We start from the raw sequence: 72,089 nt of genomic DNA, 5'->3' as shown, positions 1-72,089 counted from the left end.
TGTATCGTATTTGTGTGAAAAAACATTTGCCCATATTTTATGTTGACATGTTCTGTTCATGGGCTGATTTAAAGTATATTGATATGTTTAAAGTAACGAATATTGAAAACGAAATTATTTGGTACAATAGTAACATAAAGTATAAAAAGATGTATTATATTTTCCTAACTGGATAAAGAACAATATTTTGAAAGTTAAACAAATCGTAACAGGTGGTGAATGGAAGAAGATTGATTCAATATGCACTATTTTTAAAGAAAGAGAATTACTTTGTATCTTTGAATTGTTGAAAATAAAAAATGCGTTCCCGAAGTTCTGGCTTGACAAATTACGTAATAGTGCACGAAATGTAAGTAGCATGTCATCGAAATCCAGCACTATTGAAATATCAACAGGTGACTGTATAGAAATCAATGGCATGAAAGCCAGACATTTTTATCATTTGATGATTGAAAGGGAGAAAAGAGACCTCCCTTGTATTTATTTTTGGAACGATTTCTTGGGCTTGCCTCTTGAATTTAATTGGAAACGATTATTAGAGTTTAAACTGGATTTTATAAACGACAACAGGATTAAACAATTTAATTTTAAATTAATTCATAGAATACTACCAAGTAAAGACAACCTTTGCAAATGGAAAATTAAAAATGATATTTTATGTAATATTTGTAAAGTTCCAAAAACCAGTATTCATATTCTTTTTACCTGTCAAGTGGTAACAGTTTTTTGGAAAATTGTTTCTAAATTAATAAATGCTTTGTTCGATGTAAAGATTGTTTTGAACGAAAAAATTATCGTGATAGGTCATGAAATAGAAAAAACATAAATGAATGTGGTTAACCTTATTATGAATTTTTCACAATTTGTAATCTATAGGAATTTTATTAGAAAATGTTTTGGAAACGACAAGCATATGACTCATGCTTTTTATTTTATGAAAGATCTAAAGGTAGAAATTCGAAGTTATTTAAAAAGAAAATGTAATCAGAAGAGACTTGATTTAAAACAGGTCTCAAAGGTTCTTTTAATCCTTTAGTTCCTGTTTCATTATTTCATCTATGTATATTTTTGTATGTGACGTTTGTAAAAACGATTGTAAATATCATATGAACAAATAAAGTCCCTCTTATGAGGATTAAAGAGAGAAAAAAAAATCAAATTTCCCTATATACACAGTGCTGTAAATAGTGCTTAAATTGACCCTTTTCACATCGGAATTTCAAATATTATTTTCAGTTCGGGCTCTGCGCTCGCATTATTGATTTTTATGATGAAAAATGAAATGTATTCAGATTGCCAGGATTCTGTCTAACTCTAAAACACGCGCACGCATGTTTTTTGAGATACAAAGCTTGATCTTATTCAAAACGTGCTAAAATTATCCAGTTTCGGATCAGAATATCAAAAATTTTCTGCTCGCGCTTTGCGCTTGCATTATTATTGTAGGAAGATACCAAAAATTACCCATGCTTGTTCATGATTGACAAACATGAATCGAATGTCCCATTGGGGGATTTGAAATCTCATCTTTTTAGGTTGGAATATCAAAAATGTTCAGCTCGCACTTCGCGCTCGCATTATTTAATCGTTGAAATATGTATCGTCTTAATGGCTAACTGCAAAAACATCCTTAACAGGTCCCTTTTCGACCAGGCCAGAACGAATATTTAACATGTATGCTCGCGTTTCGCGCTCGTGGTAATTATCTAGTTACATGTATACGCGTCCTGTTCAGGTTCACATACATTGCCCAAAATGTTCAATTTTCAGGACAAAATACATGAAATTTCATCTTTAGATTACATAGGGCTTAAGAGATTATATAAAGTAAAGCTAGGAAATTGCTGTTAGGACATGGGCGTTTTGCCCACCCCCCCCCCCCCCCCAAACAAAAGAGAGAATCAAGACTAAACAAATATAGAGAGAAAAGGAAAGGGATTAGGATGAAATATAATATTATTTTCCAAATATTATGTCAAAATCTATCACAACCTTGTATTTTTGTAATAAAAATGTCATCATATTTGCTTGCTCGCTTCGCTCACTGGCAACTGCTTATTAATTTTATGCGATACACCATATCGAGCCCCCTCGAAATTGTTGGCTCATTACGGCACTGGGACAACCCCTTCAAAGAAACAACAACAAAAATCTACTTTGAGCGGCCGATCGGGGAAAATATGGGTAAAAAAATGACCCCTCCCCCTATTGGCGGAAGCTGGGTCCGCCCCTGACTTAGGCTTTCAGGATATAATACATGAAAAATCTATTTAAAAAAAATCAGATCGCGCTTCGCGTTCTCATTATTTATTTAGGCCTTGTGAGATACCTCAATGTGTTTTTAAGAATGAAATCTCAGATTTTCTTTAACGTCTACCCCCCTCGCACTTCATTTATTTTTTTTTAACTTGGTGCCGACGCCACCCCCCCCCCCCCGTGCACCCATGCTGAATAAATACGCCGCTGATGAGGAGAATTTGTCGATTGCTTCGAGATTGCATTATTCCCAAGAGGTTATTGAAGGGTATTCTAAAACAACAGTACAGAAACTACAGCTCCCGTTCACACAATATTCTAGTAGGGCCTACTCTGGTTACAAGTTAAACCAAATTGAACCCCCCCCCCAAAAAAAAAAAAATCGCTCGTGCTTCGCGCTCCCATTTATATTACATTATATATTTTCATGGATTTTTTTTTCAAGAACAGATGAAAAAGTGGTCTTTTTTTTTTTTAATGTGATTATAAGATAATTCAAAATCCATTTAAGGCACTTAAGTTAGCCTGACCGGGAGGGAGTGGGCGCCATTTTTCGAAAAGTACACATGGGCGCCAAAAAAAGGTCGAATTACCTTGGATAATTACCCCTAGTACGGAGCCTTGAAAATGCCATCAATGTGACGACATGGCGTGGTACTTTATCTTGCCATGTCTTAATTAATCATTGGCGGTGGAAGAAAAAAAAAATAGGGGGGTCCACCTGAAATTTTGGGATGGACACAGGTAAAAAATTTGACAAGCAAATCAACCAAAATTTATAGGAGGGACCACCACAATTTTTTGACAAGAAAAAAAAAGGTTATCAACCAAAATTAGGGGGGGGGGTTGGCAAAAATATTTTAGTGGGGGTCCACCTCAATTTAGGGGGGGGACGTATAAAACAAATTGACAACCAAAAAAAGGGTTCTCAACTAAAAATCTAGGGGGGACCGTCCCCCACCTCAAATTTATGGGGGAAAGGTCCCCCCCCCCCGCTTCCACCGCCTAAGTAATTAATACGCTTATTATTTCGACATAGCTATATATTCTATCTTGTCAAGTCGATATGTCCACATGGCGAGATATGAAGTGTACAAGTCCCGATATATCGCCATGTTGACATGTAACTTATTTAAGTCGACTTGGCAAGATAAAATATCTCGCCATATAACTTTTTATAAGTGGACTGACTTGGCAGGATAACGTATCGCGCCATGTGGACATAATAAGCTTATTTAGTCGACAAGGCAAGGTAAAGTATCTCGCCCTGTCGTCAAGTCGATGGCATTTTAGAGGCTCCGTATGGCGTCTAGAGGGTAAATTTCCGGGGGGGGGGGTAACAATCCCTGACGATAAAAATATGGGGATAATATTTTCCTTGAAGTAGATGTCAGGGGGCGATTGTCCGTTGGGTCATCGTTATAGAACCCCATGGACTCGTATCATTGGCCTTTTGACCTCTTGATGACATTGGATCTCACTATATCCTGATCATAATTTTACACACGCCGCGGACTATCGGACCCGCGGTCTATCGGACCCGCGGACTATCGGACCCGCGGTCTATCGGACCCGCGGTCTATCGGACCCGCGGACTATCGGACCCGCGGTCTATCGGGCTGTAACCCTTTTTAACATAAGCAGCTGTCAATAAACTTCAGTATGCTCAGAATACAGCTGCCAGGGTTTTAAGTGGAACGTCTGAGTATTAACACATTTCTCAAAATCTCCAAAAGTTGCATTGGTTGCCAATCCCAAAGTATATAGAATTTAAAATACTTCTTCTCGCTTGGAAAGTTTTAAATAAATATTATGGCACCAAAATATTTACAAGACATTGTCATGTCTTGTGCACACCAGCTAGTAGCCTGAGCTGAGATCATCAAACCTATGGTGAGCGAGCTTTCTCTGCCGCATCACCTTCTCTTTGAAACAATTTGCAATTGAATGTAAAAAATATATCATCACTGGAGACTTTCAAATCGAAGGTGAAGTTTGATCTTTTGTAACAATATTTTTTTCTTGGCACTTTGACACTCATCCAGACTCTCTCATCCTTTCTTTTTCTTGTGCGCCACGGAATAGAATATTTCTAGATAGATGGCGCCATATAAATGGCTGTTATCATTATTATTATCATGATTATTATTATTATTTAAATAGATTTTAGGCTTCAACCAACCTTTAATTTATATGGGGCCAGCTTTCGTCCACTCCTGTGGACTTTCTCAAGCCAATTGATCAGTCACAAAGTTTGCTGCATGTTTTGGTCTGTATCTCCATATTTCTTGATCACTGGACAGAAAATAGGAGACAGTATATTTCTCTATTCAATACTGGATTAATCCTTTATTGATATCCGACCTAGGGGGTCGCCGAATTGATGTTCAATCTAGGGGAGGGGGCGAATTGATGTTCGATCTAGGGGCGCCGAATTTATTTTCTATATAGGGGGGGGGGCGGTGAATTGAAACTGGGGGCGCCGAATAGATGTTCAACCTAGGGGGTGCCGAATTGATGTTCGACATAGGGGGCGCCGAATTTATGTTCAATCGAGAGGAGCGCCCAAATGATGTTCGACCTAGGGGCGCAAAGATGATGATCGCCATAGGGGTGATCCGAATTAATGCTCGACCTATCGGCGTTGAATTGATGTTCGACCTAGGGAGGCCGAATTGATCTTCGACATAGGAACGCGAAATTGATGATCTCCCGAGGGGCGCCGAATTGTTGATGTCCAACGTAGGGGGCGTCGAATTGATGTTTTACTTAGGGGCGCCGAATTGATGTTTGACATATGGGGGGGGGGGGGCACCGAATTTATGTTTAACCGAGGGGGCGCCGAGTTTATGTTTTACTTTAAGAGGCACCGAAACGATGATCAACCGAGGGGGGTGTCAAATTCATGTTCAACCTAGGGGGTGCCGAATAGAAGTTTGACACAGGGGCGCCGAATTGACATGCAACCTATGGGGGGCACGGAATCGATGTTCTACCTAGGGGCACCGAATTGAACTTCGATATAGGGCGCCGAATTTATGTTCAACCGAGAGGAGCGCCCAAATGATGTTCGACCTAGGGGCGCAAAGTTGATGATCGCCATAGTGGTGATCCGAATTAATGTTCGACCTATCGGCGTTGAATTGATGTTCGACCTAGGGAGGCCGAATTGATCTTCGACATAGGAACGCGGAATTGATGATCTACCGAGGGGCGCCGAATTTTTGATGTCCGACGTAGGGGGCGTCGAATTGATGTTTTACTTAGGGGCGCCGAATTTGATGTTCGACATAGGGGGGCGCCGAATTTATGTTTAACCGAGGGGGCGCCGAGTTTATGTTTTACTTTGAGGGGCACCGAAACGATGATCAACCGAGGGGGGCGCCGAAATGATGCTCGACATACATGACATAGGGGGAGCCGAATTGATGTCCGACATAGGGGCGCCGAAGTGATGTTCGTCGTAGGGACGCCAATTTGATGTTTGTCCTGGGGCGCCAAATTCATGATCAACCCAGGGAGGGGGCGCCAAATTGATATCAGTATCATGTATCACATGCGGGCGGGGGAGGGCGCTAAATTCATGTTTGACCGGGGGCGCTAATTGGACGTGAAATAAGGGGCGCCAAATTGATATTTGACCGGGGGCGCAAAATTCACGTTTCACATGGGGGGACACTAATTTGAAACATGAGTTTGGCACTCGCATCAAATGCTTAGTGAGATGCCCATCCTGTTTATAATTACCAAAAGTGCTTAGAAAGTAAAAATTTTAGGTCAGAATATTGAAAAAAAATCATCTCGCTCTTCGCGCTCGCATCAATTGTTTATATAGATAAAGTGCTTAGAATGTCCAGTTTTGTGTCGGAATATTAAAAAAATTAGTTCGCGATTCGCGCTCGCAACGATTACTTAGATGCCTATTATGTTCATAATTACAGAAAGTGGTTAGGATGTATAGATTTTAAGAGGAATATCAAAAATGTTCAGCTCGCGCAACGCGTTCGAATCAAACGCTTAGTTAGATGCCCATCCTGTTCATGATTCCAGAAAATGCTCAAGATGTCCAAATTTTAAGGCAGAATATCATTTTTTTTCGCTCGCGATTCACTCTCGCAACAATCGCTTAGTTAAATGCCTATCCTGTTCATGATTACACGAAATGATTGGAATGTCCATATTGTAAGGCAGAATAGAAAAAAATATCCAGCTCGCGCTTTGCACTCGCATCACATATTTAGATAAATACCCACCCTGTTCTTGATTACCAAAAGTGCTTATAGATTTTCAAAATTTTTGAATTTTTTCAGCTCGCGCTTCGCACTCGCATCAATTGTTTAGATAGACATCTATCCTGTTCATGGTTACATAATGTTCTTCGAATGTCCAGTTTTGGGACGGTATATAAGAAATTTTCAGCTTGCGATTTGCGCTCTCATAACTTGAATGATTTGTTAGAGACCCTTCCTGTTCATGATTACCAATTTTAGGTCAGAATGTCAAAAAAATTAGCTCGCTCTTCGCGCTCGCATCAATTGTTTAGATATACGTATACCCATCATGTTTGCGGTTACAAAAAAAGGCTTAGAATGTCAGATATGGAAACATATATGAAAATTCCCCCTCCCCTATAGAGCTGGATCCGCCCCTGGTAAAAATAAAATTACAGCTCCCGCTCACATAAGTTTAGTAGGGCCTACTCTAATGAGAGGTTAAACTAAATTGAAACCCCAAAGTGCTTAAAATTCTTATTTTTTCTGGTCGCATTTATTCTTTTCAAAAATGGGTATTACCACATATTCATGGATATTTTTTTGTGAACACATACAAAATGCTCTTCGATTGCCTCTTTTCACGTACAGTAATTATGAAATAAGATGAATCAACATGCGTTTAAGGCACCTTTGTTTGCCTGGCGGGGGGATGGAGCCATTTTCTGAAAAGTTCACAGGGTCGCCCCGAGGTGCAAAATCCCTGATACCCGCCTGGTGATATCATTGTCTTGGAATGCTCGTTGCAATCGAGAGGATATGCTATTGGCACAAAGGACTACTCTATTGTTGACTTCCCGCCCTTCCACACGGTAAAAAAATTAAAAAATGATGATTCCAGGTACGATGATTCTAAAGACGAATTGCAATCATCATCATTACAATGATAATTGTTATATTAAAAAGAATTGTACATTACATTTATTTATTTAGTTGTTTTTCTCTAGGGATGTTCATTGCCTATGATTACGAATATTCCAGAATGTCTTAGTAAGCTTTGTGAGGTACGCATATTTAATGATATAGAGCAATGATTGGTATGTGTTTTTTACATTGTTAATTTCAATGAGGTCATTCAAGAGTCTTCTAGAAATGAACTGATCTAGAAAGAAGGAGAATATTCTTTTAAAAGACAATACTAGAAGCTTCCAGAATAGTGGAAATTATATATATATATATGTATGTACAGTGCGTCCCACAAAAAACGAAACCGAGATTTATCGATGATTTATTATACCTTAATCACAAATACAATAGACAAATGACCTACCATTGTAAAGCTTAGAATCTCCTCTTTCATCTGCGATTACTTAGATCATATTTCATTCACGCATGAGTGAGCAAAAACAATTTGAAGAGGGGATACCAAAAAGTCATTTGGCGGGCTGTATCTGGGTTTCAAGACGAAAACCAAATTTTCAAAAAGTTCAATATCTGCTCTTTAATTTGATACCTCAATTACAGAAAATGGTCAAGAAATAACAAAGTTCTGGTTATTTGAAATAAGGCTTGAATTTCAATAATTTCATAAAATGAAGAGGTTTTGCTTGCGTTCAAACTCACTCGACACTACGTTTTGTTGACGATCAGCCATGCATTAAGTCTTTTGTTAACCGTGCGATAGCTTCTGTGGGAAACCGGTGAAAACACGTTTATTTAATGAAATTATGGAAATACAAGCATTGTTTCGAGGGAACATAACTTTTTTACTTCTGGACCATTTTTTGTGATTAAGGTATCAAATAAAAGAGCAGATATTGAACTTTTTAGGCATGTGATTTTCTTTTTGAAATTCAGATACCCCCCGCCAAATGATTTTTTTGTATCCTTTCTTCAAATTGTTTTTGCTCACTCATGCGTGAATGAGGAATAATCTAAGTAATATCAGATAAAAGAGGAGATTCTAAGCTTTACATTGATAGGTCATTTGTCTGTTTTATTTACGATTAAGTTATGATAAATCATCGCTAAGTCTCGGTTTCGTTTTTTGTGGGACGCACTGTATATATATATATATATATATATATATATATATATAAGCTGGCAGTTTGATTTCTTATTGTTTTGATATGTTATTTTATATTGTGTATAATTTATATTTGTGTGATTTTCTTTTATTTTAAATGAGAACTCCTCGGTAGAGCAGCAGCACCATGATTGATGTTGCTGAGTAGTATGGGGCGCCAAGTGTCCGCCAGTGATTTCCGTCCAAATCACGGCATTCCGTACACAAAATGTGTTTTTATTCAGACGAAAATCATTTCGTCATGACGCTTGACATGCAACCTATGGGGGGCACGGAATCGATGTTCTACCTAGGGGCACCGAATTGAACTTCGATATAGGGCGCCGAATTTATGTTCAACCGAGAGGAGCGCCCAAATGATGTTCGACCTAGGGGCGCAAAGTTGATGATCGCCATAGTGGTGATCCGAATTAATGTTCGACCTATCGGCGTTGAATTGATGTTCGACCTAGGGAGGCCGAATTGATCTTCGACATAGGAACGCGGAATTGATGATCTACCGAGGGGCGCCGAATTTTTGATGTCCGACGTAGGGGGCGTCGAATTGATGTTTTACTTAGGGGCGCCGAATTTGATGTTCGACATAGGGGGGCGCCGAATTTATGTTTAACCGAGGGGGCGCCGAGTTTATGTTTTACTTTGAGGGGCACCGAAACGATGATCAACCGAGGGGGGCGCCGAAATGATGCTCGACATACATGACATAGGGGGAGCCGAATTGATGTCCGACATAGGGGCGCCGAAGTGATGTTCGTCGTAGGGACGCCAATTTGATGTTTGTCCTGGGGCGCCAAATTCATGATCAACCCAGGGAGGGGGCGCCAAATTGATATCAGTATCATGTATCACATGCGGGCGGGGGAGGGCGCTAAATTCATGTTTGACCGGGGGCGCTAATTGGACGTGAAATAAGGGGCGCCAAATTGATATTTGACAGGGGGCACAAAATTCACGTTTCACATGGGGGGACACTAATTTGAAACATGAGTTTGGCACTCGCATCAAATGCTTAGTGAGATGCCCATCCTGTTTATAATTACCAAAAGTGCTTAGAAAGTAAAAATTTTAGGTCAGAATATTGAAAAAAAATCATCTCGCTCTTCGCGCTCGCATCAATTGTTTATATAGATAAAGTGCTTAGAATGTCCAGTTTTGTGTCGGAATATTAAAAAAATTAGTTCGCGATTCGCGCTCGCAACGATTACTTAGATGCCTATTATGTTCATAATTACAGAAAGTGGTTAGGATGTATAGATTTTAAGAGGAATATCAAAAATGTTCAGCTCGCGCAACGCGTTCGAATCAAACGCTTAGTTAGATGCCCATCCTGTTCATGATTCCAGAAAATGCTCAAGATGTCCAAATTTTAAGGCAGAATATCATTTTTTTTCGCTCGCGATTCACTCTCGCAACAATCGCTTAGTTAAATGCCTATCCTGTTCATGATTACACGAAATGATTGGAATGTCCATATTGTAAGGCAGAATAGAAAAAAATATCCAGCTCGCGCTTTGCACTCGCATCACATATTTAGATAAATACCCACCCTGTTCTTGATTACCAAAAGTGCTTATAGATTTTCAAAATTTTTGAATTTTTTCAGCTCGCGCTTCGCACTCGCATCAATTGTTTAGATAGACATCTATCCTGTTCATGGTTACATAATGTTCTTCGAATGTCCAGTTTTGGGACGGTATATAAGAAATTTTCAGCTTGCGATTTGCGCTCTCATAACTTGAATGATTTGTTAGAGACCCTTCCTGTTCATGATTACCAATTTTAGGTCAGAATGTCAAAAAAATTAGCTCGCTCTTCGCGCTCGCATCAATTGTTTAGATATACGTATACCCATCATGTTTGCGGTTACAAAAAAAAGCTTAGAATGTCAGATATGGAAACATATATGAAAATTCCCCCTCCCCTATAGAGCTGGATCCGCCCCTGGTAAAAATAAAATTACAGCTCCCGCTCACATAAGTTTAGTAGGGCCTACTCTAATGAGAGGTTAAACTAAATTGAAACCCCAAAGTGCTTAAAATTCTTATTTTTTCTGGTCGCATTTATTCTTTTCAAAAATGGGTATTACCACATATTCATGGATATTTTTTTGTGAACACATACAAAATGCTCTTCGATTGCCTCTTTTCACGTACAGTAATTATGAAATAAGATGAATCAACATGCGTTTAAGGCACCTTTGTTTGCCTGGCGGGGGGATGGAGCCATTTTCTGAAAAGTTCACAGGGTCGCCCCGAGGTGCAAAATCCCTGATACCCGCCTGGTGATATCATTGTCTTGGAATGCTCGTTGCAATCGAGAGGATATGCTATTGGCACAAAGGACTACTCTATTGTTGACTTCCCGCCCTTCCACACGGTAAAAAAATTAAAAAATGATGATTCCAGGTACGATGATTCTAAAGACGAATTGCAATCATCATCATTACAATGATAATTGTTATATTAAAAAGAATTGTACATTACATTTATTTATTTAGTTGTTTTTCTCTAGGGATGTTCATTGCCTATGATTACGAATATTCCAGAATGTCTTAGTAAGCTTTGTGAGGTACGCATATTTAATGATATAGAGCAATGATTGGTATGTGTTTTTTACATTGTTAATTTCAATGAGGTCATTCAAGAGTCTTCTAGAAATGAACTGATCTAGAAAGAAGGAGAATATTCTTTTAAAAGACAATACTAGAAGCTTCCAGAATAGTGGAAATTATATATATATATATGTATGTACAGTGCGTCCCACAAAAAACGAAACCGAGATTTATCGATGATTTATTATACCTTAATCACAAATACAATAGACAAATGACCTACCATTGTAAAGCTTAGAATCTCCTCTTTCATCTGCGATTACTTAGATCATATTTCATTCACGCATGAGTGAGCAAAAACAATTTGAAGAGGGGATACCAAAAAGTCATTTGGCGGGCTGTATCTGGGTTTCAAGACGAAAACCAAATTTTCAAAAAGTTCAATATCTGCTCTTTAATTTGATACCTCAATTACAGAAAATGGTCAAGAAATAACAAAGTTCTGGTTATTTGAAATAAGGCTTGAATTTCAATAATTTCATAAAATGAAGAGGTTTTGCTTGCGTTCAAACTCACTCGACACTACGTTTTGTTGACGATCAGCCATGCATTAAGTCTTTTGTTAACCGTGCGATAGCTTCTGTGGGAAACCGGTGAAAACACGTTTATTTAATGAAATTATGGAAATACAAGCATTGTTTCGAGGGAACATAACTTTTTTACTTCTGGACCATTTTTTGTGATTAAGGTATCAAATAAAAGAGCAGATATTGAACTTTTTAGGCATGTGATTTTCTTTTTGAAATTCAGATACCCCCCGCCAAATGATTTTTTTGTATCCTTTCTTCAAATTGTTTTTGCTCACTCATGCGTGAATGAGGAATAATCTAAGTAATATCAGATAAAAGAGGAGATTCTAAGCTTTACATTGATAGGTCATTTGTCTGTTTTATTTACGATTAAGTTATGATAAATCATCGCTAAGTCTCGGTTTCGTTTTTTGTGGGACGCACTGTATATATATATATATATATATATATATATATATATATATATATATATAAGCTGGCAGTTTGATTTCTTATTGTTTTGATATGTTATTTTATATTGTGTATAATTTATATTTGTGTAATTTTCTTTTATTTTAAATGAGAACTCCTCGGTAGAGCAGCAGCACCATGATTGATGTTGCTGAGTAGTATGGGGCGCCAAGTGTCCGCCAGTGATTTCCGTCCAAATCACGGCATTCCGTACACAAAATGTGTTTTTATTCAGACGAAAATCATTTCGTCATGACGCTTTTTTATTTCGTACACAAAATTTATTTTTTGTCACACAAAATCAATTTCGTCTCGACGAAATGCACGAAATCAATTTCGTCTAGACGAAATGTAATTGCGTCCACAAAGTTTATTTGGCGTGCCATACGAAATGATTTTTTATCAAACGAAATGGCGCACCAAATGTCCGACATATGAATTTGTTACCGCCTGTTTTGTTCACCTAATATGAAGGTTTTATTCAGCTTGGGTCGGCTGTATTTGGCAGATAATGATACGCGTACCGCCTTGACCGCCGCTGTGCGAAGTCTGTGTGGTCTGTGTGGTAGAGATAGGCCGGGCCGTAAACACTACTTCTTGGGGGTGCATAAATTGCCCTAATTAAGTTTATTAATTGTGACAAAATAGAATCACTGTAATTTGTTTATGATATTGACTGTGGTACGACATAAGGATAACGGAGCAGCTTCTGTTTATGTTAAGATATAGACATATAAGGAAATGTTTTCTTCTGAACAAAAAGTGAGAATAATTTTTTCTGATTCTGTACTCCTTCCCTCGATGTACTCCCGAGTTCAGGTTCAGTTGTCTTAGCGACGCGTTGTTTACTACTGCGCGCATTGTGTGTGTACGTGATTATTGCATAGAAAGGTATTCGGCGTATTGTGTGGTGTATACACCGTTCATGCGCTGCACGTATACGTATATGCACCGGTATGCACACATTATTCATCCCTGGATTTGGCTTCTTAAAATGAGACAAGCATGATTTAACGTGAAAATTGACGGAGCTAAATATTAATCAATCAATATGAATTTTATATGTATGAAAAGCTTACATGTTACATATCCCTGTCTGGGAACGAGGATTTCCAAATCTAACGCAAAACACGCTGCTGCCAGGTTGAACATCGTATACCAAAATCAAATCGAGCACAGTGCGACCAATTAATGGATATTGTGCATGATAAGAACAAAAAAGTTAATTGCATTGTAAAGTTTAACCTAGAAGTGACGAATGTTTTTTTTTCAAGAATGGGCATGATTTTACATGTAATGAAAAGGAAATGTTCTCTTCTTCTTCTTATATCTAGGACGAGGATATTGTACCCCCTTTCAATTTTTGATAGGAGAGGAAAGAGTATAAAGAGTTGATAGGCATACTAACATAGACAATCGTGCGCAGTGCGACTAATCAATTAACGTAGATTATGCGTGATAAATACAAATAAAGTTCATTGGATTGTAAAGTTTGACCTAAAAAACACGGCGGTTTTTTTCAACCAATTAGGTTGAACCTTATATCACAAGAAAGAGTTACAACCTGTCTATATGATAGTCTTTGAACTGAGACATTTTGATACGAAAGTCAGACGCTGTAAGAGAAGATCGAGCCCAAAACAGTGCAAAAAGTGCTTCTCTCACACAAAAATACGAGAAACTGTGTATTTTCAGTAAAAAAAACACGGTTGTTTTTTTAATCAGAATATAAAATGACAGATATCATGAGGTGTAGAACAAGTCTAAGATTAAGAAACCGTTTGAACCCGTGAAAAATCTCGAGCGGTTTTTGAGATATGAGTTAAAAGAGCCGAAAATGGGTCTATTTTGTCAAGTTTTTGACGCCGGAATAGGGGATTTGCCACGGTGCGCGTTAAGTGAACACAACAAATTCATATGTGGTAAATTCCGTCCAATTCACGCAATTCCGTACACAAAATGTGTTTTTGTTCATATGAAAATCATTTCGTCATGACGCAGTTTTATTTCGTATACGAAATTATTTTTTGTCACACAAAATCTATTCCGTCGACGAAATCATTTTGTGTCAAAACCACAAAAAAATTTCGTCGACGAAATGATTTTGTGTCACAACACAAAAAAATTTCGTCGACGAAATGATTTTGTGTCAAAACACAAAAAAATTTCGTCGACGAAATGATTTTGTGTCAAAAGACAAAAAAATTTCGTCGACGAAATGATATTTTGTGTTTTGACATAAAATCATTTCGTCTCCTCTGTCTCGAAGGGGACATAAGAAGGTCGCTGATTGGCTGCACCTTGCTCAAGCTGTTTTCGCTCCGGGACGATCACACTTTTTCACAGGGACACAGCTCAGATTGGCATGTTGGTGAACTTATTAGCTTAGATTTCACGTTTTTCATGCCTACATGAGCTGCATACAACTGCTCTAATCGGTAGGATGTGGACGGACATTGCATTCGTAAGTTCAGCTATGTTTTCGACTTCAAAATTACGTTGAAAAAAAAATGGGAATTCGTTAGTCGTTACCAAACTTGCATTTGCAAAAAGCTGTGTAACACTAACAATACCGGTACTAGTCCCGTGTATTTAAGTTTATGTACTGACGTAGTCAGCAGACCATGGGGGGGGGGGGGGGGTTGGTCTTTTCTGCACACCTAACAAGTAAAATGGTTATGAATTATACAGGTTGAAGATATTTAGGCCTTGATCTTAATAAATAATGTAAAATTCATTCCGAGCAAAATGCTGAAAATTTCATTGAAATTGGATGACAACAAAAGTTATTGATGCCTGGCCGTACATGCCGTATCATATGAAACTCTAACGTTAGGCTACTCCACTCAGTGACTCACGCGTATTGCGAGGTTAGTATTAGTATACTAACCTCGCACCATTAACCACGTTTGGCAATGGATTTCTAACTAGTGGGTCACGCGTGCTGTGATCCCACTTCTGGTGTCCACAACACACAACTTCTATTGCTTGATTTTTCTGTGCGCGGCGGCATGTAATGAACCCTTGAGTGACTAGGCCTAAAAAACTCAGGCAATGGTTCGTATAGCCAGCCATTAAACACTCCACTATAGCCTATAGGTGAAGCGGAGGTTAGCAGTAGTGAAGTGTAGTGGAGCTTACACGAACCATCGCCTACATGCTGTACTAGTATAGTTGTGGTAGCCTTGGCCCTGGCCCCACTCATTACTAGTTCGAGGTTAGTTGCTACATATAGTTGCTACAGTACATGTACTAGTGTGAGTGACACCGAACTGCATTTGGCCCTGGATTTCTGTGAAGTTGGCAAACATCGCTTCATTACAATACAGAATTAATATTTGCCGAAACTCCTCGCTACTCACCGGGGCGCTTTGCGGTGAGTAGCCATAATACAGAAAGTCAATAGTACCGGTATATTTTTAATTAAATCAAAATCATATTTAAAAAAAAGCAAATTTGATTACTTTGGAGTTTGGACTAGAAAGTGACTTCGCGTGTTTCTTCTTTTTACGCAAATAAAAGGAAGCCTGATGGTGGCGCTAATAAATTTCACAGCCTTGATTCAGGCTTGCTTCAAATGCAGCTCCTCGGTAATCATGCCCCCGCAGACAAAGTCCGGAGGGGGCATTAAGCGTTGCCCCTGTCCGTTGATTCGCCCGCCCCCCCCCCCCCCACTTGGTTTCCGCGCAATAAATCGAAATATATTTCGATTTATATATATTGATTTAAAAAAAAATTGGTGTGTAGGTACATGACACCATAGTACAGGCTAACTTTGAATTCGGAGTCTGCAGGTCCAAGGTCACAGCTCATGAAATATCCGAGTTGGTTTCCGCATGATGACTTATGAAATATTCAACAGATTTATAAAAATTAGGGTGTGTAGGTAGATGACACCATATACAGGCTAAGTTCGGAGTCGGCAGGTCAAAGGTCACGGCTCATTAAATATGCAATTTAGTTTCCGCATGATTACTTATGAAATATTCTACATATTTAAACGAATTTGAGTGTGTAGGTAGACGACACCAAAATACAGGTCAAGTTCGAATTCGTAGTCGGCAGGTCAAAGGTTACGGCTCATTAAATATGCAATTTAGTTTCCGCATGATTACTTATAAAATATTCTACATATTTAAACAAATTTGAGTGTGTAGGTAGATGATACCAATACAGGCTAAGTTCGAATTCGGAGTATGCAGGTCAAAGATTAGACCAAAAGCTTCAGTCTCTGTATTTTGGTTGTTCCGCTGAACTACGTTGGCTCCACTCACCAGTAAAATGTCAGAAATTGTTGAATAAATCCCCAGAAACGACGGTTATTCCTGTCTAGTCAAAGATCACAGCTCCTTAAAGATATCTTATGAAATATTCAACAGATTTTTAAAAAATTTGGGTGTGTAGGTAGATGATGATGATGCACAGCATTTTTACAGCGGCGTAACAGGGTTCGGTGGCCAGGGGGGGGGGGCAAGAGCCAAAAATTTCCCGGTCATATCATGGTATGAATAGGCGTAATGGTGTAATAAGGCGACTATTTTGAGAAGGCCAGAATTTATCTTTTAAAAAAAAATGCGAGCGAGCGAAGCGAGCGAGCAATTATTTTTTTTTCCTTTTTAATACAAAAATCCAATTTTGTGATAGATTTTGACATGATATCCAGATAATAAATTTATTTAATTCTTCTCTCTTTAGATTCCTTTTTTGTCACGGTGGTCTGTACGCCACTGTGAAGAGGATTCTTTGCGCAGTAGCGTGAAGAGTAAAAAACAAAACAAAAAAACAACGAGGAGCGCAGTATAGAACATGTGCCAAAAGGCTGCTTTATATATATAAGTCCTGAGCGAGCGAAGCGAGCGAGAAAAAAAAATCAACTTTTCATGAGAATCCAACTTTGAGCTATTTTTTAACATATTCAGTAATTAAAATCATATCCTACAATACTTTTCCAACAAAAAAGGAGGTAATTCCTCCTTTTTTTGTTCTTGGCTGTAGAACTTTTGGGGGCCATGGCCCAACCCTTCCATACGCAGTGCTGTGCGTTTGGGGTCCAGGGCAGAGCCCCAGGAACTTCTTGATATCAAAGCCATTTAAACCTTGCAGATTTCCCCAATTTTAATCAAATCGCGGGCATAATATAGCTTTTACACAACACATTTATTCAACCCAGTTGCGTAATGAACCAAATATTTTGAGGGGGCAAAACATAGAAATGTGGGAAAAATTTGTAAAAAGTCGCCAGTGTGCAAAGCGAGCTGGAAAAAAATTGCCTATTGAAATTAAAATCTAATTATGTGATAGATTTTTCCATTATATTCAGCAAATAACACATTTCATTGTTTCAATTCATTTCATTATACGTCATGTACGTTGTCTCCTATAAAATTTATTTTATATCCTCTTGGGTGTGGAACCACGACCCCCCCCCCCCCTGTATGGCAGTGATTGAACGTGATTGAACGGGGGCGTTATAGAGCCATTTGAAGATTATAAATGAAGAGCCCCTACTGTGTGGGGTCTGGGGCAAAGCCCCGGTAGCTTATTTGCATAAAATTTAGAAAACTTATAGCACAATGTTGTATGCAGTCCATCTTTCTTCCCGCTCTTTAATTTCAATCATCAGCAGCCCGGTCGTGTTATTTTTTTTCTTGTTCCTTTTCTTTGTTTTCTAATTTAGCTCTTGACTAATTACATTCTACCTTCGTTTCCCGCTATTGTTTGCCATTTTGTCATCTTTTAATTTATTTCCCACCGTGCTATTGCATTACATAGGCCCTTTTCTCAATGATTTGTTCTTTTTCGAATCCCAGCCATGGCGTAATTTCCTTCAGCAAGAAACTGATCCACAATGTGCTGCACTCAACCCAGGTGAGGTAAATGGGTACCGGTAGGAAGTAATTCATTAAAAAGCTGTGTGCGCTATGAACGCCTAGCTTAGCCGGGTAATATAGAGGGCGCCTTGAGCACCTAACAAGGTGGATATGTGCGCAATATAAATACCCTATATTATTATTATTATTATTTCAAATGTTAGTTCTATCGTACATTTTCCCGCTTTCCTCCATTTTCTACTAAAAACAGTTTTTTCTTCGTTGTCTTTTTCCTTTTCTCTTTCCATTTCCCTTTCCTCCTTTCCTTTTCCCCTTTCCTTCCCCTTTCCCTTTCTTTCTCCCTCCTTTTTTTCTTTTTCCCGTTTTTTTTTATATTTTCCCGGTGAAATCCGCCAGGGGGGGGGCAACTTGCCCCCCCTGCCCCCCCGCCTGTTACGCCACTGCATTTTTATAGCACCATATATCTGTCAAAGACATTCAAAGGCATATTGGAGGAGCCAGCCAATCTGGGTCGCCTACAAGGGCGCGCACACAGAACTGTGACCCGCAGGTCTCTCCTCCCGATAACTGGTTGGGGGAATGCAGGTGGACCACTACACAGGGTCATTAAATATGCGAGTTGGTATCCTCATAATAACTTATAAAATTTCAACAGATTTTTTAAAAATTGGGTGTTTAGATAGATGACACCATAATACATGCAAATGAGCCTCGAAATTCGAAAATTATAATATTACATAATAATTCATAGAAAATGAATTATATTGCACACAAGTGAGATAAATCACTCAATAGTAATTGTAATGCACAGAATTATAACAAGTGTTGGTAAAACATCACAAAACCATTCATTTTAAAGTAGTAAAATAATTGAATTGACAAAGATTCTACCACTTCAGGCCATCCATAATTGGACTCGTACTCGTCGCTTTCAGACCCTTATCAAGATTTTGATAAATTCTCTCTCTAATATATGCATAGAATTTATAAAATCGTGTGTTTCGGTATCTAAAGAGTTTATTCATGATGATAATATTTTGATGGTGTTTGGAATCCTAAAAACCTGTATAATTATCATCATTTTAGGAAGAAAGCCTGTATGGTTTACTTAAACTATTCAAATTTCATATCTGGGGATACCCATCTCAATGTCCACATACATGTGATTTTTTTTTGTCATGAAATGAATTACTGATAATTTCATTTCCTCAGCAATTTAATGCCCATGTCTGCATGTTTGCGTATGTTTTATGCATATTTCGCCTCTGCTATTATTTTGATAGGATGTATTTCCAAATTCATCACAATAATTGTAAGTTTTATCATAATTTTACTTTTTGAAAATTATGCTATTTTTGTTCCACCAATAGTATCAATATGACGATATCAATGGATTCTAGTTAATCATTTTGGGTAAGATTGGAACTAACTCTGTGTTTAATAGATAAAGATATATGACTAACTTGTCCAGGTAATGAGAAATGGGCCCCTGCTGAGTAGGCCTAGAGTTTTTATGCCCCCGCAGACGAAGCCCGGAAGGGGCATTAAGCGTTGCCCCTGTCCGTCCCCCCACTTGGTTTCTGCGCAATAACTCGAAAAATATTTAATGGATTAAAAAAAAATGTGGTGTGTAGGTAGATGACCACAAAATACAGGCTAAGTTCGAATTCGGTGTACGCAGGTCAAAGGTCACATCTCATTATATATGCAAGTCGGTTTCAAAGGTCTAAATTTGTTAATTAATTATATATATGCATATTGGTTTCTGCATGATATTAAGTTCAAACATATTGAATGGATTTCTGATCGTGTTAAAGGGGAATCCAGCCTTGGCCATTAAATGTTGTGTTGGGAAGGAGAAAAATAAATTAAACAGAATGGTGAAAGTTTGAAAGAAATCGGACAAGCAATAAGAAAGTTATAGCTGCTTAAAAATTGAGATCACTAATACTATGTAGATTTCAAATTGGCAACTGGATAAGTAAATTATGACAAGGGGCAAGGACAACTTTCCCATAGGCCATGTACTTTGTTATCAGGGATTAGTGGTTTTCTCCTAAGTACCCATTCCCCTTGGGCAGTAATCTAAATATAACCCAGGTAGTATATTGTTTTATGTCCTCATGAAAGAAAAATATTAATTTGAAATAAAACTTTTGGGAAAAAAATCACATTTTCGCCATAATATGAATTGGAGTACATGGAAGAGTAGTCCTTGCCTTACATCACTATGACATCCCATATGCAGCCAATTTGAAGTCTCCATGGGTACAGTGATTACCAATATTTACAACTTTTAAAAATTCATAACTTTCTTGGTGTTTGTCCAATATTGTTCAAACTTTCACCTATCAACTTGTCTGATTTTTCTTTTCCTTATAAAAACAATTTTTTATTTGGGTTGGATTCCCCTTTAAGCGGGGGCATCTGTGTCCTTTGGACACGTCAAATTTTCTTAATTATGTGTAATTGATTTTATGACATGTGTTTACATTTGCTGCAGATTCCCATTCAGCCGTTGGACTGAACCTGTACTGTCTGTAACACAGTATGGATGGTCAATATGAAGCGAGCTTCATTGAATTCCTCCAAGAGCTGTGTACTCCGTTCTGATCATTTTGAAGACAGGACTGGGCCAGTGACTCGTCTTAGACAGGATGCTGTCCCAACCATGTTTGATTTCCTGCCTCGTCTTCAGAAGGTAGAGTAGATCTATATCATACATGTGTTCTAAAGAAATATTTTATCTGTATTATCTACCTTTGGTTTGATAGAACATTGCTTTAAATATTCCATTTTCAGTAGCCAAATAGAGATGAAAATTATCATATTTGGGAGGGTAACCATGGACCTGGGCCTATACTGTGTATTTACAGTACTAAACTCTTACTAAATGAACAAATATATTAAAAATTTGGTTTACCCTACATAATAATCCTGGGCTACTTTGAGATTGCATAGCCCGGGGGGGGGGGGCCTTTTTGGTCCCCCTCTTCAGATCTCCATGCACTGTCGATCGCAACGAAAACCGATGCACACGTCACCATCAATGTAATCTGCAAGCATGGAGCTCGACATTTTTCGCGATAAATCGGTCGCGCGAATTTTTTTGACCGCGTCACTCGTTGACTTTTTACTTTCAAGTCTTGCGCAACTTTTGAGACCAAAATTGACCAAAAAGGGTTCCGAAATTACGCAAAATTTCGTAACTGCATGCAGAACCAAAATTGCTCAAAAACGTGTATTTGTGTACAAATCCAATGCAAGTAGTGTTTTTAGCCAAAATTTATAACATGTATCATATTTTTCCTTTTACTGCTCAAAATCAATTAATTTTATCTTGTTTATGGTAAAAAAAAAACGTCTCCGACAATTTCCATTGAAAAAACAATAAAAAACAAAAAGTCGAAAAACACAGAAATACATAAGAAATTTAGAAAACAATAAAATACATAAAAATGAATGTGATGTTGACAACTTTAAAAAAAATTAATTTAATCAGATGCCTATAAAGAGTAAGTGAAACAAAAATGAGCATTTTAGGGGCATTATTTTGTTAATTAGAGCAAACTTATGATTTTACGCATTAATTAACATAATGAGCAATGAGATTTTTCGCAGATTTTGATATTATGGTATTGTAGATAATGCCATGGGTAACGCGCGTGCCAATTTTCGTCGCGATTGCGAGATCAACGGCCGAGATCATAAGGGGGGCTGAATCAGCCCCCCCCCCCCGTCTTCTTAGGCGTCGAAATAGCCTAGTCTATTTAGGGTTAAAGATAAATCCCTAAATAATTCCCCAAATTCTATGATTTCTAAACAAATGTGCTCCTGAAGAAATGGTAAATCTAATTTCTACTTTTATGTATTTTATTGCATGGTTCTATAATTCCATACGTATTTCTTTGTTTTGGGGCCTTATGTATTTTATAGTTTTTTTTTCAATGGGATCACTTCGTGGCACTATTCCAATTATAAAAAGCAAGATTTGATTATTTTCAACCAATTAGTGCAAGAATAATGATGCATTTGTCATTTATGACTGAAAATAGAATTTCCATTGGATTAAATATGTATACAAAATAATATTTTTATAAAATGTTGCGTAACTGCGTATCTGGGCGTCTCGAATTTTGTCTAAAAGCTCTGCGAGAATTGAACGAAAAAAAAAATTGTGGTACCTCGTTTCTCATTGTGGACTTATCGTGAAAAATGTGGATGGGGGGGGGCTTACCCCCCCCAGGGGCTAGATAGGGTTAATATATCATCATGAATATTTAAAAAAACATTTATTTTGTTGCAAGTCACTGGAAAAGGTTTGATTTCTAAATAAATATTATTCTTCATGCATTATCGAATATTTAATTGAAAAATTTAAAGTTATCTTTTCATTCTTGTATCTGTTTTTGTTCAATATTTTTTTTTTTTTAATTCATTCGTCTCGTACAGAATTCACCAAACCAAGGAATTCCCCGAAAGAAAGATGTTTTGATTCAGCAAACAACCTCCCAGATACTGCAAAGACACCTGTACCAAAGTCTTCAGCACCTTTATTTCTCAAGGACCACTCCTACTCAATATCAGAAAGTCCAAGAGGGGTAAAGTGGAAGTTAACAGCAATAATGGACTGTATTAAGAACTTGGAGAAGAGGCTGAAAACCACACACGAGAAGTCCCGCCGTGTACATTACGTGCTCTTAAGTTTGGACAAACATAACTTGCAAAACTTTACAACAAATAATTACCCCAATGTGCATTCTGATTATTTAAAATAGCTCAATGAAATAGTTTATCAGTGGGCATGTAACAAAAGTGAATTCATTAAATTTGAACGTGTTGCAAAAATGATGTCTTACAGTATATTCATTCTGACTTAGAATGTCAGAAGAGAAAAAAGTTTGTGAAAAGTAGGAATGACGGCAAGATGACAGAAGAATAGAACAGGATAGAGCAAGGGGGACAGATAAAGGACAAGTCCACCCCAAAAATTGTTGATATGAATAAAAAGAGAAAAATCCAACAAGCATAACACTGAAAATTTGATAAAAAATCGGATGTAAAATAAGAAAGTTATGACATTTAAAAATTTTGCAAAATTTTTCAAAAGAGTTATATGCACATTCTGTACACAGTCGGTATGCAAATGAGGAGACTGATGACGTCATCCACTCACTATTTCATTTGATATATAGAATAAGGTATATTCTAATTTTCTCCTTGTCATGTTAAACAAAATTTTATTCATCCCTGATCATGTGGAATTAGCATTATTCAATACTTTTTTGGTTCAGTAAAGTTTGTCCTTATGGTAAAATCTTTAAAAAATGAAATATTGTATAATTCAAACAATAAAAAACAAAATAAACAGTGAGTGAGGGAAACTAACGACTGTCTCATTTGCATGTCACTGAGTTGTGAATATTTTTGTTTTGTGAAAAATAAGTGAAAATTTAAAATGCCATAACTTTCTTAGTTTACATCCGATTTTGATGAAATTTTCAGCGTTATGCTAGTTTGATTTTTCTCAATTTAACTGAACCAACAATTTTCTTGGGTAGACTTGACCTTTACTAATGAGCTGTTGGATAGAGACAAAAAGATGAATTGAGATTGAGGGTGATAGAGAAAGAGAGACAGGTGTGGGGGAGCCTTTGATGAATGCCTGAGAAAGCGAACATTACCATAATTTTTTTTTGAGGATTTGGACAGTAATGAATAGTACATGTTTTTTCTGTTGGTATTTCTCAAAATATGTGTATGTTGTATGTAATGAAATGGGTATAATCCTTTTGTAAGATACACTCATTCAGAAAATATTAACTAAACAAAAAAAAAAGCCAAATTATATTTTACTTATTTTCAACTGTTCAGACACTCTCATATCAAAAGTACCCCCCCCCCCTTCATTTCAAGGTATTGGAGAGAGAGAGAAGTTGGATAAGAAATGGATTGGCTGTCTGCAGAAAAAAATGCAGGGGGAGCAAAACATTTTTAGGATATGTTCAAGGGAGCGAAGCGACCGAGCAGAAAAATTATTCTGGGGATATATGTGAGAGAGCAAAGTGACGAGAAGAACAAATGCAGGGGCCATAATATTTCGAGAATATGTGAGAGGGAGCAAAGTGACCAAGCAGAAGTAAAAGGAAAGAGGGACAAAAATTGTGGTATGTGTGAGGGAGCAAAGCATCCGATAAAAAAAAACCAGAAAGCAGGTCAATCAAAATATTTTTCGAATTTGTGCTGGTGCGCGACACGTTCACTCCCGAGCGATAGGGACTTGTTTAAAAATGGCATAGGAAATATCTGTTTTCTATAATCATGGTAAACTGATAATATTGTAGAATTTAGGTGCTGTAAGAGTTAAATTCTGAATGAACTGTATTGGCTGGTTAGACATGCGCAGAGGATTATTTGTCTTTATCCATTTTTATTTTCACATTTTTCTTTTGTTTGATTTTATTTTCCAGGGGTTAAGCCCCCCTCCCCCCGTTCCTGTGGATACCAATGGGGCGGGGGCTTGGAATAGTGCAAGTTAGAGAGGGTGAATCTGAACTTTATAGATATCAAAAGAGAAAGAAAGAATTGTAAAATGAAAATGAATAAAAACAAAGATAGAGAGGGGGAGAGTGAGAAAGCAGGTGAACTTTCGAGGGGCATTAAAAAGTCTCAGATTAAAAACAACATTATTGTTTTTGTAATTGTTTATTTTATTTACCCAGGGTCAGTCAAAATATTTTGGAATATGTGCGAGGGAGCGACACATTTACTCCCGAGCGGTAGGGACTTGTTTTAGGAAACATGCGTTTTCTAAGAATGGTAAACGCATATTTTAAGGTAAATTGCCAATTCGTCTACTGCCATACAGTCCACTCACCACATGGTCTACCTTCATTTTGTCTATAAATGCCATTTCGTCCAATAGCAATTTCGTTTACCACCCATTTAGTCTAATTCTATTAAGGCTAATGCCATCTCCATTAATCAGTTCGTCCAATGTTCATTTAGTCCAAGCCATGTTGGCTAATATCAGTTGGTCCAATATCCAAATTATCTACCGGATAATTGTCATTTCGTCTATCATTTCGTCCACCACCCATTAGGTCCAATAATCAGTTTGTCTAACAACCAAATCGACCAGTTCGTCCAATTCTCAAATCGTCCAATAGTCATTTAGTCTAATAGCCAATTGGTCCAATAGCCATGTTGTCTAATACAAATATAATGCATCATCCGGGGGGGGGGGACGAAATGACTTCTTAAATATACCTTGAAATTCCTGAAGATAAAAAAATATATAACTAGGCCTGCTATCAGGAATGGAATGATGCGGTACAGCATGCAGCCTCCTACCCCCCCCCCCCCTGCTCTCTCTTCCACATCACGCACACAAAAGGGGGAATTGGAGTGGTTAAAAATGATAAAATTGAAATAGGGTCCTTTGATTTGGAATTTACCCTCATTTCTTTTTTTTAACAAATGCACACCTAAAAATGATAATCATCACTCAACATATAACAATGATAATAATTGTAATAATAGTAATTAATGATAGTACTAATAAACAAGAAATGTACTATAATAATAACGATAACAGCCTTGGACGGTACAAAAAAATAAAAAAGAGAGAAAAGTGGGAAAGGATGGGGAGAACATTACATAAAAACATAAAATGTATTACAATGGAGCTTAAAAAAACACTAATAAAAGATTAATCAAACGACAGGTGTAAATTAATAACAAGTCACAAGAGCAACAGGAGTCGAGGTAGCAATACACAGGCACCAAACTAGAAGGACTGCTAGTAGTAGACTATTCCTATTTGATTGTAGACGAAACAAATATTGACCGGGATGGCAATTGGACCCATTGATGATTAGACCAAATGATTGTTAGATGAAATGGGTTTAGACTAAGTGACAGTGGATCAACTGCAGTTGGACAAAATGGAACATAGACAAATGTAAGTAGACTAAGTGGTCAGTGGCCATTTGCCCTTAGACCAATTGACTATTGGACTAAATGGTAATAGACATAATGAAAATGGACAAAGTGGCTATTGGAAAAATTGGCCAAAAATGCAATTAGACCAAATGAAAGTAGACAAATTGGTTATTAGACGAACTAGCTATTGGACAAAATGGTAATTGGAAGATGTGGAAAAGGAACAACTGATGGTAGATGAAATGACATACCATTTGATGAGTGGACAAAATGGCAGTAGACGAAATGGCAATAAACCTATTATAGGCCTACGGTAGAATTTAGGTGTTTTACGAGTCAAATTCTGAATGAACTGTATTGGCTGGTAAGACATGCGGCAAGGATCTGTGTCTCTTATCCATTTTTATTTTTCACATTTTTTTTGTTTGATTTCAGTTTTCAGGGGAAGCCCCCCCCCCCCCTCCTGTGGAAGCCAGTGGGGCTGGGGCTTAGAATAGTGCACGATATAGAAAGGGAAAAACCGGAACTTTAGATATCAAAAGAGAAACAAAGAATTGTAAAAATGAAAACAAAGATAAAGAGAGAGCGGGTGAGCTTTCGAGGGGCATAAGAAAGTCTGAGATTAGAAACATCATTTTTATTTATTTCTTTATTCATTTCTTCTGTTTTATTTACCCAGTGTAGCCTCTTCAGTACAAAACTGCTTTACAAGAGAGCACTGCACATCTAAATGTATTTATCAGCATTAATAGTTTATACATAATTTTTAAAATGAGCGCGAAGCTCAGGATAATGTTTGATATTCCAACCAGAAAAATTGGCATTTTAAGCATATAATCCCCTGCCCCATTGGCATCCACAGGAGGGTGGGCCTTTCTGCCTGGAAACTGAAATAAAAAGAAAAGTGTGAAAAATGGATGAAAGACAAAGATCCTCTGCGCATGTTTTACCAGCAAATGCAGCTCATTCAGAATCTAACTCTTAGAGCACCTAAATTCTACCGTAGGCCTACAATATGTGTTTACCATGCTTAGAAAACGCACATTTCTTAAGCTATTTTTAAACAAGTCCCTACTGCTCAAGAGTGAACGAGTCGCTTCCTCACACATATTCGAAAATATTTTAACCTGCTTTTTTTATCGGTTGCTTTGCTCCCTCACATACCCCAACAATTTTATGTCCTCTACATTTCTTCTGCTTGGTCACTTCGCTCCCTCTCACATATTTCCCAAATCTCTTGTCCCTTGCATTTTTCTTCTCTGTCATTTCGCTCTCTCGCATATATTGCAAAATAATTTTCTGCTGTCGCTTCGCTCCCTTGCACATATCCCAAAAATGTTTTGCCCCCCCCCCATATTTTTTTTTTCTGCAGACAGCCATGTCCCGTTCATACTCTCTCTCCAATACATTGAAATGATAAGGGGGCACTTTGGATATGAGAGTTACTGAACAATTGAAAATCAGTGAATTATTTGGCTTTTTTTTTCTTTTGTTTAGTTAATATTTTCTGTGTGAGTGAAACTTCCGAAGGATTATACCCGTTTCGTTACATAAAACATACAAGTATTTTGAGAAATACCAACAGAAAAAAAAACGCAGATTCTTCCTGACTGTTCAAATCCTTAAAAAAATTATGGTAATCTTCGCTTTCTCAGGCATTGATCACAGGCTCCCCCAACACCCGTCTCTCTTTCTCTATCACCCCCATTCTTAATTCATCTTTTGTCTCTATCCAACAGCTCATTCATAACTATCGCCTTGTTCTATCCTGTTCTATTCTTCTGTCAGCTTGCTGTCATTCCTACTTTTCACAAACTTTTTTCTCTTCTGACATTCTAAGTCAGAATGAATATACTGTAAGACATCATTTTTGCAACACGTTCAAATTTAATGAATGCACTTTTGTTACATGCCCAGTGGTAAACTTTTTCATTGAGCTATTTTAAATAATCAGAATGCACATAGCGTAAATTATTTGTTGTAAAGTTTTGCGAGTCATGTTTGTCCAAACTTAAGAGCAAGTAATGTACACGGCGGGACTTCTGCTGTGTGGTTTCAGCCTCTTCTGTTATCTTCCACTTTACCCCTCTTGGACTTTCTGATATTGAGTAGGAGTGGTCCTCGAGAAATGAAGGTGCTGAAGACTTTGCAGTATCTGGGAGGTTGTTTGCTGAATCAAAACGTCTTTCTTTCGGGGAATTCCTTGGCTTGGGTGAATTCTGTACGAGATGAATGAATTAAAAAAAAAACATATAAGAAATATTGAACAAAAACAGATAGAAGAATGAAAAGATAGCTTTAAATTTTTCAATTAAATATTCGATAATACATGAAGAATAATATTTATTTAGGAATCAAACCTTTTCCAGTGACTTGCAACAAAATAAATGTTTTTTTTTTTAATATTCATGATGATATATTAACCCTATCTAGCCCCCCCCCCCCGGGGGGGGGGGCTGTTGCACCCACAAATGTAATAACGCCCACAAATGTAATAACGCCCACAAATGTAATAACACTTTACCCACAAATGTAATAACGCCCACAAATGTAATAACACTTTACCCACAAATGTAATAATTTCACCCACAAATGTAATAATGCACTTTACCCACAAATGTAATAATTTTTGATCGCCCACAAATGTAATAATGACTTTACCCACAAATGTAATAAATTTGAAGGGATTTTTGGCGAGTCCGTTCTAAACTAAAATCCTATAGTAATGCGTTCATATAGCACAAAAGTGCAAAGTCTTTTTTTCCAAACCCGGTTAATTAAACATTATAGTACAAGTCCAAAGTCTTTTTCCAGACCCGGTTGTTTCAAAATTATAATATAGGTCCAAAGTCTTTTTTCAGACCCGGTTAATTCAAAAATCATAATGCAAGTCCAAAGTCTTTTTTTCAGACCCGGTTGTTTTAAAAATTAGAATATAAGTCCAAAGTCTTTTTTCCAGACCCGGTTGTTTCAAAAATTATAATATACGTCCAAAGTCTTATTTCCAAACCAGGTTGTTTCAAAAATTGTAATATAAATCCAAAGTCTTTTTTTCAAGACCCGGTTGTTTAAAAATTATCATATAAGTCCAAAGTCTTTTTTTCAGACCCGTTTGTTTCAAAAATTATAATATAAGTCCAAAGTCTTTTTTCCAGACCCGGTTGTTTCAAAAATTATAATATACTTCCAAATTTTTTTTTCCAGACCCAGTTGTTTCAAAAATTATAATATAAGTCCAAAGTCTTTTTTCAGACCCGTTTATTTCTAAAATTATAATATAAATCCATACTAAGATACAATAATGATATTCCAGTGGAATAAAAATGAGAATCGAGCTTAGTCTTTTCTCCAGACCCAGTTGATTAAAACTAGTGGAATTAATGTCTTTGTTGTTTTTTCAACTTATACGGCGTATATTTTGAATATATGCGCTAAGAGAATCAAGCGTAGTCTTTTCTCCAGACCCGGTTACTTAAAACTAAAAACTAAACCCTATAGAAATGCGTTCATATAGCACAAAAGTGCAAAGTCTTTTTTCCAGACCCGGATAATTAAACAATTACAATATAAGTCCAAAGTCTTTCCTCCAGCCCCGGGTATTAAAAAATGAATTTAAAAGACTTCAAATCTAAGACCAATTTTCCAAAGTTTCACCCAGTAAAAAAGTATGTCTTTACCCCACACCCAGTTTTTTTAATAATACTACGACCCCTACAAAACATTGTAATAATGTATGGGTAAAGCAAAGATCCTTTCTCCAGACTTGGTTATTATTTGGAAAAAATAAAATAGTTTTTACAAATATTCTAAAACGAATACCCAATAATCTAATTACTGTGGAATTACATGAAGACCAATTGTCGAAGATCGACTTTCCTCCAGACGCAATTATTTCAAGAATAAAAAATCAATAAAACCCAACCCCCAAAACGAATCTTAGAACCAACAATCCTCCAAATTAAGACCATGCATGTAGAAAAGCACATGTTTAGAGCGTTGTCTTTATTCCAGACCCAGTAGTTTAAAAATGATTTAAACAATCTTAAAAACAAAAGACTTTGTCATATTCTCATTCTTGTGGAATAACACGAGTATTATGCTTAGTCTTTCGTCTAGACCCGGTTATTTAAAAGATAAACAAATATTGAAAAAAAATCACAGCTAAGACCAATCTTCAAAATTAAACCCACTTAAAATGCTTGGGCTTAGAGTGTTGTCTTTACCCCTCACCCAGTTCTCTTTAAAATACAAATTAAGCGAAACATTAATCTTAAAACTTAGACCCCAGCATCTTCCAAACTATAAAACCCTTGTGATAACGCATACTTAATTTGACCAGACCAGTTTATTTAAAAAAAAAAACAGAACAAAAAAATTTAACCCTCTTCCAGCCTAACATCCTGCAATAAATGATGTAATTAAACATTCATTTTGTCTTTCAGGCAAAGAAATTTAATATAAAAAAAACAACATCAAAACTTAGAGCCCGGGGAGCATTTCATGAAAGGAGTTGTCTGACGTTTTATCCGACACTGGTAGCACTGCTTCTTAGCCAATCAACATCAAGAACAGTTGTCAGATCTGACAACTTGTCGGACATAAATGTTGATGAAATACTCCCCCAATCATCTTATTCATGTTGAACAGGCACAAGAATATGATTGAGTCTTAGTTATGAGGATTTCATTTATCTTATTTTTAAAATGACAAGGTCTGGAATAAAGAAAACTCTCTAAACTTTTATTTATTGAAGGTTCTTAGTTTGAAGGATAGTTGGGCCTTAGATTCTGTTATTCTTTTTTAATAATGTTGGTTATTTTGAAATAATTGGGTCTGGAGGAAAGACTACATCATATTTCCATGTTATTCAATGTTGATAAGATTGCAGGGTCTTTGTTTTGTTGTTGTTGTGTTTTAAATGACTTTTATAACTGGGTCTGGAGGAAAGACTACGCTATATTTCCATGTTTTTCATCATAAAGAGGATCGCGGGTCTTTGTTTGCTTTTCTTTATTAATACTAATTTATTATTATCATTCATCATTTCTTATTTGAAAGATCTGGGTTTTGAGGAAAGACTACGCTATATTTCCATGTTATTTCAACATAAATAGGATCGTGGGTCCTTGTTTGCTTTTTTTATTATTACTAATTTATTATTATCATTCATCATTTCTTATTTGAAAGATTTGGGTCTGGATGAAAGACTACGCTATATTTCCATGTTATTTAATATTCACAAGAGAGTTGGGGTCTTTGTTACTTTTCCACCAGTTCTAATTAACTGGTCTGGAGAAAAGACTATGCTATATTTCCATGTTATTTAATATTTACAAGAGAGTTGGGGACTTCGTTACTTATCTACCAGTTTTAATTAACTGGGTCTGGAGAAAAGACTAAGCTCGATTCTCATTTTATTCCACTAGAATATCATTATCGTATCTTAGTTTGGACTTAATAATTATGAAACTACCAGGTCTGGAAAAAAGACTTTGGACGTATTTTATAATTTTTGAAACAACCGGGTCTGGAAAAAAGACTTTGGACGTATATTATAACTTTTTAAACAACCGGGTCTGGAAAAAAGACTTTGGACTTGCATTATAATTTTTTAATTAACCGTGTCTGAAAAAAAGACTTTGGACGTATATTATAATTTTTTAATTAACCGGGTCTGGAAAAAAGACTTTGGACGTATATTATAATTTTTGAAACAACCGGGTCTGGAATAAAGACTTTGGACTTCTATTATAATGTTTGAAACGACCGGGTCTGAAAAAAAAGACTTTGGACATGTATTATAATTTTTGAAACAACCGGGTCTGGAAAAAAGACTTTGGACTTGCATTATAATTTTTGAATTAGCCGGGTCTGGAAAAAAGACTTTGGACGTATATTATAATTTTGAAACAACCGGGTCTGGAAAAAGACTTTGGAATTGTACTATAATGTTTTATTAACCGGGTCTGGAAAACAGACTTTGCACTTTTGTGCTATATGAACGCATTACTATAGGATTTTAGTTTAGAACAGATTCGCCAAAAATCCCTTCAAATTTATTACATTTGTGGGTAAAGTCATTATTACATTTGTGGGCGATCAAAAATTATTACATTTGTGGGTAAAGTGCATTATTACATTTGTGGGTAAAGTGTTATTACATTTGTGGGCGTTATTACATTTGTGGGTAAAGTGTTATTACATTTGTGGGCGTTATTACATTTGTGGGCGATTATTACATTTGTGGGTGTAACAGGGGCTTAATAAGCCCCCCTCCCATCCACATATTTCACGATAAGTCCACAATGAGAAACGAGGTACCATTATTTTTTTCCGTTCAATTCTCGCAGAGCTTTTGAGACCAAATTCGAGACGCCTAGATACGCAGTTACGCAACATTTTATGAGTTTATGTTGGACCAAAAATTGCTAAAAAATATTATTTTGTATACATATGTAATCCAATGGAAATTCTATTTTCAGTCATAATTGACAAAGGCATCATTATTCTTGCACTGACTGGTTGAAAATAATCAAATCTTTGCTTTTTATAATTGGAATAGTACCACTAAGTGATCTCATTGAAAAACAAGTGGAACGCCTCTGGCAGTCTCGCCTGCATTACGCAATTTAATATAGCAGCAGTGCTAACTTTGAAAACTACTATAAAATAATCATTCACAAAAACATCATTCATATAATGACATAATACCACGTTCATTGACCATAAATGACATTTGAACGGAGACTTAAGACTGTCAACTACACCCATGTCCACATTTCATTCACTCAATCCATAAACTTTCAAAGTTATGATGGCACTTCAACAATTACCCCAACATGGCCTAAGTTTATTGACCTTAACTGACCTTTGACTTGGTTTTGTGACCTGAAACTCACAGGGGATGTTCAGTGATGCTTGATTACTCTTATATCCCAAGTTTTATGAACTAGATCCATAAACTTTCATAGTTAGGATGGTAATTCAACAAATACCCCCAACACGGCCAAAGTTCATTGACCTTTAATGACCTTTGACCATGGTCATGTGACCTGAAACTCGTACAGGATGTTCAGTGATACTTGATTACTCTTATGTCCAAGTTTTATGAACTAGATCCATAAACTTTCAGAGCTAGGATGGTAATTTAACATATACCCCCAACTAGGCCAAAGTTCATTGACCTTAAATGACCATTCACCATGGTCATGTGACCTGAAACTCGCACAGGATATTCAGTGGTACTTGATTAACCTAATGTCCAAGTTTCATGAACTAAATCCATAAATTTTCAAAGTTATGATGGTAATTCAACAAATACCCCCAACTTGGCCAAAGTTCATTGACCCTAAATGACCTTTGACCTTGGTCATGTGACCTGAAACTCAGACAGGATGTTCACTAGTACTTCATTAACCTTATGTCCAAGTTTCATGGACTAGATCCATAAATTTTCAAAGTTACGATAGTAATTCAACAAATACCCCCAACTTGACCAAAGTTCATTGACCCAAAATGACCTTTGACCTTGGTCACGTGACCTGAAACTCGAGCAGGATGAATACTAATACTTGATTAACCTTATTCCCAAGTTTCATGAACTAGGTCCATATACTTTCTAAGCTATGATGTCATTTCAAAAACTTAACCTTAGGTTAAGATTTGATGTTGACGCCGCCGCCGCCGCCGTCGGAAAAGCGGCGCCTATAGTCTCGCTCTGCTATGCAGGCGAGACAAAAACCAATAAAATACATAAGGCCCCAAAACTAAGAAATACGTATGGAATTATAGAACCAATAAAATACATAAGATTAGAAATTTGATTTACCATTTTTTTCAGGAGCACATTTGTTTAGAAATCATAGAATTTGGGTAATTATTTAGAGATTTACCTTTAAAGCAGAGAATTCTATATTTAGGCATAAACTAGCATTATTAATTTATTAAAAATAAATTTAAATTCTGTAAAATCAGCGATACACCCTTAGCTCCATGCTTGCAGATTACATTGATGGTGACGTGTGTATTGGTTTTCGTTGCGATCGACGGAGATCTGAAGAGGGGGACCAAAAGGCCTCCCCCCCCCCCCCCCCCGGGCTATGCAATCTAAAAGTAGCCCAGGATTATCATGTAGGGTAAACCAAATTTTTAATATATTTGTTCATTTAGTAAGAGTTTACTGTGAATACACAGTAAAGGCCCAGGTCCATGGTTAGCCTCCCAAATAGGATAATTTTCATCTCTATTTGGCTACTGAAAATGGAATATTTAAAGCAATGTTCTATCAAACCAAAGGTAGATAATACAGAGAAAATATTTCTTTAGAACACATGTATGATATAGATCTACTCTACCTTCTGAAGACGAGGCAGGAAATCAAATATGGTTGGGACAGCATCCTGTCTAAGACGAGTCACTTGCCCAGTCCTGTCAAAGCTACCATCTTCAAAATGAGCAAAACGGAGTACAAAGCTCTTGGAGGAATTCAATGAAGCTCGCTTCATATTGACCATCCATACTGTGTTACAGTACCGGTTCAGTCCAACGGCTGAATGGGAATCTGCAGCAAATGTAAACGCATGTCATAAAATCAATTACACATAATTAAGAAAATTTGACGTGTCCAAAGGACACAGATGCCCCCGCTTAACGCGATCAGAAATCCATTCAATATGATTGAACTTAATATCATGCAGAAACCAATATGCATATATATATAATTAACAAATTCAGACCTTTGAACCGACTTGCATATATAATGAGATGTGACCTTTGACCTGCGGACTCCGAATTCGAACTTAGCCTGTATTTTGTGGTCATCTACCTACACACCAAATTTTTTTTTTAATCCATTAAATATTTTTCGAGTTAATATTGCGCGGAAACCCAAGTTGGGGGGGGGGGGACAGACAGGGGCAACGCTTAATGCCCCCTCTGGGCTTCGTCTGTGGGGGCATAAAAACTCTAGGCCTACATGTACTCAGCAGGGGCCCGTTTCTCAACACTTGGACAAGTTAGTCATATAACTTTATCTACCAAACACAGAGTTAGTTACAATCTTACCCAAAAGGATTAACTAGAATCCATTGATATCGTATACTATTGGTGGAAAGTACATGAGACGTAGCCTTAGTCACAAAATAGCATAATTTTCAAAAAGTAAAATTATGATAATGAAAAGATAGCTTTAAATTTTTCAATTAAATATTCGATAATACATGAAGAATAATATTTATTTAGGAATCAAACCTTTTCCAGTGACTTGCAACAAAATAAATGTTTTTTTTTAATATTCATGATGATATATTAACCCTATCTAGCCCCGGGGGGGGGCTTAATAAGCCCCCCCCCCCCATCCACATATTTCACGATAAGTCCACAATGAGAAACGAGGTACCATTATTTTTTTTTCGTTCAATCTCGCAGAGCTTTTGAGACCAAATTCGAGACGCCCGGATACGCAGTTACCCAACATTTTATGAGTTTATGTTGGACCAAAAATTGCTAAAAAATATTATTTTGTATACATATTTAATCCAATGGAAATTCTGTTTTCAGTCATAATTGACAAATGCATTATTATTCTTGCACTGATTTGTTGAAAATAATCAAATCTTTGCTTTTTATAATTGGAATAGTACCACGAAGTGATCCCATTGAAAAAACCAATAAAATACATAAAGCCCCAAAACTAAGAAATACGTATGAAATTATAAAACCAATAAAATACATAAGATTAGAAATTTGATTTACCATTTTTTTCAGGAGCACATTTGTTTAGAAATCATAGAATTTGGGGAATTATTTAGAGATTTACTTTTAAAGCAGAGAATTCTATATTTAGGCATAAATTAGCATTATTAATTTATCAAAAATAAATTTAAATTCTGTAAAATCAGCGATACACCCTTAGCTCCATGCTTGCAGATTACATTGATGGTGACGTGTGCATTGGTTTTCGTTGCGATCGACGGAGATCTGAAGAGGGGGACCAAAAAGCCCCCCCCCCCCCCCCCCGGGCTATGCAATCTAAAAGTAGCCCAGGATTATTATGTAGGGTAAACCAAATTTTTAATATATTTGTTCATTTAGTAAGAGTTTACTGTAAATACACAGTAAATTAAGGCCCAGGTCCATGGTTAGCCTCCCAAATAGGATAATTTTCATCTCTATTTGGCTACTGAAAATGGAATATTTAAAGCAATGTTCTATCAAACCAAAGGTAGATAATACAGAGAAAATATTTCTTTAGAACGCATGTATGATATAGATCTACTCTACCTTCTGAAGACGAGGCAGGAAATCAAATATGGTTGGGACAGCATCCTGTCTAAGACGAGTCACTTGCCCAGTCCTGTCAAAGCAACCATCTTCAAAATGAGCAAAACGGAGTACAGAGCTCTTGGAGGAATTCAATGAAGCTCGTTTCATATTGACCATCCATACTGTGTTACAGTACCGGTTCAGTCCAACGGCTGAATGGGAATCTGCAGCAAATGCAAACACATGTCATAAAATCAATTACACATAATTAAGAAAATTTGACGTGTCCAAAGGACACAGATGCCCCCGCTTAACGCGATCAGAAATCCATTCAATATGATTGAACTTAATATCATGCAGAAACCAATATGCATATATATATATAATTAACAAATTTAGACCTTTGAACCGACTTACATATATAATGAGATGTGACCTTTGACCTGCGGACTCCGAATTCGAACTTAACCTGTATTTTGGTGTCATCTACCTACACACTCAAATTCGTTTAAATATTTAGAATATTTCATAAGTAATCATGCGGAAACTAAATTGCATATTTAATGAGCCGTGACCTTTGACCTGCCGACTCCGAACTTAGCCTGTATTTGGTGTCATCTACCTACACACCATAATTTTTATAAATCTGTTGAATATTTTATAAGTCATCATGCGAAAACCAACTCAGATATTTCATGAGCTGTGACCTTGGACCTGCAGACTCCGAATTCAAAGTTAGCCTGTACTATGGTGTCATGTACCTACACACCAACATTTTTTTTAATCAATATATATAAATCGAAATATATTTCGATTTATTGCGCGGAAACCAAGTGGGGGGGGGGCGGGCGAATAAACGGACAGGGGCAACGCTTAATGCCCCCTCCGGACTTTGTCTGCGGGGGCATAATTACCGAGGAGCTGCATTTCTCAAAATAGTCGTCCTTATTACACCATTACGCCTATTCATACCATGATATGACCGGAAAATTTTTGGCTCTTGCCCCTGGCCACCGAACCCTGTTAGGCCGCTGTAAAAATGCTGTGCATCATCATCATCATCTACCTACACACCCAAATTTTTTAAAAATCTGTTGAATATTTCATAAGATATCTTTAAGGAGCTGTGATCTTTGACCTGCATACTCCGAATTCGAACTTAGCCTGTATTGGTATCATCGACCTACACACTCAAATTTGTTTAAATATATAGAATATTTTTAAAGTAATCATGCGGAAACTAAATTGCATATTTAATGAGCCGTGACCTTTGACCTGCCGACTACGAATTCGAACTTAACCTGTATTTTGGTGTCATCTACCTACACACTCAAATTCGTTTAAATATGTAGAATATTTCATAAGTCATCATGTGGAAACCAACTCGGATATTTCATGAGCTGTGTGTGACCTTGGACCTGCAGACTCCGAATTCAAAGTTAGCCTGTACTATGGTATGGTGTCATGCACCTACGCACCAACATTTTTTTTAATCAATATATATAAATCGAAATATATTTCGATTTATTGCGCGGAAACCAAGTGGGGGGGCGGGCGAATCAACGGACAGGGGCAACGCTTAATGCCCCCTCCGGACTTTGTCTGCGGGGGCATAATTACCGAGGAGCTGCATTTGAAGCGAGCCTGAATCAAGGCTGTGAAATTTATTAGCGCCACCATCTGGCTTCCTTTTATTTGCGTAAAAAGAAGAGACACGCGAAGTCACTTTCTAGTCCAAACTCCAAAGTAATCAAATTTGCTTTTTTTAAAATATGATTTTGATTTAATTAAAAATATACTATTGACTTTTTGTATTATGGCTACTCACCGCAAAGCGCCCCGGTGAGTAGCGAGGAGTTTCGGCAAATATTAATTCTGTATTGTAATGAAGCGATGTTTGCCAACTTCACAGAAATCCAGGGCCAAATGCAGTTCGGTGTACGAGGTTAGTACTATAGATCTATACATGTACTGTAGCAACTATATGTAGCAACTAACCTCGAACTAGTAATGAGTGGGGCCAGGGCCAGTACCACATCTATACTAGTACAGCAGGCGATGGTTCGTGTAAGCTCCACTACACTTCACTACTGCTAACCTCCGCTTCACCTATAGGCTATAGTGGAGTGTTTAATGGCTGGCTATACGAACCATCGCCTGAGTTTTGTAGGCCTAGTCACTCAAGGCTTCATTACATGCCGCCGCGCCCAGAAAAATCAAGCAATAGAAGTTGTGTGTTGTGGACACCAGAAGTGGGATCACAGCACGCATGACCCACTAGTTAGAAATCCATTGCCAAACGTGGTTAATGGTGCGAGGTTAGTATACTAATACTAACCTCGCAATACGCGTGAGTCACTGAGTGGAGTAGCCTAACGTTAAGTTAGAGTTTTTTATACGGCATGTACGGCCAGGGCCCAGGCATCAATAACTTTTGTTGTCATCCAATTTCAATGAAATTTTCAGCATTTTGCTCGAAATGAATTTTACATTAATTATTAAGATCAAGGCCTAAATATCTTCAACCTGTATAATTCATAACCATTTTACTTTTTAGGTGTGCAGAAAAGACCAACCCCCCCCCCCCCCCCCCAATGGTCTGCTGACTACAGAGTACAGTACATAAACTTAAATACACGGGACTAGTACCGGTATTGTTAGTGTTACACAGCTTTTTGCAAATGCAAGTTTGGTAACGACTAACGAATTCCCATTTTTTTTCAACGTAATTTTAAAGTCGAAAACATAGCTGAACTTACGAATGCAATGTCCGTCCACATCCTACCGATTAGAGCAGTTGTATGCAGCTCATGTAGGCATGAATAACGTGAAATCTAAGCTAATAAGTTCACCAACGTGCCAATCTGAGCTGTGAAAAAGTGTGATCGTCCCGGAGCGAAAACTATGGAACGCGGAAAGGCTAAAATTTGATCACTGTCACTTTTGATTTGATGGACCTCCGTACCAGCCATCATCAAATCAAGTGCAGCCATCAGTAAATCAAAAGTGGCCATCATCATATCAATTTTCAGCATCATATCCCTCTGTACCAGCCATCATCAAATCAGTTTCTAACATCAAATCAATGTTGTCCTTTCGGCGTTCCTGATGTGCGCGCCAAAAGGACACCTGTAAGTTGATGGCAGCCACTTTTTATTTGATGACGGTTACTTTTGACTTGATGACGGCCACTTTTTACTTGCTTTTTATTTGATGACGGTTACTTTTGACTTGATGACGGCCACTTTTTACTTGCTTTTTATTTGATGACGGTTACTTTTGACTTCATGACGGCCACTTTTGACTTGATGGCGGCTGCTTTTGATTCGATGATGGCTGCTTTTGATTTGATGATGGCTGCTTTTGATTCGATAGTGGCCACTTTTGATTTGATGATGGCTGCTTCTGATTTGATGATGGTTGCTTTTGATTCGATAGTGGCCACTTTTGAACTGATGATGGCCACTTTAGATTTGATGATGGTCACTTTCAATTTTTTTATCGCTTTTCATTTGATGGTCACTTTTTGTTTGATGGTCACTTTTTATTTGATCACTTAATTTGATGGTCACTTTTTATTTGATGGTCACTTTTTATTTGATGGTCACTTTTCATTTGATGGTCACTTTTCATTTGATGGTCGCTTTTAATTTGATGGGCACCTTTTATTTGATGATCACTTATTTGATGGTCACTTTTAATTTGATGGTCACTTTTAATTTGATGGTCACTTTTAATTTGATCATCAATTCTTATTTGATGGTCACTTTTAATTTGATGGTCGCTTTTTATTTAATGGTCACTTTTTATTTGATGGTCACTTTAAATTTGATGGTCACTTTTTATTTGATGGTCATTTTTAATTTGATGCTCAGTTTTTATTTGATGGTCACTTTTAATTTGATGGTCGCTTTTTTGTTGCTCACTTTTTATTTGATGGTCACTTTTTATTTGATGCTCACTTTTCATTTGATGCTCACTTTTTATTTGATGGTCGCTTTTTATTTGATGGTCACTTTTTATTTGATGGTCACTTTTAATTTGATGGTCACTTTTTTGTTGGTCACTTTTTATTTGATGGTCACTTTTTATTTGTTGGTCACTTTTTATTTGATGGTCACTTTTTATTTGATGGTTACTTTATATTTGATGCTCATTTAAGTTGATGGTTTCGGCATTCCATACATGGTCGCTTTATATTTGATGGTCGCTTTTCATTTGATCGTCGCTTTTATTTGATCGGCACTTTTCATTTGGTCGTCGCTTTTCATTTGATCATCACTTTTTACAGTACGTGCGCATAAACGTGTCGCAGTGAGCATGCACTGAGCAAATGCTCATGTACGTATAGCTAGCGTGCTCTTTTTGCTTCCGAGAATTGAAGTGCAGGTGCATATATATGAATCTATTGATCGTGAAAAAATAAATCTGGAAAATGGAGGGTATACTTAATAGTTTAGGGATGCCTCAATCAGTTATTAACAACTTTCAACGGGAAGGGGTAAGTTGAAGTTAGAATTTACTTAGATCTAGACCTACGCTTTAGATCTAACTTTGTTTGTCTATTTTGTTGGTGTGAAACGGTACTATAGGCCTTGGCCTAGGCCCTACTCCCTCACAACATTGTCACTGGGGCGTTGCACTGGGGCCTATGCTCTAGTATAGACCGGCTAGGCTAGGGCCCTATCTATAAGTGTCACTAGGCCTAGTCACTAATAAGCCTAGACCAACCTGACTCCATTGTTGAGAACTGTGCTAGCAACTTAGTGTTAGAGCCAGAGGCTACACACGAAACCCATGCAAATGCAGAAAAAATACAGTTAGTGTTCAGTTCTTAAATATTTTCAGATCTCTAGACCCTAATAATATTAATTTTAGCTGATGATTGGCATTGCCCATTTTGCAAATGCAGCGCGGCGGGGGCAGAGGGAGGGGGTAACACTAACGAGTAACGTTGAGTCTTATCCATTGTAGTTATACACTCAAGCCTAGCGCCTATAACATACAGTTCAATTGTTACTGTTAACCCCCTACCCTCTACTCCTGCCCCCGTTGTGTTGAAGAAAACCTTTTTTTTTTTTTTTTTTTTTTTTGCTATAGGCTATTCATATTTATATATATATATATATATAAACAAGGCCATAGATATGAATAACAACAAACCGAGTCGCCCTTTTCCAAAACTCCCAACCCCCCTCCCCCCAGAAAATTTGTTGCGTCTATTATTGGGCTTATTTTCTTTTTACCCAAAATTAAGGGGGGGGGCTGCGTGCGCAACCTCCCAACCCCCTTGGCGACGGTCATGCAGTTGACCCACAGAAATTTAGAAAATTTATATTTTTCTTGCAAAAATGCATAAAATTTACAAAAAATTGTGCAACAAATCCTTCAAGTTCTGCTCGATTGCTTCGCTCCCTCACTTTCGAATAGGGTCTATTTTTGAAAATTGCAAGAGTTTTTAACAATGATGGGATGAGGATGTTTTAAACACTCTATCAAAAGTAGGTTCAATTTTGCACCTTTACCAATGTCACACCTGGAACACATTTAATGATGCAAATTTGCACCTTTCAGAAAAATAGGTGCAATTAAGCTGTACCTTTTAAGGTGATTTCTTTTCTGAAAGGTGCAAATTAGGTGCAAAATTGACACTTTGAAGGTGTTCTCAGTGTGACATTTTCTTCACAAATTATGTGCATTTGACAAACTCCATAAATTTTTCCATCAGTGGTCATTTGTAATTGTGAATTTCAGTCAAAGTTATGATATGCTGAGATCGTTAAGCATGATCTCTTTGACGGCAAAGGCGAGGAATGGCTGGCTTTAACGCCACACATTGTCATAAAGTCACGTGACCGCACATGCCTCCTTTATTTCGAGGGGTGGAGCTTAGCAAGCGTTAGAGCTGCGAATAATGACTTTTCTCTCTCAATATAGAGAATTTCAGAAAATTTGGGTGGAATCTAATGTGAGGTATTTTGATGTTTTAAGATCCTATGTTATTTGGGTTGCAGGAACCCTTTGCCTCGGGAAAGATCGACACCGGGGAGGTGGGGGTGGGGGGGGGTGCACTCACAGATAGCATGCGTACACAAGCGCTTCCATGGGTTTTGAAAATACCCCCTAAACAGGTTTTACGCTTCGATGAAATAACACACCTAAACAAAGATTTCTGGCGCGGCTTTTCATGATATCAAGCTCCGAAACAGCTTCAATACAAACTTTATCCCCTGAACATTTTCTGCAACTATCCTTCATTGAGTCATTGGCCGCGTCCACGGAAAAAGGGGTCTTTTGTCAATGAGGAATGCGTAACGCGTTACGCGTTTATAGTTCCAAAGACGCTGAATTTCAACAAAAAGGGGTGCATTGATGGTTAGCTGAACGCATTTAGGGGTAAATTCTCCATCTTGGCGCTCCTAAGTGTATGGCTGTCTTGAATTTTGGCCAATGACTCAATGAAGGATAGTTACAGAAAATGTTCAGGGGATAAAGTTTGTATTGAAGCTGTTTCGGAGCTTGATATCATGAAAAGCCGCGCCAGAAATCTTTGTTTAGGTGTGTTATTTCATCGAAGCGTAAAACCTGTTTAGGGGGTATTTTCAAAACCCATGGAAGCGCTTGTGTACGCATGCTATCTGTCAAGGCCCTATATAAACAAGGTTGCGACACCGGAAGTTGCCGTCATTTTCTCATGGAGCTTTCGAATAGTTCCAAACTCACCAAAGTTTGTGTACAAAGTCAATGGGGGAGATTTTTCGACAGCAAATTTCAGGTAATTAAAATTGTTGTTGAGAAAAAGAAAATGATAGTTTTTAACGGTAATTTTATGTGCTTCATTTCTATATGATTGGTTTGCAATAATTTTGACTTTCAACATGCTTTTTTTACTAATTTTTAATAGTTCCAAGGCGTAAACATGACAGTAAAGATACGGTATGGGACTGGCAACCCGGGTGGCAACCGTAGCCGGCAGTGCGGCTGGCTCAGTAGGCCGATATGCGCTGTGACTGACTGATTGAGTTTCGACGGGTTGGGCGTCCGGACACATGAGTATTTCCTTTCGATTTTGAAAAGTTTACAAGCAATGTCTTTGATTTTTTTAGCACAGAATGGAAGAAAATATAATGAAGAACAAATAATGATGGTGATAAGCATTATTCAAGCTATATTTTTTGCTTTATTTTCCTGAGAAATGAGATAAAAATAAAAAAACAAGTGAGATAAAAAAAAAACAGCAAGCCTAGACTTCTACATAGGATGGGGGTCGGGTGTCCGGACACTTTATATTTTTGAAGCCTTCTTTTTTGTCTTTGGATATACTATAAATATGAATTTAATAATTGTAATCATCTTCTATTTTGTTCTCTGTAATATATTCCCTAACATTTTGTACTAAAAATTGATGAAACTTTGCTTGTAAATTTTTCCAGACGACTTTCTAAAATTGACCGTCCGGACACACAACAACTGGGTATTCATTTTTCAGTGGCCAGACACCCAACCCCTCATCAATGTTTTCACAGATCTAAAACAAATTTCCTGAAAATGAATCCCGAATTTTCTGAAATTCATTGACAATTCCTGGAATTTTCAATTATGATTTTCAATGAAAATACATGTAATAATTAATACAGTGAGCTTAAATTTGGTACAAGAAGTGACCAAAATCAAGAAATTTAAGATTTTTTGTTCATCATGTCCTCTTGAAAAAATAGGAACAAAATAAGGAAATAACAAGCACAGAAAATTATAAGCTCCAATGATGGAGCCTACGTCTGGATCCGGAGGAAGATCTAATGTTAGATCTAAATCTTTATAAAATATTACATGAATATTTTAAAGATGCTACGGTTAATTGTTTAATTGTAATCATTGGCGGATCCAGGATTTTTCTGAGGAAAAAATTAACACACAAAAAGAAAATGGTCTTCACTTTCAAGGGGGGGGGGGCACACTTCTGCATTTCTACATTACAATTTTTAACTTTGCTTCTCAAGTGGTCTGGGGGCCAGGGGGGGGGCACAAGCTGGTTTTGCCACCCCTCCCCCTTGCAATTTTTGGATTTCCTGAATTTCCTGGAATTTTTTCATTTCTGGAACCTTTCCTGGAAAAAGTAAAAATTTCTTGAATTTTTGGAAGAGTGGAAGCACCCCATCCACTTGCACTCTGCAACCACCCTGTCTGTCTTGAGTCAATGCAACATACATGTACAATGCACACTCAAAAAGTCTTTAAAATATCACTTTTTTTACATTAAAAAAACTCAGATCCATTCAGTAATTTGTTTTCATTCTAGACTTCTTTTTTTATTCACCAGAACGCTCAAAAACTTTTAATTTTTAGCATATTTTTGTGAGGCCTTCTGAGATTGATGCAGATCTTCATCCCCACAGACTCTCTTTTTAATCTCTTTTTTATTAGAAAAACTTATAATTTCAAGAATTTAATTTAGTTTTGTGCCAAGGCATTTTTTATGATGATGAATTCACTGTATAGTCAAAATTGACTGTTCCAAAATATCAATCAAGTATTCATCCAGTCTAGATCAATAGAAAATCAACAATCTTGTTCACCACACAGGTTACTAACTGCGGACAAGGACAGGTTATCACAACCTTGTGATAAAAGTGGTGTTAGACTACATGTAGTTTAGGACTGCATTTTTTTAAAAGTGGTGTTAGACCACATGGATGTTATCACAACCTTGTAATATTGGATAAGTGCCCCCACCGTACCACTAGTTGCATGTCCGGACAGGTTGGGTATATAGACCGAAAATTTCTTCCACTAGGCCAAGTAATTTGAAATGGTTTGGAATTAAAATCAATTCTTTGTAGTTTTTCAAAGAAACTTTAAAGGCCTAATTTAGCATACATGTATATATGTAGACCTCTACTCTGTTGATAAGTATGGTGTGATAACTAAGTAATTACGAAAGCCAATGATAATACATGCTTAGTTGACAAGATAATCATCGATGCACCAAACTTATCTAAGTTAGATCTAAATGTAGATTTTTTTTCAATTTGATTGTGGAAAATAAAATAGGCCCTACATGTAATTGCTGCCGATTGATCTGTTTTGGATGACAGGAACTACTGGATAAGCCTGTAAGCTGTGTAGGTATGATTGTTTGATTTCCATCATGATTGTAATAAGATGTGATTATATTAATTACATACATGTAGGGCTACATTGTGCAGTCAATCTTTCTTATTTCCTTGAAATGTTCTCCTTTAAATCTTTCATCATGTATCATTCTCCTGTCTTCTGACCGCATTTTGTGCAATGTTGGATGAGTTCGACTCTCATGAAGTTCCAAATTTAAATTAAGAACTTTCATTGGTGGCAACAGCATAAAATGAGGGTCAAGCTCACTCTCTACCTCTTGTTTCTTTTATTTCATATTTAATAATAATAAGCATTAATTTATATAGCGCAGCTTTTATATGGATATATTCAGCTGCGCTTGTTCAGAGCTCTTTTTACTTATGTCTACACAGCATATTTTCTTAACTAAAGAGATATGTTTTTAATTTTGATTTGAAGATAGTCAAGGATGGAGAGCTTCTTATATCAATTGGCAGGCTATTCCATAGTTTGGGGGCAGCAAGTGCAAATGCACGATCACCAAGTGTGACTTTTGTTTTGTGAAATGGGATCTGAAACAATCATTTATCTGTGGAACTTCGCAGGCTTCGACTGTATGATTGGGTTTTAAGTTTGAGTAATTCTGTAATGTAATGTGGGGCTTGACCGATTAATGACTTATATACAATTAACAGAATTTTGAATGAAATTCTTTGACGTACAGGCAACCAGTGGAGTTCTCTCAGAAGAGGTGTAGTGGAACTGAACTTTGGAACACGATAGATAAGTCTTGCACATGAATTTTGGACTCTTTGTAACTTAGAAATGAGACTATCAGGCATTCCAAACAACAAACCATTGCAGTAATCAAGCTTACTTGTAATCAGAGCATGTGCCACCAGTTTGATGCTTTCTTGATCAAAGTATTTGCGAATGCGCCGAAGGTTATAGAGGAGATAATATGTTGATTTGCATACATTCGTGACCTGGGTTTCCATATTGAGGTTTGTATCAAAATAAACTCCTAAATTCCTTGCAGTATCAGATGGTTTGACATTGGATACTCCAATTTTTATACAGTTGATATTAATTTTAGAGATCTGCTGTGAGGTGCCGATGAGCAAAAATTCACTTTTGCTATCATTTAATTTCAGATTATTGTTGAGCATCCAGCTACGAATGAAACAGATACATTGTTCCAGCCTTGAAACACTTGTGTCTGCAGAGGTAGAAGATGGCCTAAAAGATATATACAATTGTGTGTCATCAACATAACAATGACAAGAAACTTCAGGAAAATTATTCTGAGTGCTATTAATAAGGCTACTTGTGTATAATGCAAAAAGCAATGGACCGAGTCGTGAGCCCTGGGGCACGCCAAAAGGTACTGGGAAAGAATCTGAGACAGTACCATCAATAACAACTTTTTGGTGCCGATCAGACAAGTATGACTTGATCCAGTTGAGAGCAACACCATTGATACCGAAACAGTTATTTAGTGTACATGTTACGATAATGCGTTAATTTAGATAGTTGTAAAGAGGTTGTTTTATTAAGCAAATGTATTTTAATGCCAATATGAACTTTATATGGCATTGGATGGGTGAGGAGGTGCCATGGCCGCATTAGTTTAGTCTGCAGGCAATGACCTAATGAAACTTGTTCTAAGTGTGGCTCCACGGAAGGACTGGCACATACAAAACTTGCTGTCTGAGCAAGAGGGCTTTCAGTACACAAGGCACGAGTAGGACGACAAGAACACACTTGTCGAAACGTCAAGATTTGGTGGTCCTTTTCAGGACCAACATTTGCCCAAGAAAGATACATGATGACCACGAAACCTACTACACTATCTCAGATGTTTTTTGCTACACTATTCTTTATCGCCATGGAAACTTCCAGAACAACATCTTAGATGGTACAGAGATTGAAGATTTTTGGTCTAGAAAATGTGCAAAGTATTGGCAGTGCAGAAATGAAAGTAATATTTAAAAAAAAGGAAGCTACATGCAAACCAACTGGATTACTAAACTCATTTGTCTATGTACTGACACCATGAAAGCATTTAGGGTTATCATCGACTTGGTGGTCAATGATGTTCGAATATGCCTCGTGAGAATTGAACTCACCCAGTACACAACAAAGAGTTTTTAGCCAAATTGGTACTAGGCTAGACAGGAATAACCATTTCTGGGGATTTATTTAACAATTTCTGACACTTTACTAAGTGAGAGAAGCCAACGCAGTTCAGCAAAACAACCAAATACAGATACTAAAGCTTTTGGTCTAGTACTGTACTAGGCCTACTTGGGTATTTCACTTTCCTTCGGAATAGTTTTACATCACGGTGGCAACTATAAGGATAACCCTGGCCTGTATCATATATGAAAATAAAATAAAGCATGTTGATCTCGAGAGCTCTGAGGTACATGTATGTAAGGCATTGAAGTGGTATAAAATACAAACACCATGGTATGTTTTTACAGTGCATAAAGCAGGCCTGGCATAAAGGGTAGGAATATTAAGAACGCTATGAAAAATTCTGTAGTGATAGGAATATAAGGGGAAACAAGCACTAGCCTTTTTCTGGTGACAACTGACAAGACCACTTATCAAATGTAAAATTTTATGATATACATGTAAGTAACCTGGCGTTATCCTCATTTAGTAAACCTTGTGCTGTGTGGTAATTGAAATGAATAAATATTTAATTACTTTCTTTTTTATGTTCTTTTGATCTAAAGTGGATAAAGCACTTCACTATTTGGTAAAGTCCTGGTTGTAAATTCATTTTATGCATTGGCCCCCAAATAAATTGAATTCTGTTAAGGTTAGTGGAATTGAATATCTGCATTCTGCACAACACTTATCTCACTTGCCATCAATTAATAGGCAATACATGTTTCATCTTCAAAATCTAAATTCACAATTTTGATTCAAATTGTCAAAGTTGATTTTAATATTGAATGAACGTAATTCCCGATTAAGGATACCAATAATCTTTCTTAGAACATGTTTGCATACATGATACATTTTTTGCCTGTTGTGTAGTACATTTTGTCATGTTTATTTTAACTCACTGCATGGTAGTATTAATTCTAGTAACAATTGCTTTTCTTTTATGTTAATAGGGCCACATGGAAAACCACCAAGTTGATGATATGTGCCGCCCTGTGGCCTATTTAAATATCAGAAATAAAAAATAAATAATTAAGGGCCCACTCAGTCAAACTTAAAGGTAAATGCTAGTTTTGGTAACGATACCAAAATGAGTTCGTACAGAATCCAATAAAATGACCACCAAACATGCCAAAGTGTCTGTGTGTATAAATAAAACGCATGTGCCAAAGGATTCTGGAAGAAATTGTGTAATTGCTGAGAAATCAGCAAATAAGCACAGGATTCGGGTAGAGCGTCGGGCCCGACGCTCAAAGCAATAATTATACACTGTCCCACGTGCGCTTATCTGTGTTGGTGAACTTCAGTGTGAACATTTTTCAGCGTAGATTTCAAGATTTCACAAAGTTCAGTTTATGTACCAGATCTAGATCTTCGATGTCGATATACTGACAATTAAGCCTTGTTTTACAGACTTTCTCATGAAAGCAGTGTTAACTGCAACTACTGGAATTTCTCTTTAACCTTAAACTAAAGACAAGCAAAAGATATGCCCAATCCCAAAGTACATTCATGTTTTTGAGTGGTCAGCTCTGGACTCTGCACTGGTAAAAAAAATCAAATTCAGCTAAATTTACAACGGCACAAAATCTACAATAAGAATTTAGGATATGAAGCTAGGGACTAGTAAATATAGTAATTTATGGCACCACATGACATACCGGTACATCTCACCTCAGCTCTCGCTCTCCAAACGACCGGTGGGGGACCAGCAGAACCTTACATCCAGCCCGACAGTTCCGGGGAAAATTAGTGCAGCGTCCCGCTCGCTACAGCAGCAGTGAGCATTTACGGCGTGCGACGAACTCGGTTGCCATTTTTCAAATCAACGATATTTCACGTATTTTGTTATAAGATCGTACAAATTTGATAAATTTAGGTGGCCGCAAATATATTAATATAAATGTGCAGCGTTAAAATGAATTTCTAACGTCAATTTCCGATATAATTATAAAAAATGATTCAACATTTTGCACGCATTTCCAATGGTAGCAGTCGACAAAAAGGCCCGGTTGGAACTATTCGGATCCTTCAAATTTGACCTTTGACCCCTGTTGTCGCAACCTTGTTTATATAGGGCCTTGCTATCTGTGAGTGCACCCCCCCCCCACCCCCACCTCCCCGGTGTCGATCTTTCCCGAGGCAAAGGGTTCCTGCAACCCAAATAACATAGGATCTTAAAACATCAAAATACCTCACATTAGATTCCACCCAAATTTTCTGAAATTCTCTATATTGAGAGAAAAAAGTCATTATTCGCAGCTCTAACGCTTGCTAAGCTCCACCCCTCAAAATAAAGGAGGCATGTGCGGTCACGTGACTTTATGACAATGTGTGGCGTTAAAGCCAGCCATTCCTCGCCTTTGCCGTCAAAGAGATCATGCTTAACGATCTCAGCATATCATAACTTTGACTGAAATTCACAATTACAAATGACCACTGATGGAAAAATTTATGGAGTTTGTCAAATGCACATAATTTGTGAAGAAAATGTCACACTGAGAACACCTTCAAAGTGTCAATTTTGCACCTAATTTGCACCTTTCAGAAAAGAAATCACCTTAAAAGGTACAGCTTAATTGCACCTATTTTTCTGAAAGGTGCAAATTTGCATCATTAAATGTGTTCCAGATGTGACATTGGTAAAGGTGCAAAATTGAACCTACTTTTGATAGAGTGTTTAAAACATCCTCATCCCATCATTGTTAAAAACTCTTGCAATTTTCAAAAATAGACCCTATTCGAAAGTGAGGGAGCGAAGCAATCGAGCAGAACTTGAAGGATTTGTTGCACAATTTTTTGTAAATTTTATGCATTTTTGCAAGAAAAATATAAATTTTCTAAATTTCTGTGGGTCAACTGCATGACCGTCGCCAAGGGGGTGGGGAGGTTGCGCACGCAGCCCCCCCCCCCCCCTAATTTTGGGTAAAAAGAAAATAAGCCCAATAATAGACGCAACAAATTTTCTGGGGGGAGGGGGGTTGGGAGTTTTGGAAAAGGGCGACTCGGTTTGTTGTTATTCATATCTATGGCCTTGTTTATATATATATATATAAATATGAATAGCCTATAGCAAAAAAAAAAAAAAAAAAAAAAAAAAAAAGGTTTTCTTCAACACAACGGGGGCAGGAGTAGAGGGTAGGGGGTTAACAGTAACAATTGAACTGTATGTTATAGGCGCTAGGCTTGAGTGTATAACTACAATGGATAAGACTCAACGTTACTCGTTGTTACCCCCTCCCTCTGCCCCCGCCGCGCTGCATTTGCAAAATGGGCAATGCCAATCATCAGCTAAAATTAATATTATTAGGGTCTAACGTTAGACTCTTAGAGATCTGAAAATATTTAAGAACTGAACACTAAGTGACTAACTGTTTTTTTTCTGCATTTGCATGGGTTTCGTGTGTAGCCTCTGGCTCTAACACTAAGTTACTAGCACAGTTCTCAACAATGGAGTCAGGTTGGTCTAGGCTTATTAGTGACTAGGCCTAGTGACACTTATACTATAGGGCCCTAGCCTAGCCGGTCTATACTAGAGCATAGGCCCCAGTGTAACGCCCCAGTGACAATGTTGTGAGGGAGTAGGGCCTAGGCCAAGGCCTATACCGTTTCACACCAACAAAATAGACAAACAAAGTTAGATCTAAAGCGTAGGTCTAGATCTAAGTAAATTCTAACTTCAACTTACCCCTTCCCGTTGAAAGTTGTTAATAACTGATTGAGGCATCCCTAAACTATTAAGTATACCCTCCATTTTCCAGATTTATTTTTTCACGATCAATAGATTCATATATGCGCCTGCACTTCTATTCTCGGAAGCAAAAAGAGCGCGCTAGCTATACGTACGTGAGGATTTGCTCAGTGCATGCTCACTGCGACACGTTTATGCGCACGTACTGTAAAAAGTGATTATCAAATGAAAAGCGACGACCAAATGAAAAGTGCCGATCAAATAAAAAGCGACGATCAAATGAAAAGCGACCATCAAATATAAAGCGACCATGTATGGAATGCCGAAACCATCAACTTAAATTGTGATGATCAAATGAAAAGCGACGATCAAAAGAAAAGTGACCATCAAAGAAGAAGTGACGATCAAATAAAAAGTAACCATCAAATAAAAAGTGATCATCAAATTTAAAGTAGCCATCAAATAAAAAATAACCATCAAATAAAAAGCGACCATCAAATAAAAAGTGACCATCAAATTAAAAGTGACCATCAAATAAAAAGTGAGCAACAAAAAAGCGACCATCAAATTAAAAGTGACCATCAAATAAAAACTGAGCATCAAATTAAAAATGACCATCAAATAAAAAGTGACCATCAAATTTAAAGTGACCATCAAATAAAAAGTGACCATTAAATAAAAAGCGACCATCAAATTAAAAGTGACCATCAAATAAGAAGTGATGATCAAATTAAAAGTGACCATCAAATTAAAAGTGACCATCAAATAGGTGATCATCAAATAAAAGGTGCCCATCAAATTAAAAGCGACCATCAAATGAAAAGTGACCATCAAATGAAAAGTGACCATCAAATAAAAAGTGACCATCAAATAAAAAGTGACCATCAAATTAAGTGATCAAATAAAAAGTGACCATCAAACAAAAAGTGACCATCAAATGAAAAGCGATAAATAAATTGAAAGTGACCATCATCAAATCTAAAGTGGCCATCATCAGTTCAAAAGTGGCCACTATCGAATCAAAAGCAACCATCATCAAATCAGAAGCAGCCATCATCAAATCAAAAGTGGCCACTATCGAATCAAAAGCAGCCATCATCAAATCAAAAGCAGCCATCATCGAATCAAAAGCAGCCGCCATCAAGTCAAAAGTGGCCGTCATGAAGTCAAAAGTAACCGTCATCAAATAAAAAGCAAGTAAAAAGTGGCCGTCATCAAGTCAAAAGTAACCGTCATCAAATAAAAAGTGGCTGCCATCAACTTACAGGTGTCCTTTTGGCGCGCACATCAGGAACGCCGAAAGGACAACATTGATTTGATGTTAGAAACTGATTTGATGATGGCTGGTACAGAGGGATATGATGCTGAAAATTGATATGATGATGGCCACTTTTGATTTACTGATGGCTGCACTTGATTTGATGATGGCTGGTACGGAGGTCCATCAAATCAAAAGTGACAGTGATCAAATTTTAGCCTTTCCGCGTTCCATAGAAAACAGCTTGAGCAAGGTGCAGCCAATCAGCGACCTTATTATGTCCCCTTCGAGACAGAGGAGACGAAATGATTTTATGTCAAAAAGACTCAAAACACAAAATCATTTCGTCGACGAAATTTTTTTGTCTTTTGACACAAAATCATTTCGTCGACGAAATTTTTTTGTCTTTTGACACAAAATCATTTCGTCAACGAAATTTTTTTGTGTTTTGACACAAAATCATTTCGTCAACGAAATTTTTTGTGTTCTGACACAAAATCATTTCGTTGACGGAATTTTTTTGTGGTTTTGACACAAAATGATTTCGTCGACGGAATAGATTTTCGCATCGCAACGAAATAAATTTTGTGGACGCAATTACATTTAGTCTCGACGAAAATTGATTTTGTGTGACAAAAAATAATTTCGTATACGAAATAAAACTGTGTCATGACGAAATGATTTTTATATGAACAAAAACACATTTTGTGTACGGAATGGCGTGAATTGGACGGAATTTACCATCGGACATTTGGTGCGCCATTTCGTTTGATAAAAATTCATTTTGTATGGCACGCCAACAGGGCCGTAGCTAGAGGGGGGTGTGACACCCCCCCCCCAACATTCATGGCAGTCGGCAAAATCATGTACCAGTTGGTAAAATGGAGGATAGGGGAGAAAAAGAAAGAGGGAAAGAAAGGAAGAGAAAAAAAGAAAGGAGAGAAGGGGAGAGAGAGAGAGAGAGAGAGAAAGAAAGAAAGAAAGAAAGAAAGAAAGAAAGAGAGTAAGAAAGAAAGAAAGAAAGTAAGAAAGAAAGAAAGAAAGAAAGAAAGAAAGAAAGAAAGAAAGAAAGGAAGAAAGGAAGGAAGAAAGAAAGAAAGAAAGAAAAAAAGGAAAGAAAAATAGAGGTATCAACTTCGAAGAAGGTTACGACTTATGGAGTAAAGACAACCAGTTGACAAATCCAAGTCCATGTAGCCGGGCTTAGAGCCCTACTAGTCAGCAAAATACAAAGGACAAAACAGATGGAGCTATAATAAAGCACAAAGTAAACCCCTGGTCATCCCCTAATATAAACAAGCTTGTGAGTTTGCAAATTATACCACAATTATTGACGATTTAACATACACATTAGTTTTGTAAAATTAGAGGCAAGGCAAAGTGATGTACAAGTACTGCCCCGTTTCAGAACTGAAAAGAACAGAACACAAGACTTAAAAAACTGGTAACTCTGCAGTTGGCAAATTCATGAAGACAAGTGTACAACTTGTAGACTTGTCTACAAGTTTGCAGTTGGCAAAAAACACAAGTTATTATTGTTTTGTGTAGTGATATATACTTTTTTCATGACAATATACTTGAAGTGACTGCCCCTTTTTAAGGCCTTAATATAAAAAATTTCCAGTCTGTGTTTACGTTCGCATTGGTGTGGACCGATATAGGTACCGGGCTGGTGTTAAATCAACACCGGCGTTTTTTTGCAGTGCACAAATTCCTAAAGACAGTCCTTAAAATGTCCCTTTTTCTGATCTAATTATAACAAATTTTCAGCTCGCGCTTCGCGCTCGCATCACTTGATTAGTGAAATAGTAAATTCCTACAAACAAGCCATAGAATGCCCCTCTTCAGGTCTGAATTTCAAAAACTGTCAGCTCACGCTTCTCGCCCGCAATATTTCATTAGTAAAATACGTATCATGTTCATGATTACAATGACCACAAAAAGTGCTTCATGTGCTTAGGTGTAATTACAACAAAATCAGCAAGCGATTGGCGCTCGCATTAGATGACTATGATGAGATACGTACGCACTTCATGAATTCCAAAAGATAGTCCTTAAAATGTCCCTTTTTAGGGTCAAGTTAAACAAAAAATTTCCGCTCGCGCTTCGCGCTCGCATTGTTTGTTTTGTGAGACAGGTACATATCATGATTACAAAACTTTGCTTATAATGTCCCTTTTTAGGACTGAATATCAAACATTTTCAGCTCACGCTTCGCGCTCGCATTATTTGATCACTAAGATACATATCCGTTTAATTGCATAGTCCTTAAAATGTCTCTATTAGGTCAGTATACCTGGCAATTGAGCACGCTTCGCACGCCCACTTAATGACTCAAAATTTTTGCTGGTCCCCCCCAATGCCGCGACCCACGTTACGCCACTGTTAGCAGTAGCACTCTTGAAATTTTAGTTGAGACATCTTGCACAGAAAGTCAATTAAAAATTAACAAATCTTTGATTTTGATATTATTAATGCATAGGGTATATCATTATACTGCAAGTTAGCAACTACGGCACACTGGCCTTTCTATTTTGATCCAAAATGTTTATTTTTACAGTGCAAATATCTTTGTATATCTTTGTATAATTTACCTTAAAGTATTCACCAAATGCCACTAATTTTATTCTAAAAATTCAAAATCTTTTGGCATGTGATTATTGTAGGGGGGCACATCCCCCATCAGACTCCCCCCCCCCCTGTGCTCACGTTGGCGCTGTCACGCCAAATTTAGTTGGCAAATTTAGCTGGTACACCCCCCCCCCCCCAACAAAATGCTTCTGGCTACGGCCCTGCACGCCAAATAAATTTTGTGGACGCAATTACATTTCGTCTAGACGAAATTGATTTCGTGCATTTCGTCGAGACGAAATTGATTTTGTGTGACAAAAAATAAATTTTGTGTACGAAATAAAAAAGCGTCATGACGAAATGATTTTCGTCTGAATAAAAACACATTTTGTGTACGGAATGACGTGATTTGGACGGAAAACACTGGCGAACACTTGGCGCCCCATAGAGTAGGGCCATCCTCCATTTTTTTTTTTCCATTTATCAATTCACATGTATCATAGGTTTTCTTATTTGTTTTTTAACATAAATAAATTCAATTCAACCAATCAGATCAGAACTCAGAGTTTCATGCCAGTCTTCATGTCAGAGCAATAACTTCTGTGGAATTATTTTCACACCATCAATTAACTGTTTGCAGTTATTTTGAGAGAGGAATTCTCAGTTCTCATTAAGATCATCAACCTGTTCTAAAGAACATTTTTAACCCATGGGTTGTTGAAATCGACTGTTTGTCATCAACGTCGTCTTGTTTTCATGGACATTTCAACTCACTACAGTGACTCTAATCACCCATCGCATTTCAACATCAATTTCATCATCGCCAGCATTGTGAACTTTAATTTAAAGGACAAGTCCACCCCAACAAAAAGTTGATTTGAAAAAAAAGGAGAAAAATCCAACAAGCAAAACACTGAAAATGTCATCAAAATCGGAAGTAAAATAAGAAATTTATTACATTTTAAAGTTTCGTTTAATTTCACAAAACAGTTATATGCACATCCTGGTCGGTATGCCAATTGGCAGACTGATGACGTCACCCACTCACTATATCCTTTGTATTTTATTATATGAAATATTCTAATTTTCTTCTCCTTGTCAAGTAATACAAAGTTTTATTCCTCCCTGAACATGTGGAATTACCATTATTTCAACAGTTTATGGTTAAGTTAAGTTGGTCCTTATTGTCAAATCTGTAAAATATTGTATTATTCAAACAATAAAAAACAAAGGAAATAGTGAGTGATTGACATCATCGATTCTCTCATTTGAATATCGCTGAGTTGTCCATTTAACTGTAAGCGAAAATAAGCAAAACTTCGAAAATGTCATAACTTTCTTATTTTACATCCGATTTCGATGAAATTTGCAGCGTTATGTTTGTTTGATTTTTCTCTATCGATTCAAATCAACAATTTTCTGGGGTGGACTTGACATTTAAGGAATCTTCGCCAGCCAACCTGGACATTATTTGGATTTAATACTGGAACATATAGTTGTGGACTAACCAGACCCGATTCTTCAAGATGTGTCAGATGACTCAGTATTTTGTTTTATTTTTTGTCATTTGTTACATGTAAATAAATAAGAAAGAAGAAGATACTTTGATGACAAAAATTATTTTGATCATTTGATTAATTTGTTGCAGTATAGTAACATGATTCAAGATTTACGTGTGAAAGGTTTAGGTTTCCTATATACAGTATAGGAAACATAAACCTTTCACACGTAAATCTTGAATCATGTTACTATACACACTGATGGATAATGACATGTCGTTGTTTATACAGACCTTTGTGTCCAGAAAGTTTTTGTAATTATAATTATTACTCTCATTATCTCAGTTAGCCTAAAAATACTCCCTTCATTAAAGGACAAGTCCACCCCAACAAAACACTGATTTGAATAAAAAGAGAAAAATCAAACAAGCATAACACTGAAAATTTCATCAAAATCGGATGTAAAATAAGAAAGTTATGACATTTTAAAGTTTCGCTTAATTTCACAAAACAGTTATATGCATACCCTGTTCGGTATGCAAATGAGGGAACCGATGACATCGCCCACTCACTATTTCTTTTGTATTTTATTATATGAAATATGAAATATTTTGATTTTTTCGTCACTGTCATGTGAAACAAAGTTTAATTCCTCCCTGAACACATGGAATTCCATTATTTTAACATTTTGTGGTTCAAGCAAGGGGGTCCGTATTGTCAAATTCGTAATGTATAATTCAAACAATAAAAAACAAAAGAAATAGTGAGTGAGTGACATCATCGACTCTCTAATTTGCATATCACTGAGTTGAGCATATAACAATTTTGTGAAAATTAAGCGGAACTTTAAAATGTCATAACTTTCTTATTTTACATCCGATTTTGATGAAGTTTTCAGCGTTATTAATTCTTGATTTTTCTCTATTTATTTAAATCAACTTTTTTCTGGGGTGGACTTGACCTTTAAGAATAAATTGATCGAACGCCTATACCATGAGCAATAAACATCACAAGTCAATGACACAAACAATATCCGGCCATATCTTGATTTTTCATGGATATTGTACACACACCTAAAATCGCTGTCTACGTCCTAGCCCATCGAAGCTATCGTTTTGCCGATCGAGGGCAAATTCACACAGTAGTAATGGAACAGCACTATATCTTCTAAGTATAATTCATCACTTCATCTGCTAACTAAAAATTCAGACCGATACATCCAATCAACATCTAACGCACATCGAACGAGTTTCATTGGCGTTTTTAAAGCTGATCGCTTTTATTACTTTCTGTACATGGAGTTCATCAAAGTCACGTCACACTAATCGAATTTGGTTTACATTGAACTCTTATACCGGGGGTGTCTGCTGAGGTATAAAAGGCCGAAATCGTCAGAGTAAGTACAGACCTTTCCAAAACACCTTGTTTAAGTTTGTCTGCTTAATATTCTTGCTCCTGTCTAAATATTCATTATAAAAATGCCAAGGTATTTCGTTTGAGTTACTCGTTTGCTTACATTTTCCCCCACTTATAAATTGTGGGTTTTAAGATTCTAAACATGGTGCTCTCTTTACCTAAATTATTTAGTTCTTTAAATTAATAGTTATTGCTGATAGGTTCAAACTTGAAAGAATCTGAGGAAAACTGATCGACATCACAGTGGTACTGAAAAGTTACTGAACCCCACCAGAACATGCACTCATTTATGCTGAGTATTGTGACTGTTGAATGAATGTTTTGTGTGTATTCACCTGACTTCACAATTAAACATATTTAAAACATGGAAGAACTTGAATACTTTAAATATGTTCAATTTCTGGTGGAGTTCACTAACGTTGGCACCACTGTACGTTTATATTTTGACCGTTATCACAGTTTGGTGTGAAACGATTTTTGAATAATATTTCAATATTTAAAGAATCGTTTCCTATTTTTTCATTAATAACACAATGCGTTTCAAGTTGACTGGTTTCAGCAGTCGCACAGTGGGCCAGGAGAGAGCAAAAGTGCGCCAAAACTAATTTTTGGTCATGGAACAAATTTTGTTTTTTTCATGTTCTAAGCAAAGATAAGAACCTGTAGAATGCCTCCATACAATATTTCTCCATTAAATTGATTTTTAGTTGCCCATTTTTATTCAATATTACCGGGAAATGACTCTTTACGGCTACCGCATGTGTAAATGACACGTTTTAGATATTTCACTGTTTAAACAAAACGGATTGCTTAATTTATTTCTAATTCACGGTGCTCTTTGATGAATGGTTGTTTTAAGTGATCAAAGATTTTCAAGATAAAATGATAATCCCTTCAGAGGCAATTTTGGACGAAACCATTTCACAATGGGGGGTTTTAGCAACTTTTTTTTTCATGAGCATTTCTTTTACAAATTGCTGCCGATTGCTGCGCCGTAAATACCATGACGGTCTCTGTTATAGTTTATGCTTTACACTGATACCAAATTTAGCTGCATATACGTGCATTTTCTGGAGATATAACCAATTTTTCAACCACATGTTCGCCGTATTTATCACAAAAATCGTTCCAAGTTAGTGTCCCATTATGCGCGTGCCGAACGTTGCGGGTGACTAAACAAACTCCCCGTCGCGTGCTGGGAGAGAGAGATAGGGGGGGTGTCTGACTCAAGTGTCTGGCTCTTGTGACTGGTGTCTGCCTTTGAAATATTTTCGTTAAACATCCGTAAAGGCAAGCTTTCATTTCCAATTCCACTAACTGTATGATAATACATGTAACACAACTTCATTTTTATGCCAAACTGTTCCATCCCGTGTTCCATATCTGATATGCTGTCATCCTGAGAAGATTAATTCTTAAGGCAAGATTCCCGGGTAGATTATATATATTTGTTTTGTTGTTCATAAACCAAGTAGGGGCTACTCTATATCGCTATAACACACATGACTAGGGATGTGATAGGTCTCACGCAGTTTTCTGACAAAATATGAAATGTGTATAGGACAGAGATGGGATATACGTGGGCTCTATTACATGTATAAGTTGCATTATCATTATTAGTATTTATCCCCCCAAAAGGGTTTGTAACTTCACATACACGTATGAATTCGTTTATCTCTTGGCTCATTCTAAATTTGCTTTTTTTTTTTTAAAGAATGTTTTATTGTATTCTCTCAAATCAAAATAAACATTCACATTCCATAAGCAAGTTGTACAAACTATTTGAAACATGATTATAAATTATACAATAAATCCATAACAAATATAATTATACAAACTATACATCAAACTTCAAAGATACTAGAAATTAATACTAATGTGTTTCAGCAATTACAAAATGAAATATTAACAAGATGTATGAATGATAAGAGAGAAAAAAAAGATAAAAAGTGTTGTTCTACCTCCCCCCCCCCCCCGTCCCTAGGTTAGGAGCACCCTCCCCTTTTTATGTCTATACTCTACATGGAAGGGACTACAATTCTCCGTATTTATTTATTTTTGTATTTTTTGTGTGGTTTTGTCTCTCGTTGTATATATACCTTTGCCTCACTCTCCCTATATATTCTTTTAATTCAGATTTTCCCATTTCCTTAAATGTAGAGACATCTTACCTCTACCTAGCGCCAGCCTTCTTTCTTCCCATTCTTCTTCTTTAAATTTCCTTTTAATTTCATCCATGGTTATAAGTGCACCATTTTCCCTCCCTTTGAAGATTAAAAATTTAACAAAGATTAGAAAATGATTGACTAAATGTTCCTTTCCTTCGTCCTTTAATTCTACACCTACAGGAATTTCCTCCCAGCTTAAATTGCCCGTCGAAATAAAACCAAACATCTTCTTACAATTATCCCAAACCAGACAAGCATATTCACATTCCAAAAATAGATGGCGATATGTTTCTTCCTCTTTTTTACAATAACAACAAAGATTATTCTGTGAGATTTTAAAACGGAACAAGTGATGATTTGTATAAGCAATGCCGTGTAACATTTTAAACTGAAACTCTCTTAATCTACTGTTCAGAGTACATTGTCTTGGTCTCATAAAAATGTGTTCAATCTTTTCATAAAAAAAACTATATTTGTTTTTTAACCTTTCGAAAACATCAGGTATTGTGAAGTTACATTTCATAAAATTTGCATAAACGATTTTAGATACTAACTCCTCTATTGACAAAATTCTTTTTCCAGATATAAATGATATTTCTTCCCTAAGAGAAGCCTCTTTGCTATATATTTTCATATTTCGTTTCCAGCTGACTGGAAAAGTTTTATAAATTGACTCTATCAAATGAAAATCATTTATGTTTAAACCCTGTCTTTGGAAGTACGAAAATGACCTTAAGTTTCCATCACAATCCATAATATGTTTCAGTCTGTAAATATTTTTTTCATATAATTTTTGGTTAAATATGCATCTCCCTTCAATTCGAACAAATTTATTGTTAAAAAATATCTCATTTCCTTTATATGTTTCAGATTTTAATCGAAAATCCTTCGTCTCTATCCATACTTCTAACAAATCTATATAAAATTGCGGCAATGCTATCTCCAACACTCCAAGCAAATAATCGCATGAAAATATAAAATTTCCTCCTAGATGTTTTGTGGCATAATTGAAATATTGTTTCCATTTCATTGCATTATTTTCTTTTAGTCGTTTAATCCACATAACTCTCTGTGCCTTTATTAACCATTGAAAATTCATCATTTTCAAGCCGCCTTGATGGTAATCTAAATACATAGTTCTTTTGTTGATCTTATTTCTGCCAACCCACAAAAAAGTAAAAGCCAACTGATCAAGTTCAACATAAACCCATCCTGGGATTGGTGTGAGAGATGCCACATATATGAATTTTGAAAAGATAAATTGCTTTAATAATTGTATTTTGCCCATCAAAGTTAAATCTCTTTGCTTCCACCAGTTGAACAACTTCTTTATTTTACTTAATATTTCTTTATAATTCAATCTTTCTTTTACTTCTACATCTAAAGAAAAAAATACACCGAGAATCTTTATAAAATCCACCTTTTGGCCAAAAGATAAATCATATGATTTTCCTTGAGAGGAACCTAGTAATAAAACCTTCGTCTTATCGCTATTAACTCTAAGTCCTGATACTTTTCTGAATTTTTCTAAAATTTCTATTACTTTTTTGACTGAATCTAGATCTCGGACAAAAATAGACATATCATCTGCATACAAAACCTGTTTTACTTCTTCCTTTCCAAAGGAAATTCCTTTAACAACATTATTATATCTTATATCATGCGCTAATACTTCTATGCATAAAATGAAAAGATATGGTGAAAGCGGATCTCCCTGACTTACCCCTCTTTCCACATGAAAATAGCTTGTAGAATCTCCTCCATTAAAAATACAACTTTGGCTATTTGTATACAATATTTTGACCCATTTGCGAAATTGCTGGCCAAAACCGAATGAACCTAATGTGTGATGTAAAAAATTGTGGGATATCGAATCAAAGGCTTTTTCTAAATCAATTGCTATCATATACCAAGGGATATTATTATATAACGTATGAAAAAGCATATCATCAATTAATCTGATAGCTTCTCCTATATTCCTGTTTTTAATAAATCCTATTTGATCTGCTAATACAACGCTTTCCAAAACCTCTTTAATTCGTTTTGCTTAAAACTTTGGATATGATCTTATAATCTGTATTCAATAACGAAATGGGTCTATAATTCTTTACGTAATGTGGGTCTTTCCCTTCTTTAGCTAATAAAATAATAATTGCTTGTTTTTGTGATGCAGAAAGTTCTCCAAGAGCAAAAGCTTCATTGAATGCCCCAATCAATACATCCTTTATTTCAGCCCAAAATGTACAATAAAATTCAACTGTTAACCCATCGTTTCCAGGGGATTTATTTTGCTTCATTTCTTTCAGTACCGAAATACACCCCTCTTCTAATATATCCCCTTCACAGCTTTCAGAATCTTTAGATGTTAACGTTGGTACATTTTTAAAGAAATCCCTAAAATCTTCCGTGTATTCCCTAGCATAAAGATGGGTATAAAATGATTTAATTTCATTTAAAACTTCTTTCTCATTTTCAGTAATTTCTTCGTTAACCTTAACTAATTTTGTAATAGTACTTTTCTTCTTGTTAGATTGTAATAGTTGACTAAAGTACCTTGTATCCCTTTCTCCACTTTCGTACCATGTTGCACGAGACCGAATTTTAATACCTTCATTTATATACTCGTAACTGTCTGCAAGTTCTTTCCTTTTCTTTTCTATCTTTTTAATCAATTCTTCATCTACTGAATTTACGCAACTACCTTCTAAACATTCCAATTCCTTTTCGAGAGATTCTTTTTTAATTTTTTTTTCCTTAGCCAGTTTTTTCGAAAAAGTTCTTGTGAAAGACATTATTTTCATTTTCAAATAATCCCATACAACTCTTCTATCTTTAACTTCTGTCTTTATTTTCTCCTTCAATGTAAGTATTTCTATTTTCATCTTTTTCACATATTCTACATTACCACAAAGGCTATTATTAAATTTCCAATAAGAACCATTCTTTTTACGCATTTTCTTATCAGTTTTATCATACAAGAACAAAAATATAGCTGAATGGTCAGGAGCTATAGATGGTAGAATTTTGCACCTAATAACAACATTTACCAATTCATCTGATATTAGCCAATGATCTAATCTGCTTTGCATAAACGGATTATTTTTAGTGAAGGTAAATTGTCTTTTCAATGGATTTCTCTCCCTCCATATGTCTATCAATTGTAGTTCCTCCATAAAATTTTCTACTTCTTTACTAACCTTGTCATGTAATTTTTGTTTCACTGTTCCATTATAATCTAATTCAGAATTCATAGTAATATTAAAATCTCCTCCCATTAAAACAGGTTTGTTACAACTATTTATTTTGTTTAATTTTATAAGCATATCCTTTAAAAATTTTATTTGATGATTTTCTTTATCCCTCGTAGGTAAGTATACATTACAAAGGACCATTCTATGTCCTTGGATTTCACAATCAATGAGTATGTATCGCCCTTCGTCATCGTGTTTTATATTTATAAGTTTAAAGTCTAGCGAGGTTTTGATAAGAATGAGTACTCCTCTGCTGTGATTTGATCCATGACTATAGTAACATGACCCATCCCACCCAGAACTCCATCTATCATCTACATCTTTTGTACTATACGTCTCCTGTAAAAAAAAATTACATCCCCTTTTTCTTTGCACCATGAAAATATTCGTCCCCTTTTCGCGCATTCTCTTATTCCTCTAACATTTAAGGAAACAAAATTACAATTTAAACATCTATTCATAAAGAAAATCTAAAAAGATCATTCCAACATTTTTTTTGTATAAAAACTTTAAGATTTTCACTACGTTATTTATAGGGAGAGTGAGGATTAGACATACCAACATATTTCCTAGTGTAACTGCAGTACATAATCCAATGATATACTCTAATTTATTGCGCCATTGTTCAAAACCAAAATGAATGTCGATCAATTCGAATATTGCTATCCCTTCCATGTAGAACATTATCTCTAAGAATCCTGAATAAGGTGCTCGTAAATCCTGCAAGTAAAAAAAGAAGGGAAGGAATCCCATCTATACGACCCTCTCCAAAGCAGCACTCCCTCACAGATCACCCTTCTTTACAGGTTGCTGTAGTATTTCCAATAATAATAATCTACCCCTAATTCTTGTCTTTTTTCTTTAATTGAATCTTATTAAATTTAAACGAAATAGCTGTAAATAAAATTAATAATGAAAAAAAAAAAGAAAAGCTGACATTCAATCAGCATATTCCGCATTAATAAGTTAAATTTTAAACTTACACATATTAAGCAAGTATATATGTTTTCTGTTAATAAGAACCTATCCCCAACAAAACAATACAAGTAAAATAATGGTACATGTTTGAAACATAGCCAAACAAAGTCCCAAAGCATTCCTAATCCCCTTGTTTCTATAATTTAAAAAAAAAAAAAAAATTCAAACAGTCCTGAGATTCACCTTTTGGTAACAAAACACCTAATCCCTATATAACAATATACCAAAGTCATGATATTGGATTCCATATAAGCAGATTAAAGGTGTTACACTTTAAAGAAAAAAAAATCACACTATTTCCATCATTAATGCCAGGAATACAGAACGAAATACTTATGTGACAATAAATTCCACTGCAGGTAATGCATACCTAATCATTGGTTCAAAACAACAAAACTTGCATTTTGGGACATTGTATTGAGGATAACTTCCTTTTGAATATTTAGTTCTATCTTGCACAAAAGGAACACCTGGAATTCTTTTTTTTTTCTTAAAATCTAAGCAAACAAACACTTGGAGCATACATGCGCCAAAAAATATATTAAAAAAGCCAAAGTGTGACTTGTTTGTTTGAATTCACATTGGTTTCCCCAATCAATGCAAGAATGAACAAGAGATGCGATCATGCGCAACTCACTAACACAAGTCACCAAACACACCAATCGATGCCTCATGTTCCAAAATAATAATAAACAAAAAACTTCATCGTGTCTCTCCTTTGGTATTTGTGCAACATTCCTCAAGCCTGTGAGCATACTGATGGTCTTGTTCTTTTCTCTAATTCTATAGGCCTAATTTGTGTAATGAATGAAGAAAAAAAAAAGAAAAAAAAAATGCTTGCATAGCAAGCAGTACAATACTTTGTGTTCCTAATCAATGCTTCAAGACAATAAACTTGCATTTCTTAATACATTTCAGGCTACCCTTTTATTTCAAATTCATCCTTGCATTAATTGGGAAAGAAGAAAAGGAAACACTTTATTTCTTTTTGATATCCAAACAAATAGACACTTAAAGGTATTGTTTAACTTTGTGAGCAGCCGATTTAAAAAATTCTCAAACCAAGATGAAACATGTGTACAAGTGCATGTATTAGAACTAATAAACCCTGAAAACAACCATTATTGAGAATGAAAAGCTAAAACTACAAGGCAAACCCCGATTTTGTAAAAAGGCGTCTACAAGACGCCTTAGTAATACACATAAGTGTATGGAATGAAATTAAGATGGTGTTTTCGGTCACTTTATATTTCAATTTTTGAAGCACTAAATAATTATTTTCGAACGCAATTTTTTCTGGGCTTCATTTTTGTAACATATCACACACACAGGTGACAAGAGTGACCTTCTAGCTCAGATTTTTTAAAAGTAAAACCAATGTTAACCAATCACTTTAAGCATACATACTCCTGCTATTCAAGTATCTAACACATTACAACAGGAACGTTTCCCATCTTAAGGATTTGCACTCCTGCTATAATCGTTAGTATCGATCAGGAAGGAAGTGTATATTATCATTTCAAGGATTGTTTGGTTTATGACTCTCATTGACTTTCTATGTTTTCCACAGACTAATGGTAACAGGTGACATTGTGATTAGTAGCAAGTTTTTAAGAGTACAACAATCACAGCCTCTTCCCCCTGATGTTCAAAGTATGCTAAAAGATCCTCTCACCAAATACATAATAGTTGGTGAGATAGAGAGAGAGATTCTGATTAGGAATAACTTTGTATACGCCGTTCTTGGTGAAATAGGTAGGCCTTGTAGGGCCTTGTACTAATTAACCTGCAGAGGACCCGGCCTCTATTATTTATCACTGGAATCATTATTTTAAAGATTTCACTGTCCACTTCTGGTATCAATCCATTTAAATTTATGTAGGTGTGGTTAATCACTGTACCCAGGGAATGAAAATACTCCTTTTCATTTTTTTTACAATTTCACTTTGAATTTTACAATTCCGGATTCATGGTAGGGCGCCCTCTTTAAGCGATACTCAAGTCACCAATTGAATTATTAATTTTGTACCCCGAGCACAGACTTTTCTTGTTTGTTTGCCTGTTTGTGTGTTTGCTGTTTGCTAATATTTTTAATTATTGCTGAAATTTTTCTAAAACTAGTTTCTGAAAATTTGAAACCTATTGTAGAATTAAAAACATGTAATTTCTTCTCAAATGTTAACAGCCAATCAGAAAACAGTATTTTAACGACGTCATCAATATTTGAAAGTACTTTTATTGAATTCTACGGGTGAAATTACCCCTACGTACCAAATTTAATCGTACAAATTTGTGAATAATGGGTTTTGGCGCACTTTGGGTTCATTCTGGCCCACTGTGAGTCGGTGTGACTTCTTTTATGGGTTTCCACGTATTTCTGTATTTAATTTATTACATACATATATTACTTTATATAATTTATATATATACATATTATTCATATATTTTTGTAATACCAATATGTTAGTAAAATTATGAACTCATTTGAAAATCGAAACTTAAAGATCAAGTCCACCCCAGAAAGATGTTGATTTGAATAAATAGAGAAAAATCAAACTAGCATAACGCTGAAAATTTCATCAAAATCGAATGTAAAATAAGAAAGTTATGAAAAAGTTTCGCTTATTTTTCGCAAAACAGTGACATGCATAGTTCAGTGACATGCAAATGAGACAGTCAATGATGTCCTTCACCCACTATTTCTTTTGTTTTTTATTGTTTGAATTATACAATATTTCATTTTTTAAGTATTTGACAAGAAATACCAACTTGACTGAACCATATTAGTATTAAACAATACTTATTCCTTATGTTCATGGAGGAATTAATCGTTGTTTCACTTGACAATGAGGAGAAAATTACAATATTTCATAAAATAAAATACACAAGAAATAGTGAGTGGATGACATCATCAGTCTCCTCATTTGCATACCAACCAGGATGTGCATGTAGTGAAATTGTGAAATTTACCGAAATTAATTGTTTTATGAAATTAACCGAAACTTTAAATATAACTTTCTTATTTTACATCCGATTTTTATCAAATTTTCAGTATTATGCATGTTAGATTTTTCTCTTTTTATTCAAATCAACTTTTTGTTGGGGTGGACATGTCCTTAACGGACCTTCCACAGTTGAAGTGAAATCCAATTCATTTTCACCAAACTTTGCACATTGATACTTTAGCAGCTGAATATTCCAAATATGCAAAAACTAATATGGGTTCATGTGCTTGATTCTTTTTGCTATAAGTTCACCCAAATTGATGTTTTTTTTAAGAACTGCTGCGCATTCAAAAGAATTTGGCATTTTTAGACCTCACGAGATCACTACAGAGTTTAAACATCCATTACTCAGTCAAAATCCATCAAAATTTCATCAAATTTTGCAGTATAGTTAATAATTGTATCCCTAAGCTGGAGAATCTATTTATACTGCTATTCAATTGCTCTTTTAAGTATGACAGCGCTGTAAATTCTTTAAAATTTGCAAAATTGTAGAGGAAGGTATGACTAAGAGGTGCAAACATTAAAAAAATGGTTCATGTGCTTCTTTTCAAGCTATCAGCACTTTTATTAGAGCAAATGTGTTTTTAAAAACACAAAAAAACGCGCCAAATGCTTTGTACATGTATCTGTGTGAGGAAAAATTCAAAACCACTCTACCAGTTATTCAAACTCGGGGTCATATTTGTCATACTTTGCACTACAGAGAGAAGTATTTTGAAATTGTATAGGTATTTAAAAAAATGGTACATGGAATAATTTCAGTTATGTAGCTTCATAAAATAACACATCGGATCTCAGGCGCGTAGCCAGGGGGGGGGGTGGTGGGGGCGGTCGCCCCCCAAAAAACGTCCCCAAAAAGAAAAAAAAGAAGGGAAAAAAGAGAGGAGAAAAGGAATAGGGAAGGGAGGAAAGGGAAGAAAGGTAGCTTTGTGGTTTTTTTTTCTTTTTATTCTTTTTTTTTTCTCAAAAGAGAAACTCCTTCACTCTTGCTCTAAATTTATATATGAATTTTGCTTCCGCGCTGCGCGCAGTTAAATGATAATATTGAAGTTCTCCATTGTTTCCCCCACCCTTTCTCTAACCCTGTTTTTCCACCTCAGCTATATGTGTTTCTTGCCAGTTAAAGTTCAAATGTATACATTAGGGCATGGAATTAGAGTAAGGTTAGGCCGAAGTATATGAAGTTATCTTTTTTTTTTAATTGATTGCGCAACTTCTGGACGGGTCGGCCCTGGGCGGGTAAAATCTTTATATCAATTTCTGCCGTCACCTCCATAAAGTAAACTTCTCCTGCTTTTCAGCTCATCACTAAACAACCATAATTTTGGGGCAAACAGGTTCCTAATTTAAAAAGAGGAAGGTATAAAATTCGTGTCGTATTAGATAGAAAAGTACAATATTTATTATCAAAATTCTATTAAACTTCATGTCATTTCCCTGCACATTCATCTCCTGTCCTGTTTTGCGCACTCAGTTTGAAATTTTGAATGACACTTAGGGTTCTTTATAATTCAAAATGAAGCGCTTCAGGATAAGTCAAATAAATTAGGCATCCTTTTTTATATAATTTCAATGAATCACAGAAGTTTCAACTTTTTGCGCACTATTTTCCTTGTAATGAAGTTCAATAATATTAGAAAATCAATTGAATTAGACCTGATGGGGTATTAGAGATTTCTGCATTTGATGAAACGTCCGCCATTTGATACTTCAGAGTTTCATTGCTCTGCGCGGGGAGGAATATCTTCCTCCCGGCCATATACACTTCTTCTCCTCTGTTTTGCGAGTTACGCACTGTCGCTAAATTGTTTGTAATCAAATCTGATCTTTCCAAGGGAAGTATTCAATATGTCTTTGACAATACCCTTTTATCGGGACCCTTTTCATGGCAGAAACAAATTGAAAAAAAAAACGCTTAAGCCTCCGCGCTTCGCGCGGGGTTATTATTATTTTAATTTCCTCCATTGTATTCCTTTTTTATGCGTTCGCTCACAATCACTTTTGAAAACAAGGTTCATGAAAAAAAGGTTCAAAATCACAATATTGTCAACTGAATTGGAGCTGATATAGATACTAGAGAGACGGCTCCTTTTCATTTTAATTTATGAAACACCAAAAGCTTCGCGCTTCGCAAGGGAGGGATCTGCAGTTAGAGTGCAGATAATGAGAAAAATCAGCTCATACCTACCGCTGATTAATTACCTAGGTCCCGTAACACAAAGGTTAGCGATTGATCGTACGCTTGATTTTTATGATTGATTGTACATTGTAGTCAATGGAATCAATCGTAGAAAAATGTTCTACGATCATTGCTAAGCTTTGTGTTACGGGCCCCTGTTCACCATTGTGACGTCGGCGCGCAGAAGCTTCTGCGCACAAATCACGATGCGCACAAACATAACTGTGGAACATCCTTAAGTTAAACCACGAGATACCCCCCCCCCTTCCCCTTCTTATTACTTTACTAGGAATTTTGTTATGAATTGAATCTACTCGTTTGACATGTAAATAAGTATTATCTCTTGTTTTATGTTTGTTTATGTAAATTAGCGTATTCATTTAGTGCCCTGTATCACGTTCGTCTAGATCAGATAATCTTGGCACATTGTAATTGTTTCCCTCTTTTATGAATAGAAAATGATTTATGAAAAAAATTAAATTACTTTTTTTTATTTAACCCGACGAGGGACTAACGTTATACAAGCCTAGCTTCTTATTATAGTTCCCTTCTTCTCATGTTCTTTCTTAATCTTGTAATAATTGTTTTGTTTATAACTGTATACAAATTATATTTTCATAAATCTTTTTGGTTATGTTATTACTTTGATGAAGTTATATTTTGTTTGTAAAATTGTTAAATATTGTTATGAAAATAAAAACCTTCAGAATCTGAAAATATGAATCTTCTAAATCCAATGAGGCCGCCAAAATTTGCAAATTGCACTTGGAAAACACAACAGTGAAGAATGGGTTTATTAATGATGGTCATAGTATTATTAGATGATCTTGTGTTGTATCATAGACCAAATGGACACAAAATGGGGGTGATATAATTTCCTCCCCTCCTCAGTTGAGGTTGAACGTGACGATTAGTTGGTCAACAGCTGTGGTTATCAACGAAGGGCAAACTTTGAGGTCAGCTCCAGTTTTATGACCAGTATTTTGTCGTACACTATACAGTGGCGTACCGTGAGTCACGGCATTGGGGGGGGCACCAGCAAAATTTTTGAGTCACTTAGTGAGCGCGCGAAGCGCGCTCAGTTGCCAGGTATACCGACCTAATAGGGACATTGTAAGGACAGTGCCATTAAACGGATATGTATCTCACTGCTCAAATAATGCGAGCGCGAAGCGCGAGCTGAAAATTTTTGATATGCAGACCAAAAAAGGACATTATAAGCACATTTTTGTAATCATGATACATACCTGTCTCGCTAAACAAACAATGAGAGCGCGAAGCGCGAGCTGAAATTTTTGTAAATATTGACCCCAAACAAGGACATGTTAAGGACTATATTTTAGGAATCCATTAAGAGTATACATATCTCACCATAGTCATCTAATGCGAGTGAAAAGCGCTTGCTGATTTTGCTACATCTAAACACATGAAGCACTTTTTGTAGTCATTGTAATCATGATCCATGTGGAGATGTATTATAATACAAGCCCTACCAAGGCTGTTTTTTGTATTTACAGTAACGATCATTTTTCGTTTTAAGAGGCATAACCACATCAAATGTTTCATGTTCTTAAGCGTTTCGAGCGTGTTCTCGTATTGTTACATGAGTCTCTAAACGAATACTAGCCAAAGGAAACAATTCCAGAGTTTATCAATTCTAACTTCTCCACCAAATCCTCTTTGACCATGTTATATGCTTAATATGTATAGATTCTGAAACCAAACCTATACAAAAATAAAAATGCCTGGTAACTTTTTTTTTTCCATATTCCAACAAAACACGGTGCACATTGGCGAAGAGGATAGACTGTCGTAAACATAAATTTTATCATACTTATTTGAATTAATTCACTCGGCAGTGGCGGACCCTGACCCGGAGGAGACGGGGCATTGGAGGGGCACTTAGTTGTTTGTGAACAATGCTGTGCCCTCCGGTGCTTTGTCTCCTCCGGGTCGCGGTCCGCCACTGTCACTCGGTGCTTACAACCGTCCTTAACAATTTGTATTTCTAAAGCTAAGTAGATTTTTTTGTTTTTTTTCCTATCGCAAGTTACAAAAATCCAGTTAAGGAGCATCTCAGTTGGACATGGTATTCTATCGTGCCCAAGCCGCTTGTTTTTCATGTCATGCATCATATCACTGCAGCATGCAAGTATGTTCCCCTGTTATTACCCGTGCGCACACACATTCACTCCCGCACTCGCACAACCCGTCACAATCTACCAACCACAACATATACACATACACGTGTGCGCGCGCGCGCGCACACAAACACACACACTCACACACACCTACCCTCAGTTCACAACACAGTTCTTCATCCACAATCCGGTTTCATTCAAAAAGTCTAAATGATACCCCGTGACGAAAGCATGCATGACCAAGACATGATAGACTCAGAAAGTAAATATTTCACAATAGAAGATTTTAATAATAAATTCAACGTTTCACCGAATGATAATGTTACTACAACCGAAACCAACACATCTTTTAACAGCATTGCTAGTGACCAAAATCATATTTTGTCTAGTCATTCTTTAGGTTTTTTTGCACATCAACGCTAGAAGTTTAAATAAATCATTTGATTCGATTGAATTACTCCTTTCCAATATTAAAA

At 36.3% G+C, this 72,089-nt stretch overlaps 1 long non-coding RNA gene across 1 annotated transcript; it reads right to left on the bottom strand.

Annotated features, from left to right (window-relative positions):
- Window positions 1-27,786: 27,786 nt before the first annotated feature.
- On the bottom strand, window positions 27,787-39,081 carry LOC135156642 (uncharacterized). The gene is made up of 4 exons (XR_010295703.1): window positions 38,942-39,081; window positions 36,201-36,406; window positions 34,274-34,479; window positions 27,787-28,138 (listed from the first exon to the last, which is right to left on the bottom strand). It is a non-coding gene; the product is annotated as an uncharacterized LOC135156642 (long non-coding RNA).
- Between the last annotated feature and the right edge of the window lie 33,008 nt (window positions 39,082-72,089).

Source organism: Lytechinus pictus, chromosome 14, assembly GCF_037042905.1.
Source record: "Lytechinus pictus isolate F3 Inbred chromosome 14, Lp3.0, whole genome shotgun sequence".
NCBI classification, from domain to species: Eukaryota; Metazoa; Echinodermata; class Echinoidea; order Temnopleuroida; family Toxopneustidae; genus Lytechinus; species Lytechinus pictus.
The sequence above is the reverse complement of the archived record's forward strand: the minus strand, read 5'-3'. Positions and strand labels throughout refer to the sequence as shown.